General features: G+C 39.5%; 2 protein-coding genes across 4 annotated transcripts; both read right to left on the reverse strand.

Annotated features, from left to right (window-relative positions):
• Positions 1-3,817: 3,817 nt before the first annotated feature.
• On the reverse strand, positions 3,818-21,448 carry LOC122658364 (kinesin-like protein KIN-12B). 2 transcript variants are annotated; one of them, XM_043853286.1, is made up of 17 exons: positions 21,413-21,448; positions 20,988-21,329; positions 20,660-20,797; positions 20,445-20,528; positions 20,213-20,335; positions 20,063-20,122; positions 19,914-19,967; positions 19,726-19,818; positions 8,815-8,910; positions 8,456-8,601; positions 7,713-7,862; positions 7,501-7,630; positions 6,110-7,390; positions 5,923-6,021; positions 5,683-5,835; positions 4,553-5,416; positions 3,818-4,140 (listed from the first exon to the last, which is right to left on the reverse strand). In XM_043853286.1, the coding sequence occupies exons 2-17, from the start codon at positions 21,309-21,311 to the stop codon at positions 3,829-3,831; spliced, it is 4,107 nt and encodes a 1,368-aa protein (XP_043709221.1). In that variant the 5' UTR covers positions 21,312-21,329; positions 21,413-21,448; the 3' UTR covers positions 3,818-3,828. The 2 variants fall into 2 exon arrangements, with proteins under 2 accessions (XP_043709221.1, XP_043709220.1); XM_043853285.1 differs by lacking the exon at positions 21,413-21,448 and having other exon boundaries at positions 20,988-21,377.
• On the reverse strand, positions 18,719-38,785 carry LOC122658365 (RNA-binding NOB1-like protein). 2 transcript variants are annotated; one of them, XM_043853288.1, is made up of 6 exons: positions 38,420-38,785; positions 36,542-37,664; positions 36,026-36,194; positions 35,390-35,509; positions 35,143-35,299; positions 18,719-18,729 (listed from the first exon to the last, which is right to left on the reverse strand). In XM_043853288.1, exons 1-5 carry the CDS (start codon positions 38,724-38,726, stop codon positions 35,153-35,155), a joined length of 1,866 nt encoding a protein of 621 aa, XP_043709223.1. In that variant the 5' UTR covers positions 38,727-38,785; the 3' UTR covers positions 18,719-18,729; positions 35,143-35,152. The 2 variants fall into 2 exon arrangements, with proteins under 2 accessions (XP_043709223.1, XP_043709222.1); XM_043853287.1 differs by lacking the exon at positions 18,719-18,729 and having other exon boundaries at positions 35,107-35,299.
• Between the last annotated feature and the right edge of the window lie 22,163 nt (positions 38,786-60,948).

Genomic DNA, 60,948 nt, shown 5'->3' on the forward strand with positions numbered 1-60,948 from the left:
GCAAGAGCTTGGTGTGAATCTTACACATCCACTAGTGTTATGGTATGACAACTTAGGCGCAACATATCTCACTCACAATCCGCTGTTTCACGCCCACACCAAGCATATCGAAATAGACTTCCACTTCGTGCGAGAATTGGTTGCACAAGGAAAGTTGATTGTCAAGTTCATCACCATACGCGATCAAATCGCAGATGTCTTTACCAAACCGTTGTCCAAGCAAAGGTTTGGATACATCAGAAGCAAGTTGAAGATCAATCAAAGACCATCTTCAACTTGAGGGGGGATGTTAAGGAAACAGATATATGATTTGTAATTCAAATTCAAAAGTCCGATTGACTAGTTCACTACCCTATCTAGCTGTTGTAAACTTATCTATAACCAACTGTGGTTATCCAATTGTAACAAACACATATTCAAATTCAAAAACAAGTCTATAAGAACTAACGCTAACCCATCTTAAAGGGTAAGCGAGATTCCTCATAAACTCTATCTCTTTACATCTACAACAAAATGACAGTAAAATAGTCTGACAAGTCTTAGGTAACATATCTCATTTGTCGTTACAATTGATGTCCACCCAAAATTCTCAAAACGTTCATCCAAATGAAATGAAGCAAAGTCGAGATAATCTTACTATTTTATCACCCAAGAATGCGAAATCAACTTGGAATGCATTCCAAGAATGCTGACCAAACACAACCTTAGAGAGCTACAAATCTTTTGTCTTGAGCTTGGTCAAAAAATGAATGAACGGGTCTTGAATTGCTGATGAATTTTCTAAATGTGCGGAAGCAAGATACTGAACAATATGGACCAGTCCCACTATTTGACCCATAACTTCTTATCTAAATATTTGATCAACTTGATTCCAATCCCAATGAAATATGGCTTGAATTAAAATAAGTATCTTGCTGATCATTTCACGGCTTACTCATTCTATGATCAAGCATGCATACATCATGCAATAGCTTGTTGTTAAGTCACTATAATTAACCTCCTAATTTAAGGTTTGATTCCATTTAGACCTAGGTGACTTAAAGCTGTCTTTTGGGGTCTAATTCTTGAGAATCAATTACAAACTTAGGAAAGTAAAATGTACTACAAGTTAAAACTAAATCCTAAGTCCTCACAATGCCAAGGTTGAACACTTGTTAATGTGTCATCGTTTGCCATCGAAGCTTTAAGGCACTTTCCACTTGGTCTGACTGAAGTTAAGCTTGATATTTATGCTCGACTCATTGAAGCTTTAAGACACTTTCCACTTGGTCTGACTAAACATAGTTTTCAAAATTGAGGTAGTCCGAACGTAGGTTTCTCAAACATTGCATACCTTAGATGTGATTTACCCTTGAAACAAAGATGATATATGCAATATTTAAAATCTTTATGGACCATTGAAACAAATAAAGAAAGGGAAAAAGAACTCTCTCCAATAGTGTACGTCTTGCGCCCAGACACATAGGGGGGGATAACCGACATGCCCCAAGAAGTGTGCAAATGGCACTTGATGCCCCTGTTCGCTCTCCCATTGCCCCTCGCGCACACGTAGGAGCCAAGATCCCGGATAGAGAACACTTCCCCATAAAGAAAATATGACTAGATTAGGGGTGACAATTGGTCTGGTTCTAGGCTATCGGTCCAGTTCTTTAATGGTTCTAGCCCTAAGGGGTCAGGACCAGAACCGGACCAATAAGCTAATCAGTTCTAAACTTGAGATCCAAGACCATTAACCAATTGGTGGGCCGGTCCAGTTCCTAAATGATTCCAAGTAGTTCAAAAAAAATTCCCTAACACATGCTACACATATTTAAAAATATTATAATAAGACATTAATTTCAATCACGTGAGAAATGCTTCAGCTTTTTTCTCAAATCACAGAACTAGTTATATTACCTGTTGTTTTGTATTAATTAATAAGTAAGAACACCATCACCTTCATAAGTTTGGATTATTTTAAGGTATGTTCTTAAGTTAGCATTCCCAAATGGACCTTTAAATTTACAAGCAAATCTTTGGTAAAATAGTATCTGAGACAAGTGGTATAAACCAAAATTGAAAGACGAAAAAAATAAAAGGTTTGACCTTAGGACCTGGAGTCTTAAGAATTATATAGAGCAAATTACATGCATCCCCTTGGTGTTTGAAATAATAACAAAACACCTCCCTTATTTTCACCTTTTACAACCCCCTGATGGCTCACGGTGTTAGTTAGTTTTTAAAGTGAAAAAGACCATTTTAGCCTTTTAATTTAGTGACTTATTTTAAGTACCATTTTACCCTTATTCCCATTCTTCTCCAAACTTAAAAACCCCTAAAACAAATTCAATAATGATGGGGATATCTCCGTCTTCAACCTCCACCTAAAACAGAAAAATCAGAAAACGCAAGGGGTTTTTGTGATTTTCAGCCGCCAATTCCAGCTTCTCCCGATGGTAATCGGCTTCCATGATCCTGGCGAACAACAGTGTGACTCTGGCGAACTTGATGCCGGTGTCCGGTGTCCGATCATCGTTCTAATGCAAAAAATTCTGTTTTAAAGAATTTTAACCCTAATAGGATATCATTATTACTACATATCAAACCATCGGATCAGACTCATCTTTTGAGGAGTTGTTCCCCTCTACCAAATAAGCCCTTATCGTTAAGTTTAAACCGTTTGATGTAGTTAAACATTTGAAAATGGATATATTACCCTTCAATTTTTGCCATGGTCAATTTGACCCTTATAGAACATAACCATAGCCCAAACCCTATCCCTTTCTTCTCCGACGAACTGCGAAGTATCTTTTATCATCGTCGATGCTGCTGCTATAAGTTTTTTGTTTTAATGTCAATGGCTCTTTCATTGAGTTGTACTAAAAAAAAAAAAAAAAGAAAAGGGCAGCCAAAGGCCACCATTATCGGCAGCCATGGCTGCCGTTTGAAGCACCATAGCAGGTGCATATTCTGAACGTAGCCACAAGAGATCAATCATCAGTGGTCTCGATCTGATCAGACCAACAATCCAACTTAATCTTGTATCAGCCAATAAAAATTCTGAAAATTTCCAAGAATTATATAAGAAAAGGGAAGAGATCCCTATTCAATCAAATACATCTTTCGAACATCAATTTACAGAGATCCATGAAAAAGATCAGAGAGATACAATGATGGGTTTCTAGAAACTCAGTTGAAAACCAGAGTTGCAATAAAAAGGAAAAAGACCAGATCTAGAAGAAACTAAATACTTGGTAGATCCAGAACCAGACCAATAACTTATCGATAGATCCAAAACTAGACCAATAACCTATTGGGTGGGTCGATTCCAGTTCCTAACGGGCCGGTTCTTGTCCAAAATTGACACCCTTGGACTAGGTTAGGGATGATCATTTTACGCACAGCTTACATGAAAAGCAAGGATACCTGTGGAAAAGAACATCGCACAAATGGTAGAATATTATGATGCTAATCTTTCATTACTCTATTACAAATAACAAACAAGGCTTAAGTTATAGGCATCAAACATGGGACCGGCTCGGATCCACTCATTGGAATCGAGAAGTAAGGATTTCCCAAAATCTGTGATTTTTTTGAGTGTTCGATTCAATAACTTGGGACCCTTTCTGCTATTTACTTGATCAAAGAAGAAAACAATGGAAAAAATGAAGATCAAACATGAATAATGAGAGAAAAAGGGTGGTTACAGGAACACATTGGAATTCGGAATCGGAATCGAGATCGGGCTCAGCCAATTCCGATTCAAATAGGGCAATTCACACGACCTGATTTCAATTTCTTAAACCATGCTAACAAGGTATTAATACATGAATATTATTTACAATCCTCTTATACGTTGCACCGATCATACCCAGAGAACCATGAAGGCTCTGCTAGTTTTGAGAGCTCACCATCTTCTCCATGGTGGAAAGGTACAAACTCCTTTCTCCATTTCTGATCATCAGCACCACTAAGGGACTCCCCTCCATCATATCTCATCAAGTTAGAATCATCGTAGACAGGTCTCGATACTTCTTTAGGTAATGGAGATTCTTCAAAGAGCTGGTTCATTGAAGTGATCTCTGTTTCTTGTGTCTTCTTCAATTTATCGATCTGTTTGTAGGCCTTCTCAGCCTTGTACTCTGCCTCTATAGCTCGCTTCTGCCAAATAGGAAGTGACAAAGCATCAGTGCAACTGAAACCAACTGCTGAACTTTCATTTTGCCATAAGTTTCTAAAAACAGTTGTATATAATTAAAGAAATTAATTGCATGGTCCCTGCCTTCTCAGTATCTGATAACACTATGAAGGTGGTGATGACTTTGAGGAAGATAATCAAACATGAGCTCATATCAGATAGTGGGAAGAAAGAAATGGAAAGGGTCTATTTTTGGTCATCAAAAGAACTATGAGTAGGTTGATCAGATGTAGATAAGCACCATGGTGCCTGGCAACATCATGTGTGATGAAAGTCCAAGCAAAAGTAGGATTTGACGTATGTGTGCAATCACCTTGACACAATTGCACTTACACATACAAATGTATGAAAACAAACTAAATCGAATTTACACACCTGGGAAATAGCCGAAGCTTCTTCTGCTTCTTTTAGACGCACAAGTAGCTCACCAGCAGCCTGTACTGCCTCTGCAGTGTCCCTTAATTGAGCTTGAAGTCCTTTATTCTCTTCCCTCAAGTAGCGTATTTCCCTCTCTCTTTCCACTTTTAAGGTTGAAATTTCAGCAGCTAAAGAGTTGATGAACCTGGACTCAGCACCCTTTACTCCTGCTTTTGCAGCAGCTTTCTTGACATCTCCTACACCCTCTTGGATCTTTCGATGCCTTGCAAGCAATGCAATATGTCTCTCCTCAAGCTCTGCTAACTGTTCAAGAATGTGTGCATGCCCCTGCATTGCCATCTGCAATGCTTCCTTCAGCTCCTCACAGCATCTCTTTTCAGCATCAAGTTCCTGCTTCTGCTTCTCAGCAATAGAGCGGCTTGCTTCCAATTCAATTCTCAATTCATCAGAAAGAGAAATCCACTTGCTCTCTGCCTCTATCCAGCAACGCCTCTCCTGTTCAAATTTCTCCTTGACACTTTCTTCAGTTGTCTCAAGAATACATAAAGATTGATGCTTCTCCTGTTCGGACCTCTCATTGGCATTTTCCTCATTTAACTCAGGAATCACACATAAAGGAGCCGAAGTGGGTTCACATGGGTAGGTCAACTGTAACAAAGGACTTTGTTTTCGAGCAGGCAAGGGTGAAGAATATATATAATACTGTAGCTGACTTTTCAAATGTTGAATCTCTTCCAATAGCACATCCCTCTCTCCCATATCAAAGAAGTTTCTATAGGTATCCAGTTCATCTTGTACTCTTTTCAACTCAATTTTTGTCCTCAAAACCTCAGGATGGTTCTCATATTTATCTTTAAGAAGCTGTACAGGCCATGCAAGTGTATAATTTTTAGATTTACAAGAAAGGGAGAAGCCTACATAAAAATTGGACATAACAATTTCAAGAAAGTAAAACAGAAGGGTTGAAATTTCCACCCATCCATGAACAAAACTTTTTTTTTTTTGTTTGAAATATGAATGCCAGGTATGAACAAGACAGGCATGTTATGAAAACTTATCAGGTTCTTAAGGTCATGCAAAAACAACTCTTAACAATATTTGTACATCACAGCAATTTCAGAACATACCTTGTGCTCATGCATAAATGATACTAATTCTTGCTCCATAAACTCCTCAGTAGGTAAAATGTTATCCATGAGGCTCTCAAGGCGGATAATTTTATCCTCCCGCATCTGCTCTATTATGGTATTGCATTCCCTCTCATGTTTATATTGCTGGACCTGTGGATTGAATCAAAAGATAAGAGTAATTTACTAGGAAGTACGGAAAAATTACCACTTGAAAACCTGGAATTACAATAAACATACAAGTCGATTCAGTTGCCTAATTTCGGTGGCTTGCTTGGAAGAGAACTCTTCAAGTGCCATTTCTCTCCTGATGGCTCCTGCCAAGACCTTTTCCACTGCCTGCAGGTATATCAAGAGATTTCATCAATTTAAATAATAAAACCAAGGATGATACCTAAAATGGAAATTGTTGATGCTCCAGACATACCTTAGGAACTTGCATCCTGGAATTTTCAGCAGAATCTGATCCATCAACAGGAACCAACTGTAGGCCCAAGCAATCATTGGCCTCTTTGGACTCTACTTGAGAATCTCTGCTCATACACTTACTGCACAAAAATGCTGATGAATCAACTTGCAGTGTCTCTGGATCTTGAAAAAGAGCTTGCACACCCACATCAACCTTGTCAACTGGTAAAAGTGGTTTCATATCCACAGGTTTACAAGAAAATCTGAATGAAGACCTTCTCAAAGCTGAACTCTGGATGTGGCTATCAATAACCTGAAGACCATGATGAAGACTAGCAGCAAGGTATTCAGTTGGTGAAAGAGAATTCTTGCTTGTTTTAGTGGAGGGAGGAGCAAGGGATAACTGTAGAACCTCTGGACCTAAACTATTGCTCTCTCTTAGGTTTTTCTGAGAAGCTGATAACATTGATGTTGTCGTAAGACCTTTCCTGCTGCTGTTATTGACTCTAGGTGAAACACTCAATGTTGGGGACTGATAAACTGGAGAATTTTCAGAAGGCACTATACTTATGTTAAAAGGAAGAACAGAATTTGGAGAGCTTGTGGGAGAATTATGAGATGGATCTGCAATGAAAATATCTAAACCTCCACCAACGGAAATATCTGCTGATGATTTCGTCTCATCAACCTTGCCTGGCGATACTTTAGACAATTTACAGTCTGAAGAGGCAAAAAGCTTCTCCTGATTGGGCTGCCCGGTGGAACCCTCTGTATTACTGTTCTCTGCATGACTCTGATGGTTCAGTCCATCAAGTTTAGGACTGCTAGGGGCTTGGAGCAAATGTTCTCTGCAACCATCAACCACTTCATGCTTATTGAATTCTTCGGATACCATTTCCTCTAATTGACAGTCTTGCATGTGAACGTCAATTTCTTCATAACCTTGATCATTGCCACATCCAATTTCCAGAGTATCAATCTGCTTTTCCTCCCCAAGAATGCTTTCTTTGTGAGCCTCAACTTTTGAGTCTGACTGACAGGTTTTTAGGTTTCTCGAATCATTAATATTATTTTCTTCAAAGCCTGCAGATTGCAGACCTACTTGAATGCAGAGCCTCTCAACGGCTTCCTCATCAATTTCCATCTCCTCATCACTGTCATCTTCAATATGTGGTAATTTCATCGGGCGGTTGAGGCTAAATTTTAAGAGATTCAAGCTTCTACGGGCATTCCACCCCGTAGAATAACCTCCATTAGTATTTGTTGAATTACCGTTTGCCTTCATTTGTAGAAGCTCATCCTGTTGAACATGTCAGCCAATTTCATGAGTTTTGATGTTGAACTGAGAGAGAAGTTCAAATCCTTACAAGAGAAACAAAAAGAAATAAGTAATAAAGCATAAGATAATACCTTTAGCTGGCGTATCACTTCTCGCAATACATTCACATCATCCTGCATTACTTCATTAACAACTGCCTTGTTCTTAATGGCCTTAGCACGCTGTGCGAATCTCAATGTACTGAGTGTTTCACTCTTACAGCTGCATTGGATTATTAATCCACATGAACATCCAATTCCAGAAAGAAAGAAGTGTGATGACAAGAAAGGATCTTAAAGATTACCTTTCTGCAAGAGAAATGGCACAAATCATTGCCAATTTTGCATTGCCACCTAGAGATTCCTGTAATAAGAATGTCAGCCTAGAATCCCTGTAAGGGATATGCCTTTGCTTTCCTGTTTGGGAGACTTCGGCGAGAATATTTATCAGGTTCCTGAGAGTTCCACAATAAACGCAAAACAGCTCATACTCAATGAATCTTTGTCACTAGAAACATGTTCATAAAGAGAAAGAATACTAAAAAGTCTAAAATAACGAAACTATCAACTTTAAAAGTTAATCTAAGTTGTACAGAAAACAGTTTTTATTGAGTACAGCCTTAAATACTTCACTTTCGATTCATAAGAAGGGGGATTCGCCTTTGTTCATTGACCAAGCAGGTTTTGGAATCCTGTTTCTAGATGATTCTGTCACATGGTAGCTGAGATGGCAGCCCAACTTAGATTTCAGCCAAAGCTACCATGTGGCAAAAAGATTCTCTTTTGTCCAACGTTATAAAGGAAAAGAAAAATAAAGGTCATTCAATAAACCAAGCTCAAAACAGATGGTTATGCGCAGATATGGACAAGAGCACAATCCTTCATTGGATGGATGTTCTGGATCTTTCCAATTCAGCCTTTCAAATTTCAAGTAAAAGGTATAGGTCAAGAAGGTTTCTTCTCTGTATAGATTGAATGTTTCTTCGGAATGCATCTTAACCGTGGCTTTTCTGCACAATGGAATCATGGAATAGGTCAAAGGTTATACCCAAGCTGTGAAAGGGATCGATTAATATTCCCTGCTTCTTTCAAGCGTTCCCCTGCTGCTCCTGTCAGCTTCTGTCTTTCTGATCCAGCAAGATCGACAAGATTTATTCTACTAGTCCTGAAGCTGCTTAGACCATCTGCCATGCTCTATAAAATAAACTTATGTCAGACAATCTGGAATGGTGAACTTAATATAACAGTAATGGGAAATGGAAAATTAGTCAATTGAGCAGTTGTTGACTACTACAAATTAGTAAATCCACTGATATATCATTAAAGACGTATGATGACTTAAATTTATCCTCAGAAATAAGTAACCCAAAGATTTACTTTTCAAATTGATTGGAAGTTAAATTTTACCTTGCAACGTGATTCTACAACGCAAGTGAAAACACTATGTGAACGGGAACTCTCTGCGTTTATACTTGTTGCACCAGTCCTTCTGTTTGATAATCCCTGTATCACCATGCATAGTGGTGAAAACAATGCTAGATAAACCCCAAAATAAAAGTTCAAAATCGTCATGGATTTATGAACTCTAAAATAAATAAGAAAGTAAGAAACAAAATTGAAGATTACATAAGTGTCTCCGGCCAATTTTGACAGAAATAGAAATTTTTTTCTCAATTCAAAATGATATATAGTAACATTAAAGTTAGGTGACTTTTCCATTTCCCACTTCATTCCAGATCAAAATATTCAAGATTTCTAGTAAATTAACTATTAAATCTAACGATAATATACTATATTTTCCAAGTCTAAGGACAATATATTACAATTTCTTGTATGAATCATATATTTTTCTCACTTGCACCTCATTTCGCCTTATTTTGCAAGAAGAACTTCCGTCAGTTTGAGAGATTAACATTGAGTTGATTGAAACTTTGCACCTTGTTTTTCAATTTAAGAACATGTTTGGTGAGGTTGTGAACAATATATTACAATTTCCTGTATGAATCATAAATTTTCCCACTTGCATCTCATTTACACCTTATTTTACAAGAGGAACTTCCATCAGTTTGAGAGATTAACACTGAGTTGATTGAAACTTTGCACCTTGTTTTTCAATTTAAGAACATGTTTGGTGAGGTTGTGAAGAATGAAATGCAAAGTCTGGGTCTTGTGCCAAGTACGACCTCGGATAGTGCCTATTGGAGGGAAAGGATCCATGTTGTCGACACCAATTAGCTGAGATTTTCCTGATTTCCTGGGCTTGGCTCTTTCCTCTTACTCTCATTTTTCAATTACCCATTTATCACTTGTTAAAGTCGATAGTTATATGGGGGCAAATAAGTCTTTGTGTCTTTATTTATTTCTGTTTTTATATTTCAGCATATGTAAGGGCAATTCTGTCCAAGTTATTTCTGTGTTTATAAATAAGTATTGAATAACCTGCGTGAGATTTTTTTCCATTCTCTCACGCAGGTCTCCTCTTCCACGACTTGCTCTCTTCCTCTACTCCTCTCTCTTCTTCTTCTCTCTTCTCTTCTATTTTCCCTAATCTGGTTTTCTAACTGCAGATATTATAACATGGTATCAGAGCTTGATTAATCAGATTAGAGAAACCCCCCAAAGATCCTCTTCTGGTTTCCCTTCATCGATTTTTGGTTTGTGGTGTACAGCTACCTATAGCTGCCTCTTCTATGGTGTAATTCTACTCCTTGAAGAATGAATGGAGTGATATCTATTATTTAATACCTGATCTGATGATCGATTGGAGTTCTCCCTCAATGACTCTTGAAGACTGCTGAGATCGACTCCAGGGTAAAACCCTACAATTATCGAATTTTTTTTTGGGAAGTTTTTGCTTGATGCCCTGTGGTTCCAGCCTACTTCTACATGTTATTTAGTGCTTCTGGAGATTATTGTACCCTGTTTTGGGGTGATGGTGCTGCTGCCTTGAAGTTTTCCTCTTCTCAAAAACCCTGAGATCGATTCTGCCTGGCTGCTTTGGAATGTTACTGTTCTGGCTGCTTTGGAGTTTTACTGTTCTGGCTGCTTCTATTGGTGTGAGACTGCTGCTGTCTATTACCTCTATTTTTGCTGAAGATTATTCACCTCTTATTATCTGCTGCTGCTGTTGATTACTGCTGGTTTTGGTTGCTTCTATTGAGAGCTATTGGCTGCTGTTTATTACTGCTCCTGGGTGCTGGTCCCTATTGATTGTTGAAGTTTATACACTATGGCTGATTCGAAGACCTCCAATGACAATGTGAATGTTCAGATTACATCCATAAAGCTGAAGGGGGGCTCCAACTACTTATTGTGGGCACTGACTGTTCAGATTACATCCATAAAACTGAAGGGGGGCTCCAACTACTTATTGTGGGCACAGGCTGTTCAAGTTTATATTATAGCTAAGGACAAGTTTGATTATATTACTTCTCCTCCTCCAGAACCTGATTCTAAGGAGTATAGTACTTGGAAAAGGGAGAATGCCATTATTTTGATATGGTTGTGGAATTCCATGGAACCAGACATTGCTGCGAATGTTATGTTCCACACTACAGCAAAGGGAGTCTGGGATGATCTCAAGGAGACATACTCTCAAGAGAAGAGTATGACACGTATCTTCGATCTATATGAGAAACTATTTCAATTTCAGCAGTTGGACAAATCTTTCCAAGACTATTACAGTACCTTTAAGGGAATGATCGAAGAACTAAATATGTTCCAGCCCCTCACCACTAACATTGAGAAGTTGAAGGCTCAAAGAAATGAATTTTTTGTGTCTAAATTCTTGGCTGGTTTAAATCCTAGTCTTAAAGCTGTTAAAGGACATCTACTTGCTGGTGAATCGGTCCCTACCTTGAATGACACCTTCTCTCGATTGCAACGTATTGCTTCTTCTAGTTCCAAGCCCGACATCAATCCAAAAGAAAATTCTGCTTTCACTACTACTAGAGGCCGTGGTAGGGGCCATGGTTCAGGGGGGGGGCCGTGGTTCAGGGGGAGGACGTGGTTCTAGTGGTCGTAATTCTGGTGGACAGCATATTGATAAAGCAGCCCGGTTATGTTCCTATTGAGGGAAGACCAATCACACTGTTGACACTTGCTGGTCCAAGCATGGGAAACCCGAATGGGCTCAAAACTTGGCCAATCATGTAGCTTCTGAAGATGGTTCTGATTTTGCTACACCTAGCGATTCTAAAGCTGGTTCGACCGTGGGAGATTCTTCTACCAACCTTCGTTATGAGGTGCAACAACTTATACGTCGCATCAAGAGTCTGGAATCATCCACTTCCACTTCTGGGGCATCCACCACCACTGCCACCTTAGCTCATGCAGGTACTCCTGCTGCTCTCCTTTCTACTACTTCCACACCCTGGATCATTGATTCGGGGGCTTCCGCTCGTATGACGGGTAAGTCATCAGTTTTTAGTTCTATATTTTCTAACTCTCACACCCCTCCTGTTATTGTTGCCAATGGTTCCTCTACTCCTGTTACCGGGCATGGTACTGTATCACTGAATTCTAATATTTCTCTTTCTTCCGTCCTACATGTTCCTCAATTTCCTTTAAGTCTCCTTTCTGTTAGCCAACTTACTAAAAACTTAAATTGCTCGGTAACCTTCTTTCCTTCTTACTGTGTTTTTCAGGATCTTCACATGAGGAAGACGATTGGTGGAGGGTATGAGAAAGATGGCCTACATTATTTGCATGGCGCTGCCCCGTCTGCTTCGGCTGCAGCTACTACTGTTGGTGGAGAGTCTCTGTTTCGATGGCATTGTAGGCTATGACATTTATCTTTATCTAGATTACAGGTTGTTTTTCCCCAGTTTAAGAGTTTAAATAAGTTAGAGTGTGAGGGCTGCAAGTTGGGCAAGCATCATCGTGCTACCTTTCCATCTCGCTCTATGTCCCGTAGTAAGTCTTTATTTTCCTTAGTGCATTCAAATGTGTGGGGTCCTTGTCGTGCTAGCAATAGACATGGTTTTCGTTATTTTGTCACTTTTGTGGATGATTTTTCCCGAACTACTTGGTTGTACCTTTTAAAGGATAGATCAGAATTTTTAACTATTTTTCAGAATTTTTGCAATGAAATAAAGACTCAATTTAATGCTTCTATTAAAATATTTCGGTCTGATAATGCTTTAGAGTTTGTTCAAAATGAGATCTCATCTTATTGTGTTTCGACTGGGATGATTCATCAGACTAGTTGTTCCTATGCTCCTCAACAGAATGGAGTTGCGAAACATAGGCACTTACTTAAAGTTGCCAGGGCCCTCATGTTGCATATGCAGGTGCCCAAACATTTTTGGTGTGATGCAGTTCTTACTGCATGTTTCTTGATTAATCGCATGCCCTCTTCTGTCCTTGGTGATAAATCACCTTTTTCTATTTTATTTCCTAGTGTTTCGAGTTTTAGCTTGCCTCGTAGGGTTTTTGGGTGTGTTTGCTTTGTTCATAATCTGCATCTCCATGGTGATAAGTTGGACCCTAGGTCCACCAAGTGTATCTTCTTGGGTTACTCTAGGACCCAAAAGGGGTATAGATGCTATGACCCCCTCACTCACATACAATTTGTGAGTGCGGATGTCACCTTCTTCGAGGGCACATCCTATTTTTCTGACAATCTTACTATGTCCAGTGATCCGTTAGCTGTGTCTGAAGCTCCTCCTATTCCTGCCATTGTTCCTATGACTACTGCACTACAGGTGTACCGGCGCAAGAGGCACTTTGGGCAGCTCTATACGAACAGCCTAGCCCGTCTGCATCGCTTCCTGCACCTCCCTCAACCTCTGGTGGAGATCCCACTTTACCTGTTCTTCATGTCTCACCAGCTTACCCGGATCCGGATGACTTGCCCATTGCCACTAGGAAAGGTAAACGCTCTTGTACTCAAAAGTCTTTAGTTACTTACCCTATTGAGCACTTTGTTTCTTTATCCCATCTTCCTTCTTGCCCCCATAGTCTTGCTACCTCATTGTCTTCATATACTATTCCCCGCACTCATACTGAGGCTCTTCATAATCCTGCCTGGAAACAGGCCATGGATGTGGAAATGGATGCTTTACTGACTCGACATACATGGGAGTTGGTGGATTTACCTCCTGGTAAAGACCTAGTCAAGTATCGATGGGTGTACACTATTAAGTACCATTCTGATGGGTCTGTTGAGCGGCTTAAAGCCCGCCTGGTAGCTAAAGGGTATACCCAGACTTATGGTGTTGACTATTTTGAGACCTTTTCTCCTGTGGCTAGGCTGAATTCTATTCGCATCATTATCTCTTTGGCTGTGAATTTTGCGTGGCCGTTGTATCAGTTAGACATCAAGAATGCCTTTCTTTATGGTGACCTACTTAAGGAGGTCTATATGGAGCAAGCTCCAGGCTATGTTGCTCAAGGGGAGAATGGTGGTCGTGTGTGTAGGCTGCACAAAGCCATTTATGGGCTAAAACAGTCTCTCCGTGCATGGTTTGAGAAGTTTAGTTCTGTTGTCACACAATTTGGTTTTACTCAATGTCTCTCTGACCATTCTGTGTTTGTTCGCCGCCAAGGAGAGAAATTGGTGATTCTAGTGGTTTATGTTGATGACATCATTGTGTCAGAAAATGATGAAAATGGAATCCAGGAGGTGAAAAGTTACTTACAGCAGCACTTTCAAACTAAAGATTTGCCAGCTTCACTACTTCCTTGGGATTGAGGTTATCCGAAGTAAGAAGGGAATCAGCCTGTCCCAAAGGAAATATGTACTAGATCTGTGACCGAAACTGGTATGCTTGGTGCAAAACCAGTGGATACTCCTATGGACCCTAGTCACAAGTTTGGTTCTGATGATGGTGAGAGTCTTAAAGATGTTCATCCCTACAGAAGCTTAATTGGAAAATTGCTATATTTGACAGTCACTAGGCCAGATATTTCCTATGTTGTTGGGGTTCTCAGTCAATTCATGCAGTCTCCTTACAAGTATCATTGGGATGTAGCTATTCGTGTTCTTCGGTATTTGAAGGGAGCCCCTGGTAAGGGACTGATTTATCGCCCAAATAAACATATGGAGCTGGTTGCTGACTCTGATGCTGATTGGGCAGGTTCTACTAGTGACCATCGGTCAACTACAGGATATTGTACTTTTGTTGGGGGAAATCTGGCTACGTGGCGAAGCAAGAAACAGACCACGATTGCCAGGTTCAGTGCTGAAGCTGAGTATAGAGCCATAGCCCATACCACTGCAGAGCTGATGTGGGTTAGGTCTCTCCTTCTTGAGATGGGGTTTTCTATTCCAACCCCGATGAAGATGTTTTGTGACAACCAAGCAGCCATCTATATTGCTAGTAATCCCGTCTTTCATGAGAGAACTAAGCATATAGAAGTGGATTGTCACTTTGTTCGCAGTGCCGTGTTGCAGAAGCTGGTTGAGACACCTTTTGTCTCTTCATCTGATCAGATTGCTGATGTATTCACAAAGTCTCTATTTGCTCCTACTTTCCGGTCTTGTTGTAACAAGCTGAGCATGGGTGATATATATGCTCCAGCTTGAGGGGGAGTGTTAAAGTTGATAGTTATATGGGGGCAAATAAGTCTTTGTGTCTTTATTTATTTCTGTTTTTATATTTCAGCATATGTAAGGGCAATTCTGTCCAAGTTATTTCAGTTTTTACAAATAAGTATTGAATAACCTGCGTGAGATTTTTCCATTCTCTCACACAGGTCTCCTCTTCCACGACTTGCTCTCTTCCTCTTCTCCTCTCTCTTCTTCTTCTCTCTTCTCTTCTATTTTCCCTAATCTGGTTTTCTAACTGCTGATATTATAACATTTCTCATTTCTTCATTTTTATCCTTCATTTTTCTTACTTTACTTACACTTTGTGAGCACCTTCGTTTTGCCTACTTTGTTTGTATGCATCCATGTAGCCGACCCCATTTAGTTAGGATAAGGCTGAGTTGTTGTTGTTGTTGTTGTTGTTTTATTATACATATAGTAAGCCCGTGATGCCAGACACACTACAAAAGGATCCAGGAAGGCTTTATCAATGAAATTAACTTCACTTGTTTGTTGACATAAGTAACCACAATCAATTGATGCTTGTAAATATTGAATATATGGCATACAATTAGTTATAGGTAAGAGATACATCATAAATAAAGCTATACCTAAATGAAAGTGTCAACATGTGAGTTACAGTGAATTGCAACAAAGTCATCATGCCAAATTTTAGAAAAGAGAGGAGTTCCAGTTATATAGAGAAGCCTCTAGACTTCTCTACAAAGATTTATATGTGAATGCTACATTTTCCCATTGCTAGTTGTGGAATGCCATAATGTAAATACAAAGTACTTGACCCAAACTGATAATGCTGAAAAGAATTGTTTCATCACTTATTCCTTCTCATTTTCTCAGAATTGCCATCATAAGTTAATTACAAACTTCACTATTTGGAAGAAAAAAAGATTTAGGAAGTATAATTTCTAGTTTTCTACTAATAATCTAGCTAACCTAATTATCCCAAGGGATGCATGATGGTTACAATTGTGAAGGTCATCAGCTCATCATCAAGTAAACCCAATTGACTACAGATGATACATCGATAGACCAAAAACCTACCAACCCAACCTTCCGAATGCTTGGTGGGTATTAATGCAGAATCATTCTCAAACCAATAAAGCCAGAGAGAGATTAATCACAACAGGATCGCATATAGAGACAAACTGGTATTAAGAATAAAAGTCTCACTTTTTTTTACCTATAAAAGATGAAATAAAATAGATCGGATAAATTACACCTAGGTTACCTCGCATTTAATTTATTATGTTTGGGGTACCTCACGTTTTTTAAATGTGATGTTTAGGATAGAAGTCTCTAACATATAGAGACAAACTGGTATTAAGAATAGAAGTCTAACACTTTTTTTATATATAAAAGATGAAAAAAAAAGATCAGGTACTAGGGTACCTCACATTTAAATTATTATGTTTGGGGTACCTCACGTTTCATAAATATTATGTTTGGGGTACCTTATGTTTCAAAAATGTTATGTTCAGGGTACCTTCTTTTTTTACATTTCCAATTTTCCCATAGATATTTTTTTTTCCTTCTCACATTTAAATTATTATGTTTGGAGTACCTCATGTTTCAAAAATGTTATGTTCAGGATACCTTCTTTTTTCACATTTCCAATTTTCCCATAGATATTTTTTTTTTCCTTCTCTTGTTAATCTGCTGCCAGTACCCACCCAACTGCGGGGGAGAAAGAGAAACAAAGAGGGAGAGATGCAAATGCAAGGAATGAGCCAGGGGAGAGAGAGAGAAAGAGAGAGAGCTGAGGGGATTTATGTATTCAAAGCATGAAGAGCTCCCCCTTGAGATCAACTACCTCTTTGTTGAATTCTTCCGTGGTCGTGGCTCCAATTTTCTTCAATTCTTCCTTTCCTTTTCCCATCATCATTACAAAAGGTGCAAAGTTCCGTACAGGCGAAGAAGAGAACACACAAAGTGGCAATTCATGTTGAATTCAGATGCCATGTAATGAGAGATTTCGTGTTAGAAGAGACGATTTTTGAAGAAGATAAGAAAACGCTCGAAGGCAAAGCCACTGACAGACTCAATATCTTCCTTTCAATACCTGAAATGTCTATGCGAAAGAAGTTACTGTGTGTCTCGTTCCTCATTTAGACTCTCGGTACCAGGCGATCTATCATTATTCATTACTATAAATCGATACCCGTCACAAGTGCCTCAAACTCGTGAAGCCTCCACAACAATCCATGTTTTTCATGACACCCCTACAAGAAAATAGGCAAAGCTATCGTCTTGCTTGTTCATTCATACCCCCACTGGTTGTGGGAGGGAGCAAATGGTAAAGTGGGGGTTACAGGAGGGAGTAGAGGGTGGATGGTTGTGAGAAGGAGTAGAGGGTAGAGTAGGGTTGCAGGTAGCAAAGAGAGCGGGGTGCAGGGATCACCGGGGGTTGGGGATGGGGAGAGAAAGAAAGCAAGGGAGGGAGGGGACTATGAGGTTCGCCGAGGTGGGCGGAGAGATGGGCTTCGGGGTTCGTCGAGAGAGAGAGAGAGAGAGAGAGAGAGGGAGGGGATGTGGGGTTCCGTTGGCCCCATAGCGGCCAAAGTTGTTATCTCTATAACCAAGCTCCAACTGGAGCTTCTAATAGGGCTTTGCGATAGTAGAGACAATCTATTTTGTAAATCCATCAGAAATTCCCTTTGCTCCTACTGTACTCTAGCTTGGTAGTTTCCACCTCCTTTCCAGGGTTAAGCCCTGAGATTTGATAGTAGAGTTGAAAAGCCACCTATAGATGCTTTACGCCCAATCATTCCGGATAACGCTTGATCTAAACACAACGGTAGAGGGGATTGAGATCCCAAAAGATTTATCAAAGTAAAGAGAATATAAATAAATAATTTTTAAGTGTAAACAATACAAAACTATATAAAGGAAAAGGTTATAAAAAGTTGAAAGGTGCATGCAAGTAGATGTCTAATGAACACTTAATTATCTTATGAAGAAAATATTCTTTTTAGTTGAAAAAGGCTATGCAATAAAGTTTAGTGTTCGATTTAAACTTTCGAGTATTCGTGGGCAATGGGATCTCAATGCCATTAGCAGTTAACGGTGGTGCAGGGCTTTGGGCGAGGTTTTAGGGTTTTAGTTGCGCGTTGGAGGTGGTGAACAAAGTGATATCATTAAACTTCTTTTCATCACAGAGAATAAGTGAATCGTTCGATCATTGAAAATTCTTAGGAGAAGGGAGGGGGTTGCAAGGATCGTCGAAGTGGCAGAGATATAGAAAGAGAGACATGCGAGAGGCAGCAGAGGACGGGGAAGGACAAAGTGATATCATCAAACTTCTTTTCCTCACAGCGAATAAATAAGTGAATCACTCAATCACTGAAAATTATTTGAAGAAGGGAGGGGGCTGCAAGGTTCGTCGGGGTGGAGATATCTAGAGAGAGAGATGTGGGAGGCAGCAGAGGACAAGGAAGGAGAGATGTAGAAGGCAGAATCAACCATCAGGGGAGATAATGAGGAGGCCTAATGGTGCTCCACTCCTTGGAAATATAGTAGTGGCAGTTGCATCTTACCCTCTCTAGCTGAAAAACCGTGTCAATCTCATCGGTTCATTCCATTGGAGGAGGTGGTGATGGTAAGAGGAGTTTTGGAGGTGGTGGTATGAGTAAAGTTGGAAATATAATATATCAAACAGGAAATACCTCAGACGTAGTTTCTCCAAACATTAGGTACCCTAGGTGTCATTTACCAAAAAAGATATGACCTTGGATTCACCACCCTACAAGAATAAAATCACCACCAAACCCAACCTATCCAATCACCACCAAGAGATGTTACAGCCACGGATTTAGTAATCGGTATCGAACACGATAACGGTTTCTGCCGGTACCAATCCGGATCGGAGGTCACATCGGCTGATGGTACCAAAACGATTAAAAAATAATAAATATTAGTAAAAATCAATATTAGATCGGTATCGTCCCCAGCCGATACCGATACGAATCGCCCGATTCGTACAATCTGATACTGATTCCGCAAACCGTGGTTACAACTTCACCACTGCAACCTGTCCAGATTCATAACTGAACCAATGAAAAGCAAAAATTGTTTAAATAAAAAGTAAAGAACCTTCCCTATGTGGACAACACTACTCAAAAAAAGAAACAATAAAAATAGTAACTTTTATATCTCTTAGTTAGCTATTAATATAGAAACTAAAGAACTATTACAATAATAGAAGATAGTAACTACTAGGAAGGCATTCCAACAAATATTCCAGCAGATCATCTCATTGGACCCCACAAAATCTTCTAAAAGATCTCACACAAGCCATATGCAGGCCAAATCAAATCATATGCAGGTCAGCCTGACCTTGGCTTGAACTAGGACAAGAACCAAAACCGTGGGAAGTATTTGGACCCAGGTTTTGGCCTAGGAATTGAGTTTGGGTCTCCTATCTTCTACGCATATAGACCTTAGGCTCTGCATCAGGTATCTTTAGGAGTTAAAAGGTTCGACAACTCATTTCTTTATAGAAGATCTCTAAATACAGAGAAGAAACAAATCCTAGAAAAAACTACTATCAAGAACTCACACAGGGTAGAAACTTTGAGTATTAAATCATAAAAGAATTTCACACCTTTATGCGATAATATATACATGAAAATAAAACGGAGTTAGAACCAACTCTGTGAACATTTTCCTAGACCATTATTTCCTTGGTAAAATAATCATGAAGTAAAAGAATAGAATCCAGAGAGTATGATGTTGTAACTATGCTATAAGATCAAGACCAGTTATTCTACCTTTATCAAAAGCAGTTTCACGTCCTTCATTGTACCTACATACTCCTCTGTCAGATTTTCAACATAAACACCTGTTTTCACGTCTTCTCTAATCTGGAATACAAGCCAAACAATGGAATAATGAGGACAGGTCAACTAGATAAATTAAGTCAAGAAGAATGTGGAGTCAAATTACTGCATTCCATTACCTGGAGGTTCTTTTGATTAGGATCCAACAAATCAGTGATATGTTCATTGTAAATCTGACACAAGAAAATTGTAAAGAATTATGTTGAGAGAAGTAGTAGGTATACTGACTGGGCCAAGCATAAACTAAGAAGCAACTACAATACACTACCTCAAGGAAAGAACATCTGCATTGATACTTAAGTTGTTTTTCAGCATGCTTAATTTGCTCCTGGAGAGGAAAACTTGAGCTTTTTCATCATAATGTAGTGAAATCTCACTCTTAAAGCATCAAAGTAAATGAAGAAAGTGAACCTTTCACCTCATTTATGCGTGCAAAAAGCTTCTCAAAGACACGAGGTGTCAAGCCCTGTTTGCTCGATAAATTTTCTTCCAACAGGGCGTTGGCAGGTCCACACATTGTGTATGTCTTTCCACTACCGGTCTAGACAATGAAAACAAGTTGGAAAGATTAACTAAATTATTCAAAACAAATTCAAAAAGGAAACAAAACAGAGAAGATGTAGCATTTCTCTATTGATGAGGTGAAATACCTGTCCATATGCAAAGATGGAACTGTTAAACCCAGCGAGGCAGTTCTCCACCAGAGGGGCTCCCACGAGCTGGAATATATCTTGCTGAAAAAAATCAAACAAAAGGACAGTTGGAAAATTCTAAGCAAGGTCTCTGAAATTAAGATAGAATTTATTTCCAGGAAAATTAGGAAATTCTAAGCAACTTCCCTTGAAGAAGCTCGAAAAAATCCCACCTGTGTTGCACCATTGTCAGCAACAGAATCAAAAGTAAAGGTCTGCCCGAGAAACGAGAAGGAATCACTGGAAATATTCTGTACCATCAACTCTCCATCCTCTTCTTCCTTGTTTGGAGGCCGTATCCGCACTATTACCTAATCAGTGTAAATGAGTTTGCATGAATTTAAGCAACCCGAATCAGAAATTAACAAAATATTAGTTCTAGCGATCAAAAAATGAAACCTTTTACTAAAAAATATTCAAACGATTTAAGTATATGAGTTAACAAATCTGGATCTCATTAAAAGCAAAGCAATTCAAGAAAGAAGAAATAAGAGGAAATACTTTAACTCCAGAATCAGAAGTCCCTATAACACCATTTTCGAAAACTGTTTCCATATTAAGCTTCCTTTTGAGGGGGTTCGAATTTGAACTTGGGGGTCTTGGTGGCAGAGGACTTCTGCTTTTTCCAGTCGGCGCTGATTTCGCTGCCGCCAGCGACGGTGACAACGCAGAATCCGGCAATGCATTTGGATCCGGTGGTGCAGCGTTTTCTTTCTGTCTTCGAGAAGATCTCTGCTTGAAAGGACTAGGGTTTGGAGAAGAAGTGGTTTCAATGGAGGGATTCGTCCTCAAAATTCCACTCTTTGGTTGCATGTAGCTCTTCATTCTGAAAACAATTCGAGATCGAGAAAGAGAGAGACCCTAGAAGTGAAGAGCAAGAGTGGAAATCTTGGTTAGGACAGGACAGAGAGAACATGAAGTAAGAAGAGAGAGAGAGAGAGACAGAGAGAGAGATGTAGCCGTTAGGACTGGGGGCTCGATTTTGAAATGGCATATGGAACGTCATTATTAACAAGTGACAAGTCAACAACCTTTATTTATTCAAGGAAAACACATGTTTTTGAATTGTCTGAGCCTTGATGGTTGTCCCAATAAACATGGGCTTGGTGTTCCAATGCCTTTGTGTGCAAAAAGACCATTCTGCTCCTAGTAAAATTGAAAATCGCATCCAAATCAATGCTTTTGTATTTATTTTCATTGGCCAATACACTAGTGTAGGGGCTACACGACCGGTTAGCATTCTCTTGCCCGGCAAGACAAATGGAAGTGCCACTCCAAGTCCTCTACTTCAACCAGTGTTGCGAGCTTTATCCGAAAGCAAATTATTGGTTCACATATTAATAGAAGTAGGATCCATAAATGATAGAGATCGCAAGTGCTACGTCTCTCACTACATCGCTTCACTCTCTGTCATGTCGTAGTACATGAGTGGATCCTTGTAATAGGACATCTCATTGCCATCTCGGTGATAAATTTTTAAACCAAAACAAGTACGTAAAGTGGTTCGAAGTCTTTAAATCAATGTAACCTTTGTAATTTTAGTCATTTGTTGTTCTTCGTCTGGAATTATAGTGTAATGGCATGGTAATTTGTGTTGGATGAATTGAATGTTGAATAAACATTGACACTTTCTGTAGCTGTATTTAGAATTTTTTGTTTTTTGGTCGAAGTGTACTTTGAATTTTATAGCTTTTTTAATTGTCGCTTGAAAGTGATTTATCATTATGTTATTATCAAAAACTATTATTGTCTCTTCAATTCCCAAAAAACTAAAAAAAAAAAAAACTATTATTGTCTTTTACATTTTTCAAGTACATATGTAAAATGATAATATTTATACTTATCAGAAAAACAAAATTGTGTTTTACTAGAAATGCAAAAAAATAAAGTTACAAATTTTTTAAGAACTTAACCAAAAAGAAAATTATTTAAGAAAATCCGGTTTTTTAATTCTCTCAAGGATGGTAGAGGGGATAGGAAACAAAATCAATGTCCACAAAAGGAAGACCTACAAGTATTACCCAAGGCTCATCACTATTGGATTTCCACTATCGATTCAAGGGCACCAATCAACGTCATTACAGTTGTTTTCTGGCTCACTACAAACTTAGTAATTTTCTAGTTTTACACCCACACCTAGGTGTTCCAAGGTTCACATCTAACCCTAATTTTATTCTTAGAGGACCAATCCCTCTGAAAATTTGTTATTGGTTAAGCTTGATCTCAGTTCTAATCCAAAAAGTATTGTGGTGTTTCTTCAGTGGGTTGTTTCGCCTTCGAAACATGCCAGAAGGGCCAAAAAGTGCATATGTCAGCGCCGTTGGCTCTGTCACCTGAAGAGCTTATCGAGAGCTTCAATTTGATATGTATTTCGCCCTAAGTTGTTTCGGACCAGACCAGGTGAGTTTCTAGGAGCAGTTTTGTACATTTGTGGATTAAGGTGTTCTTATACATTGTGGTTATCTCTTTAAGAGATGAGAATAAAAGGGTTTGTATTTTCTTCACAGAAATAGTGGATTCAGACTATTGCTCGACTGTGGATGTAGCCTTCTTTCTTGGGGGTGAACCATGTAAAATCATTGTCTTGTGTGCTTGATTTCTTTTTCTCTTAGTTTTCTTCTACAAAATCATCATTTTGCTACATTGTTTTTCTAACAAAATTCTCACAAGTTTTCTAATTGAGTTTTTCAACTCAGTTTACAAATACCTCAAAATAAGCGGATATACAAATCAATGAACAAATATTAACCTCTTAAAAGATTGGATTTATTTGTAAATAATTCACTTGATTCTCACTTGACAATTGACCAAACGAAACCAATTGTTAAAGTAAATTAATGGCCTAAGTTGATGGTTGGCAAAGAGGCATAAATGCCCTGTCTAAAGCCCAACTCCAACAACTAGAAAACTAGTTGTTTTCTAGCTGTTGGGACTTTTTCAGTTGACCTTGAGCTTCTCACAATCAAACCCTAGCTAAATGCTATTGCCCCAATGGCTTATTTTTCTTCAATTGTATATTTGTGGTCGACCTCGCGTTTTCGTGTGGTCGACCTCGACTAGGTAAGCAGCAATCCTTAGCCATTGGACTCCTTTATTCACGGTTGGAAGTCGAATGTGCCTATTTGGCGGTCGACCACGTGTTCTTCCTTAGAGCCTAAAAAGCTTTGATATTCCGATTTCTAGGCTTTTCTTCAGGCAAATGACTGGGCCTATCATTTCTAACATACCCTATATGAATTGGTCAAGTCTAGGCATATCCCAATCCAATAAGGGTTTGTACTAGTTAGTCGAACTTGCACTTTTTGACCATTTAATGTTTTAAGATCAATTAACTAATGGAACGATTACAACTTAAGACTACAAAGATAGTACATGTGTATGTAATCCTAAGTTTAGAAACCTAAGCTACTCTTCTTTCTTTAATTCAATTGAAGCCTATGAAGAGTTTTCCACTTGGATTCCTATTTTTATTTGAGCTTTTTGATGATCTCTATGATTCTTGAATCTTCAATTCTTCTTTTGCTGGATATAATCTATTTAAGTCCATGCTTAGTGGCTTGACTATGCTTGGTCATTGATGCTTCAATTCGTGATACTTGGAAGAATCATCATGAAGTCCTAGCTTTTTTATCATTTGACATTCACCTAAGAATCAACAAAATATTATATGTAAAGTGAAATATTCTAACATTCTCTCCCTTTTTGGTGATGAAAAACATGTTTGAGAAAAAAGCTTGAGAAATAATTTTTCTCCCCCCCCCCCCCAAACCATACCATAGAAAATACGAAGCATTATAATCAATTTTGGGTTGACAAATATCAACCTAACATTGAATTTAGCATATTAAGCCAACTAAAGCACAAATGTAGCATGCCTTCAATAGATGTGAGAAAATAGTTAACCAAATGCTTTTTACCATATCTATTCCAGAAAATTTCATGTGTGCTCGGCTTATTTTGTCGATTTTCATAACAAGATAGTTGGGCAAAATCTTTGCAACTCCGTAGCTTGGGACCTCTTCTGGTCTATGATGTGGACCTCCCTAAACTTAAGTTTTTTTCTTTGGCGAGGTTGCTTAAATGCATTATAAGTATTGGAACCAAACTATTTCATTTATCTATTAAGTGTTTTGGATATGAAAATCATTATATGATGTGTGTTTTGGGTATACTAATGTGTGCTTAATGTGCTAAGAGTTAAGATGATACCCAAGCTGCTAAAGAGGTACAATTGATGAAGAACAAAGCATGTTGGTTGGAAGAAGAACTTGTGAAGATAGTTTTCTACAAAGAAGATGATAGACTTCCATGTACTTGAAGAATTAACGAGTTGAAAGCTACATCTAGTGGAAGATTTCTTCAAGTCAAGACATTAGGATTTGATCTCATTGAAATATCCTTAAAGATCCTAATGTGTATGCTCAACAAGATGAGAGAAGTCCAAAAAATGACATCAAGAATCAAACTTAATGGAAATACCAAAAAGCTAGGTGGTTTGATTTAGAAGAGTGTCTATGTTTGTTGTCCACGGACTTCCGTGAACATGGATGAACGACCAAGCTTTAAATGGCAAAATCTAAAGTGTAAGTCTAAACTCATGGACGACCGAGCTCAAATGTCTGAGTGTCAGCAGACGACCGAGCTCAAATGTCTAAGTGTCAGCGGCTGACCTCCACGGTCTTCCATGTGATCTTCCATGCATGTCTAAGAGTTAAGAGTTTGTGTCACGTCAGATAGACGATGTTGCGGTCTTCTGTGACTGTTGTGCGATTTTCTATGCGATAGTAAGTTAATGCTACGTGGTCAAGATGTTGAAGAGTCTTTGACTATCTATTAATGACCACTTGGACTAAAACCACTTGAGTATAGCTCTTAAACATCTTCACTGATGTTAAGGAGCTCCAACAGCTAATGTCTCTTGGTAATCTAAGTTGAATATTGCAGATCTAAGTGAACTTATGTTACTAACTATTTTGATGTTTTAGAGGTTCTCCAATGGCTAATTTCTTTGGAAATGAAAGTGGGATTCAAGATTCAAAGGAAAAGCTTAGCTTGACTCTTAACGGCTAGTTCGTGTACATACAAAAGGATGGAGTCTCTTGATATCATAATCAATCAAAATACCTACAAGCAACTGGTGTACAAGCTTCAATTCAAACCATCTTGAGAAATACTATTGTTATTGAGCTTCATTGTCTACGTTCTCTTGAGAAGTTAGACATGTGTTGAATGTGCTGAAAGCTACATCGTTCTAAAAAGGGTTGATCAAAGAATTACAACGTGTCATGTACAATTGTAAAACCATTTTGTAATTGATCATTAGTGTGCTTAAAAAGTTATAGTGACCAGTTGAAGTAATTTTGTACGGTAAAGAAGTGGATTGTGAAACCAGTTGGTGCAAAATCCTTTGAGCTTATGTGGTTTGAGTATACAGCCTGTGGTTGTGTAAGGGTTCTTGATTCTTGCTCGAGAAAAGTAACTGTTAGTGGAGAAATCTTTGGTCTATGATCAAGGTAGTGGACGTAGGACAGGTTCGTCCAAACCACTCTAAATCTCTATGTGCAACTATGGTGCATGATGGTCTCTCTCCCTCACTCTCTCTTACAAGTAATTTGATAATACCTTCTATGGCTCTACCTTTGCTTGTTGCTACTTTATTTTCTGTTATGTTTATTGTGTGATGTGCTTAAGTTTTGTTTTGGGGTTTGAGTTTAATTTATCATACTTTGTTTTATTGGACAACAATCCAATTCACCCCCCTCTCGGGTTACTTTCAATCTTGCAATAAGTTAACCAAATGCTTTTTAATCACCATATCTCTTTGGACCTTGTCTAGTTGTCTATCCTAGTTGCAAAACTAGTGATGAATTTGTTTTTCATGCTTTAGGCTCCGTTTGGTTGCAAGGGGAATTAAAGGAAAGGGAAGTGAAATTTTTAAACTTAAATAGGAAACTTTTGTAATCATTTCCCCATGTGGCTATATCATTTGCTCCAAATCATTCCATATTTGATTATTAAATTTCCCTTTACTTTGCATCCAATTCCCTTTGGTTTAAAAAATAAAATAAAACTTACATGTAAAATGTATCATTACTAAATATGGTATGAAATTTAAGTAGTTTATACAATCACATAGGGTAATTATTACAAAAGTTTCTTTTTAAGGTTTGAAAATTTTCACTTCCCTTCCCTTTAATTCCCCTTGCAACCAAACATAGCTTTAGTGCAGTGTTTGTTTATTGCTGCTTGTTGGAAGGCCTCTCCTTTTCAAATTGATGTATCTTACTTCTGTGGGAATACTCTCAAAGATTGGATCATGTTCCTTGGCATCTATCTTAAGGACAGCCCCAACCCCACTGATTCAGTTATCCAATGGGCCTCCTTATTATAGATTATTTGGAAACAACAAAACCGAATCGTTATCACCTCCAATTCCTGCCCGCTCCAATTCCCTCCAATTCCTCACATAGGAGCGGAAATGATCACCTTACCCCCTGCTCAAACACACTGCCCAAGGTGGGGTAGGGTGGTCATTTCTGCTCCTATATAAGGAATTGGAGGGAATTAGAGCGGGCAGCGAATTGGAAGTGATAAAAATTCCAATAGAACCATGTTATTTTTCGGCAATCATGCCCCAACCTTGCTTCCACCTTGAAAGCTTTTGAGCTTGTCATTGCAAAGGGTCACCTTGTAACTAAGACCAACCCCAACCTGGTTTTCTATTTTGTTTAGGTTTGTTCTTTGCTGACTTAATAGCGAGGCTAACAGTTTAGACTTTGTCTGATAGCCTACGCCTCCACCTTTTGTTTCTGTTCATGTTCCTTTTGCTCAATGGAGAGTTCTCCAGTTGGGTTTTGATAGTTAATAAATTTGTCTTTTATTCAAAAAAAAAAAAAAACCATTGGGTGGTGAGATACTCGTGATGGACATTCAGAGAGGGAGAGATATCTGAAGTAAAATATTAGCAGTGATCTCCCTCATACTATAAAAGGGTTAAAAACTACTAAAACATCCATGCCAGTGAAAACTCTATTGAAATTTAAAGAAACCAATAGTTTTGTTTAGCGTAACTGTCACACCCCAAACCACCCCCTGGGAGGACTAGTTAGGTAATCTGAATTGCGTAAAATCCGCCAAATCCCACGGATCTAGAAGCAGTTATTACATTTACGGTCCCACATTCATCACATTACTACAGGTAAGATCAAAGTGCTACAGATATATACAATTTCAATAACAAAAGGGAAAGCATAGCGATACGGGAATGATGGTGATATATATATATATATACAAAGTGTTCTGAAACATTCCCACCCAAATACAACCCACAATGAGAAACTAAGCTAACAAAAGCTAAAAGAAAGGAAGAAATACATACATATATATACAGGGTGAGATAGCTCAACCCCAAAAAAAAGAAAGTAAGAAAAACTACAATAGAACCTCAAGCAGAACGGGGATAAACTCCTAACAAAAACAAAAAGGAGTCCCCAAGACAAAAAGCATTCAGTGCACCCTTCAACGGTCTTCATCAATGACCACCGAGAATGCACGCATCATCGGCACGACCTCCGTCGGGGTCCACACCAATATCATCATAATAACCAGGGCTCTCCTCCTCGTAATGAGCCTCCATGCCACAGCGGCATCGATCTGTAAAATCATCTAAAGAAAAACATATATAACAGAGTGTGAGCCCCACTAAGCGCGTGAGCAAAACATATCATCATGCATGCACATGCAACCACATTCCACATGATCCTACACGATATGGAAGTCCAGATTAATTATTAGCCACCTAGCAATACAACTAAGTCAGGTCAGTGCTACTACAATCCCCAATACATGTATCCCTGGTGCGGACTTGGTTACCCCTTCCCGTGATACACCCATTGAGTTATTGGAGAGGACCAATCAGCTCCCGCATTCGTTCACCAAGGTCAGCCCGACCAACCCTCTGTGATTAACCTGTAGGGTAATCCATCACTTTTCTCTTTTCTTTTCATTTCTGGCTTATAGTCCATAATCACCATTCCGGTGCAAACACATTTCTTTTCATTTCATTTCATTTCTTTTCTCAAATACATATATGGTCACCCTCACAGGCATCCAACACCTTAACCCCTGTTGGCAAGGGTGCGTAGCACGGGTGATGAAACTCTAACCCCATGTCTATATGGCATCGTATGAGTCGGGTGGTGTCAACCGCATCCCATTCTACGGGCTACCACAGACCTCATTTTCAACTAACATTCACAATCATCAGATAATATTCACAGTGTTGATCAACAGACAATCATTGTTCAGTGATTTGAGTAATTGAACAGAATTAAATAACATAGCATTTAAGATTTAACAATTATTTGCCGGCATACAGTTACAAATGCATATATGATAATACTTCACTCACCTAGTTCTGGTTCTAGGAACTCGGTTGCAAATTCAGTTCCAACAGCAGTCTGATTGTTGACCTCGAGCGCGGGATCAAATCCTAGATGTAAATAAAAAATTGTTATATTAGGTTTTCAATCTGTCTCTGGTAGTCCTAGGGTTAACCTAAGCTCACTGGGTTGACCCGGTGTTCAGTTGTTTTTCATTGGGATTCCTCTGGCCTTGCACTGGGCCTTAGGTCTATGTCCCAGTGCATCATCCAGAGATGGTGGTCTAGGGTAAAATGGTCATTCTCAGTGATTGTACCTAACCCTAGGTCATAATAGGCTTACAGTGCTGTCCTCAACTTGGCAGTGCTGCAGGACTAAGCACAGGCAGGATTTCCATCACCTGTGGGGCCCACTTGGGTCCCCAGGCCAAACCTTCATAAGGACAGATGTGGAGAGGGGCTTTTAGGTCATTTTCCACCTCCCCACACTGCACCACGGCCATTGGGTGAGGTTCCCTAAGCCAGATCAGCAATTCTACCAACTTCCATTCACTGGGCGATGGCTCTAGGCATTGGGTGCATCGCCCAGAGTCTTCAAATCGACATCCATCGCCCAGTGCATCGCCCAGAGTCTTCAAATCAACATCTAGCTGAGATCCCTAGGTTGTTGATTATGGGTAGTACCCAAATCACCTCCCTATGCATGTTAGGGTGCTAGGTGACCCTTGGGGTGATCCTCGATATTGTCCATGTGGATTTTCCACTGGGCCCACCACTTGGCTGCCAGAGGTTGCCCAGACAGCCCAGTGAATAGTACCATAGGGTTTTCTCCAGGTGTGAAACTTAGTTTCAGCTATATGTTAAGCTGGAAACAAGTGCAAAATGGTGATTCAAGGCTGCTACCACCCAGGGCTTGGTCCATGCAGCCAGGGTTTGCATCCAAGGTTCCAAACAATCAAATAACTGAGCATTTGGCAGTGCAGCTGTGCACAGCCAGATTTTGGCTCCAAGAATAGCATATTAGACCTGTATTTTTATTCAAAAATTTTAGATCTTCCATGCTCTATGCTTGCATGGCAGATCTGGAGCAATTCTAAGCAGTTCCCACCTGTTCTGGGCTGCCAAAGAGCAGAGAAATCAACAAACAGCAAGGATTTCAAAGAGGCAGCAGGTATATCATAAGGTTTTATACCTACACAGGTGTGGAGCTGCATGAAAATCCAGGCCTTGGATGGGGCTGCACCTCGCTTCCTTCTTCTGCTTCCTTTCCTTCCTTCTTCCTCTCTTCTTTCTCTCTTCTTTCTCTTCTTTTCTCTCCCACGAAATGAGCAGTAGAAAGAATTCTAAATGAGCCCAAGGCTCACCTATTTATAGGCCCAGCCCACACTAGGGTCTGTCTGGCTGTTAAGGCCCTTTTCCAAAATGTGTTTTTGGACTGTTTCTCAGTGATGTTGGACACACTGGTGGGGTCCACAGTGAACTAAGGGTATGAGGTGGTCCCTCGGACTCCCCTCTATCTATGGAGGGTGCCCATGTCCATTATGGGTGGTCCCCATAATTTAAACTTAATTTAATCAGCTGTTTTGCACACTGGGCGATGTCTTTGTTTTGCACACTGGAAGTCGACTGTACCTATTTGGCGGTTGACCACGTGTTCTTCCTTAGAGCCTAAAAAGCTTTGATATTCTGATTTCTAGGCTTTTCTTCAGGCAAATGACTGGGCCTATCATTTCTAACATACCCTATATGAATTGGTCAAGTCTAGGCATATCCCAATCCAATAAGGGTTTGTACTAGTTAGTCGAACTTGCACTTTTTGACCATTTAATGTTTTAAGACCAATTAACTAATGGGAACGATTACAACTTAAGATTACAAAGATATTACATGTGTATGTAATCCTAAGTCTAGAAATCTAAGCTACTCTTCTTTCTTGAATTCAATTGAAGCCTATGAAGAGTTTTCCACTTGGATTCCTATTTTTATTTGAGCTTTTTGATGATCTCTATGATTCTTGAATCTTCAATTCTTCTTTTACTGGATATAATCTATTTAAGTCCATGCTTAGTGACTTGGCTATGCTTGGTCATTGATGCTTCAATTCGTGATACTTGGAAGAATCATCATGAAGTCCTAGCTTTTTTATCATTTGACAGTCACCTAAGAATCAACAAAATATTATATGTAAAGTGAAATATTCTAACATTCTCCCCTTTTTTGGTGATGAAGAACATGTTTGAGAAAAAAGCTTTAGCAATTTTTTTTTCTCCCCCACCCCCAACCATACCATAGAGAATACGAAGTATTATAATACAATTTTGGGTTGACAAATATCAACCTAACATTGAATTTAGCATATTAAGCCAACTAAAGCACAAATGTAGCATGCCTTCAATATATGTGAGAAAATAGTTAACCAAATGCTTTGTACCATATCTATTCCAGAAAATTTATTGTGCGCTCGGCTTATTTTGTCGCTTTCCATAACAAGATAGTTCGGCATAATCTTTGCAGCTCCTTAGCTTGGGAGCTCTTCTGGTCTAAGATGTAGACCTCCTTAAACTTAAGTTTTTTTCTTTGGTGAGGTTGCTCAAATGCATTATAAGTATTGAAACCAAAATGTTCCATTTATCTATTAAGTGTTTTGGATATGAAAATCATTATGTGATGTGTGCTTTGGGTATACAAATGTGTGCTTAATGTGCTAAGAGTTAAGATGATACCCAAGCTGCCAAAGAGGTACAATTGATGAAGAACAAAGCATGTTGGTTGGAAGAAGAACTTGTGAAGATAGTTTTCTACAAAGAAGATGATAGACTTCCATGTACTTGAAGAATCAAAGAGTTGACAGCTACATCTTGTGGAAGATTTCTTCAAGTTAAGACATTAGGATTTGATCTCATTGAAATAGCCTTAAAGATCCTAATGTGTATGCTCAACAAGATGAGACAAGTCCAAAAAATGACATCAAGAATCGAACTTAATGGAAATACCAAAAAGCTAGGTGGTTTGACTTAGAAGAGTGTCTATGTTTGTTGTCCACGGACTTCCGTGAACATGGACAGACGACCAAGCTTTAAATGGCAAAATCTAAAGTGTAAGTCGAAACTCACGGACGACCAAGCTCAAATGTCTAAGTGTCAGCGGACGACCGAGCTCAAATGTCTAAGTGTCAGTGGACGACCGACATGGTCTTCCATGTGATCTTCCATGCATGTCTGAGAGTTAAGAGTTTGTGTCACCTCAGATAGACGATGTTGCAGTCTTCTGTGACTATTGTGCGGTTTTCTATGCGATAGTAATTTAATGCTACGTGGTCAAGATGTTGAAGAGTCTTTGACTATCTAATAATGACCACTTGGACTATAACCACTTGAGTATAGCTGTTAAACATCTTCACTGATGTTAAGGAGCTCCAACAGCTAGTGTCTCTTGGTAATCTAAGTTGAATATTGGAGATCTAAGTGAACTTATGTTACTAACTATTTTGATGTTTTAGTGGTTCTCCAACGGCTAATTTCTCTGAAAATGAAAGTGGGATTCAAGATTCAAAAGAAAAGCTTAGCTTGACTCTTAACGGCTAGTAGTGTGCATATAAAAGGATGGAGTCTCTTGATATCATAATCAATCAAAATACCTACAAGCAACTGGTGTACAAGCTTCAATTCAAACCATCTTGAGAAATACTATTGTTATCGAGTTTCATTGTCTACATTCTCTTGAGAAGTTAGAGATGTGTTGAATGTGCTGAAAGCTACATCATTTTGAAAAGGGTTGATCAAAGAATTACGACGTGTCATGTACAATTGTAAAACCATCTTGTAATTGATCATTAGTGTGCTTAAAAAATTACAATGACTAGTTGAAGTAATTGTGTATGATAAAGAAGTGGATTGTGAGACCAATTGGTGTAAAATTCTTTGAGCTTATGTCGTTTGGATATACAACCTGTGGTTGTGTGTAAGGGTTCTTGATTCTTGCTCGGGAAAAATAACTGTTAGTGGAGAAATCTTTGGTCTATGATCAAGGTAGTGGACGTAGGACAGGTTCGTCCGAACCACTCTAAATCTCTGTGTTCATCTATGGTGCATGATTGTCTCTCTCCCTCACTCTCTCTTGCAAGTAATCTGATAATACCTTCTATGACTCTACCTTTGCTTGTTGCTACTTTATTTTCTGTTATGTTTATTGTTTGATGTGCTTAGGTTTTGTTTTGGGGTTTGAGTTTAATTTATCATACTTTGTTTTACTGGACAACAACCCAACTCACCCCCGTCTTGGGTTGCTTTCAATCTTGCAATATGTTAACCAAATGCTTTTTAATCACCATATCTTTTTGGACCTTGTCTATCCTGGTTGCAAAACTAGTGATGAATTTGGTCTTCATGCTTTAATGCAGTGTTTGTTTATTACTGCTTGTTGGAAGGCCTCTCCTTTTCAAATTGATGTATCTTACTTCTGTGGGAATACTCTCAAAGATTGGATCATGTTCCTTGGCATCTATCTTAAGGACAGCCCCAACCCCCACTGATTCAGTTATCCAATGGGTCTCCTTATTATGGGTTATTTGGAAACAATGGAACCATGTTATTTTTCAGCATTCATCCCCCAACCTTGCTTCCACCTTGAAAGCTTTTGAACTTGTCATTGCAAAGGGTCACCTTGTGACTAAGACCAACCCCAACCTGGTTTTTAATCCTCTATTGATTTCTGCCATCTTGCCCCCTTGGGCCTCTCAATTTGTCTATATGTTTTGTGATGGTTCTTGGAGCTCTAAACATTCCTCTGGAGGGCGTGCGCGACGATGTGTTTCGGAATTTGCATGGGCAGTTTCTTGTTTCATCTTGTCATTATGGTTTTGGTTTTTCATCTTTTCCTTTGAAGGCCAAAGCAATCCGTGGCGGGTTACTCATTGCATGGAGCTTGAATTTTCAACATTTGGTCATTTCTTTTTGGGGAAAGTTTTCGTAAACCGTGTATGTGAGAGGGTGGGAGTTTCAAGGCATTAATTAATGGATGAGAATTTATGACTTTTCCAACTCTTTGTGAGAGACCTCACATACACAACTTACACAGCCGTGTATGAAAACTTTCCCCTTTCTTTTTTATTGTAAGGCAGTGGATGCTATAGCCTCAGTGGAGCTTCTATCTCTCTTGATTGGGATACTTCTTTGTTCGTTTCCGACTTCTATACTTTTGAACATTGTTCTTCTTCTATTTTGTTTAGGTTTGATCTTTGCTGACTTAATAGCGAGGCTGATAGTTTGGCCTTTGTCTGATGGCCTACGCCTCCACCTTTTGCTTCTGTTCATGTTACTTTTGCTCAATGTCTCCAGCCGGGTTTTGATAGTTAATAAATTTGTCTTTTATCCAAAAGAAAAAACAAAAAAAACCATTGGGAGGTGAGATACTCGTGATGGACATTCAGAGAGGGAGAGACATCTTAAGTAAAATATTAGCAGTGATCTCCCTCATACTATAAAAGGGTTAAAAACTACTAAAACATCCATGCCAGTGAAAACTCTATTGAAATTTAAAGAAACCAATAGTTTTGTTTAGTGTAACCATGATCAATTACAAGGACATTAAGCCTAAAAAGCCAAGCCTTGATACTACATTTCACTTATGTTTTTCTCTCTTCATACTTCCTTTCCTGTTTCCTCTGTTAACAAGAGAAGCATATGTAGTTACAAGAGAAAGAGAGAGAGAGAAAGAGAGCATTCATTTCATGCCAAGGCGCTGCAGAAATATTTTTTTTGAAGCTTGAAGTGCTAGGGTTCTAGTTTCATTTGATTTCATAGCTGTCTTTGCACATATGAATTTGAACTTCACATTTGTATATCACATTTTACAGATTTTTTTTAACCTAATTTTTATTAAATGCTGCACAAAAATAATCTCTTAAATGGTAACATAAATCTGCCACATACAGGTCAAATGGAAAAGTTTTGTTGAATGGTAGACTCCAAGAGCCTCTGCTCATATGGCAAATTTCAAACCCACTGAGTTTGATGAACCAAGCAAGCTCAGCTCATAATAGGACAGATAATTTTCCTGAGGTAGGAAACCAGTAGCATTTATTTAATTAGATAGTCAAAGAAACCAATCCTACATAGTCTCCTTAGATTTAGCCATGATACTTCTGTGAAAAACTCAAGGTCAACATAAAACAACTCAGAAATCACCAATCCATGCTCCCTACTCCCCCCCCCCCCCCCAACCCTGGCAATGTTGCTCATGAACCGGCTCTGCGACAAAGGCCGAATCAGACTCTACCAAGTAATTTCTAGTGCTTAGAACGAGAGAAATGGTTATCATTAGGGTTCCTCTTTCCACTGAAAACTGCTAATGCTTTCCTTATGGGAGGCTGCAAAGGAGCTCTTTTATCAGAAATGTGGGAAAATATATCATCTGGCATGAAGATGTCCTCTCCCTGTGAAAGAAAAGAGATGCGTAAGTTATAAGCAGATGAATACAAGGATATATATAAGTTGTTGAAGTTTGTGCAAGAGGATAAGTGGACCTGCTTGTTGGCTTTCTTTTTTATCTTAGGGTACAACAGTTTGTGTGGGAGTTGATCTTCACGGAGAACAAGATTTTTGGTGATGGCATCTCTTCCACCTTGAGGTAGGGGGAGCGAAAACTGCAAGCAGCTAAGCGTCAGCATATGCATCTAAACCAGAACTCATGAATCAAAATGGTGAACTTGGTGATTTGAATACATATTGTGGTACACCCATTCAGATTTGACCATCAGAAAGAGTCTCATGTCATGGGTCCTCCAAGGCTGGCCAACATGGAATTTCGAGGGATGGGGGAATTCCTGTGAGGGCATGACAGCTTCCCCGCCCAAATCCCTGGCACCCTCTTTCATGGGACCCACACAGCAGCAACCCTCAAACCCACATCTCCAAGTGCCTTGGGTCAGCTTTGATACCAAATGCCAGAGGTCTGGTCCGCACCCCAAAAGATGCATCTATTGGGGGGGTTTCCCTTCCCGACTTATAAGACCAAGACCCTCCTCCTAAAGGCTGACCAGTGTGGGATTAGAGAGGGGTGGGGGGAGTGTGAGGTCATGACACAGCATGCGCCATGGAGCAAGGGAATCCCATGATCAAGGGATTCCAAGAATGGCCAACCAGAATCATGAAAAACTTACTTTTGTGCCTCGAAGGATAATACGAGGACGACGAGCTGCCAGGACAACCCCATTTTCATTCACTGTCACTGCTACCTTGCGTAAAGTGCCACCATTACCACATTTTGGGCAGAATATCCTCCCAATCTCAGCGGTTACCTTATTGCAGGCATGACATTTCAGTATCCACCTGGGGAAAAACAGAAACCTCAAAAAGATGAGCACACATACACCTTAAGACAAATTTCTGTCAACCAACACCAAAGGCCATGTGCCACTGATACAACATACAGTAGAAATAACCAAAGAAGGGGAAAAAGGGAGGAGGGGGAGAAAAGGGAAGGGCAACAATAACCAAGTAATGGAATCATATGACACCTAAATGGTTGATCTTTCATTATTTCTCCAGAATGAAAAACTCATAAGAATACTTGGAAAGCATCACTGGTACCTTAAAGGGTAAAAGGAATGCAACAATATGAAAAAAATAAAAATGGCAGGAACCACCCTACATAAAGGAAATACATAAAGATGTACCTGTGCAGCTGGTGAATCTGCATCCCTCCAGGTGCCAGAAGCCGTAAACCAATTTGCAGAATGACATTTTGCATTGCAAAGTCACTTGTCACACAGGCAACACTTGAGTCGGATAATGACCGTAGCATCCAGCTCTGCTCACTGTTGGAGTCGTCCACTAATGAGGTATCGATGCTTTCATTTGTTTGACTTGAAGTATCAAAGTTTTGAAATCCTTCACTACATGTTTGAACCATGTCTCCTTCAGCATCAACATTACCATGAAATCCTTCAGAGCCAGCCTCTGTATCTACCACTGCATAAGATATGCTTTCTTCCTCCTCTTCTTGCAGATGTTCTGATGAATCTACTTCCAACCTTATATGTTTTAGGACAGAAGATATATCCTCCTCATCAAACTTCCCTTCTTTAGCCTCACCCTGTGAGATCTCAGCCACTACATTTTCTTCAGAGTTCTCAGGTAAATGGGAATCAGGGCACCCCTGTTCCTCAACTCCATTGTCTCTTGTGTTTGCCTCAACATCTGGGTGATCATTTTTCTCTGCTGATGCCTCAGACAATTCACGTCTTGCTTTTCTTCTAAGATATCTTCTGTGAGTACTGCGACTGACAGCAGGCAGCCAGTCGTTAGCATTGTCATCAACTTGCCCCACAGAGGCATCAATTCCAGCAGCAACCATCTTCCCTTCTATGTTTATCTCTTTCTTTTGGGGCAGAAATCTTCTAGGTCTCCTTGACCTGCCATCAAGATCCTCTAGATCCTCAGTATGAGTTTCACTACAATTTTCCATTAAACCATCTTCAGAAGTAATATGGCCATCTACAGGAAAAACATTCAAGTTCAGGTCTTTCAGAGGGAGAATTCTCGAATCAGAGTGTGAATCAAACTCAACTGCATGCTCCAAAGCTTCCCATTCTTCAAGATTAGGTACGTTGGAGCCCCAACCAGGCATTTCTTTCTCAGAAAACTTTTTTACATTAACCATATGGATTGGGGGAGGGGTGTCTCTGAGATTTTTAGTCCCATGAACTTGAGCTTCCAATGTATAAGTTAAAGCAATAAGTTTGAGATCAACGTCTGAGAGAGTCTGCAGGTCACCAGTTGCCCTTGCAAAGCTGATAACTGTGAAGAAAATACATTGGTAATATATCACATAAAAAATATGGTAATATGTCTAATTAAAAGGGAACTCCACATCACTAATTAATAAATGGTTGATTAGTGAAAATTAATATAAAAAAAAAGATATTGCCAGCATTCTGCAATACATATCAAGAGAGTTTCACATATTTTTTCTGTTTATTTAAATGGTTTTGTGAAATATAGGAATTCACCACCAAGGTATGATGTGCACTGTGATACAGATTCATAACAAACTAATCAGAAATTATACACAGGTATGTAATTATAGTATAGTAATACTTCTCCAGCAATCCGGTAATTCATAACATACAAAAGTATAACTAACAGCCAAATCTAAAGGTTTGTGACATTCTATTAGAGGTTTTCAGTAAGTACAGTATTGGCCCCTTTAGAAAAATATTAAGGTTAACAAATAGCATAAATTCATGCTTTCCAATGGCTCTACTAGGAGCACCACGCAGTAAACTCAATCATTATGATCACCCAACAGGATAAATTTGGCCAAGAAACCCTCCTGCCGATTATTGATCAATTGGAACCCTAAGAATTCCAGGTGTTATCAAGGGATGCAACTACAGTTTCTAGGTTAGGGAACACTAATATCAAGTGTTAAGGTTCTGAATAACCTACCATGCTCTCTCCACATCACTACATACAAAATGCAACAGATTCTATTCAGAAGGTTAACAATGAAAATGTTAATCCCATTAAACTGCAAACCAAGAAGAACACACCTTTCTTAAGTGCTTCCGGTGATGGCTCCATAGTCTCTACAGTAAATGGAACGAACGATAGCTTGTGACGAGAAATCGGGTCCTTGACCTCCTCCATTACTTCCCTCACCGAAACGAACTTATCAGCAGAATTCGTTAGAATTTCTCCACCTTGAATAATAGCAGTGGCATCGACGACAGCAACCGCGATACCTTTGCTTGATTTACAGCCCTCAAAGACTCGAGTTGGAGAACTTTCTTGCTGCTTCGGAGGCGGCTCCTTCTTAACAATATTGCTCCAACAAGGGGTTGATGACAGGACCTCCATTGCTGAACCAGAACTATGTACCCTATAAAGAGAAGTGAACACAGTAAAATAGCTAAACCTGCACACAATATAATCTGAAACTTGAACGAGAGATAGCAGGAGAGAGAGGGGGGGCAAGTGGCTTACCTACAGACTTGCAGTGAAGGTTAAGATCAACTCAGGGAAGCCACTATATGCACCTTTCTGTTTTTCACTCAATCCCTGAATCAGAAAGAAAGAAGAAATCAGGTTTTCTTTCTGATTTTTTTCCACTTATACCCTCGACTGGCGCCTTATATCAAAATCCAATCCGAACCATTTGGACCAATTGAAACCGACCGAAAAAACAGACCGAACCAAAACCGAACTCTTACCTGGCGACTGGCGTTTTGGATTTGACAGTTGAGAACCGATACTGAAACCAACAAGAATCCACCTAAGACTAAGGGTGTAAATGAATAGCCGAAATCTGTTTCCGTATCCATGTCTGCATCCGTTTAGCACTATCCGAATCCATCCGAAAGCTAAATGGATGCGGATACGGATAGGCTATAGCTATCCGAAAAGCTAAATTTACATGTAAACGGATAAAATATCCGATCCGTATCCGTTTAGCACTATTCGAATCCGTCTGAAAGCTAATCGAATGTGGATGCGGATATAGCACTATCCGAGCTGAATCCGATCCATTTACATCCCTACCTAAGACCAAACAAAACCAGACTGAACAGATAAAAAAAAGAGTAAATTGCAGATTTTATGTTATCAGTCTCTGTTTCTTGTCAAATCTTTACTTAGGGGTGTCAATGGGTCGGGTTGGGCCGGGCCTGCCCTAAACCCTAGCCCAACCCTAAGGGCCTTAACCTAAACCCAAGCCCAACCCAACCCTGCCAGGGTCTAAGATATCTTCAACCCAATCCGACCCTGCCAGGGTTTTGCCTATCCCGACCCGGCCCTGATTGACCCTGATTGGGTCGGGTTGGCCCTGATTGGCCCTGATTGACCCTGTCCCTGACCCTGACCTTGATTTCCAATTTTTTTTTTTTTTTTTTTTGGAAAATGGTTTTTCTTATGCCTGTAATTTTTACTATGTCAAAATTGATCAGATTGTAAGTTTCTAGGATTTGTCAGCATTGCGATTGTCATATTCCGCCTCTTGCAAGTAAAATATTATAACTTAATTTGAAGCAGTAAAATTGAACAGCTTATAAACAGTGCACTCAATGAATCTCGTTAGCTTGAGATCTGAAATTTCTCCCCATTCTGCTGTCCATTCTAAGCTTAATTATGTATGAACAGCAACAAGGAAAGAAAAAACTTGAAAGTCAAAAGATAGAAGGTAGATCGCAAGAAGAAAAATAACTGCAGTACTACAAGTCCTCAGTAATAAAATCAAACATGCTCATACCATCACACTAACCCGAAGGCCGGGTTACTAAAAGCCACACAAAAAATAATCAATAATTCAAAATAAATTTAAGAAAAAAAATTATCTAAGAAAAGACATGGATTTGGGTATGTATCTGTTTCCATCCATTAATTCAAAAGTTCAAGAGATCTCTGTTTTACATTCCTCACCCAGTTTTGTCGTCCATGCCTTTGCCCTCTGCCACCGAGAGCTGTAAAAAAAATCATCTACAGAGGCCCCATCTTCCCAACCCCCCTCCCGACTCCAATAGTAACAACCTATTCTCCTTTCATTACCCCCTGCTGTAAGCCTGTAACAGCGAACAAACAAACAAACATCAAACAAACAAAAACCCTCGATGTCCACAGCAAAACACTCCTCCCTTCGACTCTCATTCCTACCCAATTCCTTGACCCCAAACCAGATAACCTCTTCAATTTTCACTGAAAATCACCCCACCCATTTGACTTTCAAAAAAAAAAAAAAAAACCACTGTCGATTCCCAGCGAAAACGCCCACCACCCCTTTTTTTTCATCTGAAACTTCGATCAACCCCTTTAAGGTTCGACCCAGTGAAAAGAAAAAAAAAAAAAAAAGAGATGAAGAGCAAAGAGAAGAGAGCGAGAGACAGAACCAAGAGAGAGATACGGAAATACCTAATTGGTCCGAAGTTTCCTTGCAGTTCTCCTCGTCAGCCTTCTCCTCCAAAGTCCAAACGAGAACGATAGATGAGGCTCTTTCAGAGTCCAAACACTCAGGTGGGAGAGGAAACGAAATGTTAGGACTTAGGAGATTAGGGTTTTTCGTTTTCTTTTTTTTTTTTTTTGATAAAGAGGGTTTTTCGTTTTCTAAACCAATTTAAATCCTACGGTTCTAACACAAAAAACACAAAAAACCTTAAATCCTACGGTTCAAAATAGACCTCCAAAAGCCAAACCTATATTATATAATTATAATTAGCACAGGTTCGGGCCGGGGCCGAGCTGGGCTAAGCCCAGGGCCTAAACCCAAACCCGACCCGACCCTGCCCAGGCCTAAACCCGAACCCAACCCGACCCTGCCAGGGCCAGGGTAATGCTAAACCCAATCCCACCCTTCGGATTGAAAAATCAGGGTCTGCAGTATAAGGGGATGGTTTTATAGAAAGATGAGAACCAAACCATGTTGCTCTAGCAAAGGGGCAAGAGAATAGAATATGGTCCATCAACTCCGGAGCAAGGCCACATCTAGAGCATACTGGATCCACCGGAATTCTGCGTTTTGACAGGGCCTCTCCACATGGTAAGCACCCTATGGGTGCCTTCCAAAGAAAGCTTTTGATTTTCGAAGACTTTTGCACGCCCAAATTTTTTCCCAGGGGATGGAGATTGTGAAGAGGTTATCGAGGTTGAAGGAGTTCTAGTCGCCTACAATCTATCTTCTTCATTGCAGATGAAGTGGTAAACAGATTTCCCCGTTAGCTTGCCGTTCTTGGAATGTCCCCAAGTCTGATAATTAGTACCAGGAAACAGGGCCAGAGGGATCTTTAAAATCTCTGCACTCTCATCATGGTTAAAAATAGACTCAATCAATTCCTTTTTCCAGGTTCTATTTCCCTCATCGATAAGATCTGAAACCCACTCTAAATGACAATCTATCTGCTTTGGGTACCTCAGCTTGAATCCTGGAATTGTTGGTAGCCACTGGTCACCCCAAATTTTAATGTTTTCCCTTGTTTCCACAGGCCAAAGCAAACCAGCAGCCAGAAATTTCCTTCCCTCCATCACACTCCGCCAAGCCCATGATGGTCTTGAAACCATTTTGGCATTCAAAAAATCAGTAGAGGGAAAGTAAATTTTTTTCAGGAAGCTTCCCAATGTGAATCTATATTCTGCCATAGGCGCCAAGCAACTTTCGTGAGAAGGGCTTGGTTGTGGATCCTTGGGTCTCTGAACCCCAGGCCTCCTCTCCCTTTCGATCTACACAGCTTCTTCCAAGAGGCCCAATGAATTTTGGGCGAGTCGTCATTTGTTCCCCAGAAAAAATTTACTGCTGTGGAGACAAGCCGAGAGTGATGCTTGGCCAAAAACTTAAAGTGGGATGAAGCAAAGGTAGTCATAGAGAGGGCTTTTGCTTTAAGTAAAACTTCTTTCCCTGTGGGCGACAAAAATTTATGCTTCTAGCTTTCAATTCGTTTGAGGGACTTGTCATTGATGTCATGAAAAACTTGGAGTTGGAAACCCCTAAATCAACAGGTAACCCTAGGTATTTCTTAGGGCCATCACCGTAAGGAACTTTGAGAATACACGAGAACTAGCATTTGAACTTGGAAGGGGGTGTTGGGGTTGAAGGTTAGTAATGATTTTTTGACATTAATCCTCTGTCCACTTGCTCTACAAAACAAGTCCAAACAATCCTTTAAAGCTATGATTTCTTTGTGCTTGACCACTGAGAAGAGCAGACTATTGTCTGCAAATAGGAGATGCGTGAGAGGGATTGTTCTATTTCTTACTTTGATTCCTTGAATCTTCCCTTCTTGTTCAGCTCTATTCAACAAACAGCTTACAGCATGAGAGCATATGATGAAGATGGTTGAGGAGATTGGGTCCGCTTGATGGATTCCTTTAAAGGGGCTGATATCCGAGCTCTCACACCCATTTTGGAGGATTTTGTAAGTGACTGAAGTCACACAACTCATGATCATTTGGACCCACTTAGCACAGAAACCCAGCTGGAGTAGAAGATGTTCAATGAAGTCTCATTCAAGGTAATCGTATGCCTTGCTCATGTCAAGCTTCAAAGCCAACAACTTTTTCTTCCCTTTCTTCAAGCCTTTAATGTAATGAAAGACTTCATGTACCATGTAGATATTGTCGGAGATGAGTTTTCCTGGGATGAAGGCTGATTGAGCCGGGGAGATGATGATAGGTAATATGGATTTCAGCCTTGTTGCCAGGATTTTTGTTGCGACCTTTGTTGCCACATTGCATAAGCTAATCGCCCTTAGTTGCTCTGCCAATTCTGGGTTATCCACTTTGGGAATCAAACAAAGAAAGGTTTTGTTCATAGAGGGTGGAAGCCAACCAGATTGGAAAAACTCAGCAATAAACTCCGTCAAACGTGCATGAGTCACATCCCAGAATTTCTGATAGAACCCAGGGGGAACCCATTTGGGCCTGGGGCCTTCAAGGGCTCCATAGCAAAGAGGGCTGCTTGTACCTCCTTAAGATCCGGGGGACAACAGAGGCCTAAATTTGTATCATCAGAGATAACAGGGTCAACGCAATCCAAGGTACTACAAAGGGCTAAAGGGCATATACCTTCAAAGGAGAGGGCTGATTGGAAGTGAGACAAGATCTCTTCAGTGAGTTCAGCTTCATTCATCGTCCAATTGCCATTATTAAGCTTCAGTTTAATCACTTTGTTTTGCTGCCTTCTTTGGAGGGTTGATGCATGGAAAAACTTTGTGTTTTGGTCTCCACTATTGAGCCACAGAGCACAGGATTTCTGGTGCCAGAGATCCTCTTCGTGGTTCAGCTCTTCTTCCAGCTGCTTGGTGATCTCATCTTCTTTTGCCTATTATCCAAAGAGGGGGTTCCGGCTTGGACAAGTAAAAGCTCAGCCTTGAGATCTTTAATTTTTGTCTGGACATGTCCAAATACCTTGACATTCCACAACCAGAGCAGTTTTGCAGTTCAACAGTTTAGATTCCATAATTTCAGCTTTAGAACCGACTGTAGGAAGGCCCTAAGCTTTGGAAGTTGTCTCTTTACGCCCCTTGTGACGAAACCACATGGATTCGAATCTGAATGGGCATTTGCCTTTAACTTTACCTCCCAAAGTGTCCACTATAATAGGGCAATGGTCAAAGCCTAATGTTGGGCGATTGGAGACAACAGTGTGTTCAAACCGAGATCTCCATTGAAGATTTCCAAAGGCCCTGTCAAGTCTGATTCGAATATTAGAATCTCCAAGACGTTTGTTATTCCAGGTGGAAGGAGCCCCAATATTCCCCAAATCCATAAGATGACAATCATCCATAAATTGGCAGAATGAGCAAACATCCTGAACCCCTACCGATTTGCCTTCCTTTTTCTCATGCAAGGCTAAAAAAGAGTTGAAATCCCCAAGGCAGAGCCATTCTCCAGATCTGAGACTTCCAAAAGCTGTAATTTGATCCCATATACCTTGGTAAAAGTTGCGGATTGGATGAACATACACACAAGTCATAAAGAACGGTTGAGAATTGTGAATGGAAACCTTGGCATCAATGACATGGGAATCAGCTTGGAGGATTTCTAACGAGATATGTTGCTGCCAGAGAATGCATAAACCCCCTGACCTTCCTCTTGCATCAACAGCAAAGTAGGATTGCATATGAAGGTGATTTTTGAGCTTTTGAATTTTCCCAGAAGTACACTTTGATTCCATAAAAAAAATAATATCAGGTTTCTCAGTTTGGGCGAGGTTAAGGAGGGAATGTCGAGTCAAGGGCCTCCCCACCCCTTGACAATTCTAGCTTAGGATTTTCATTGCTGCCCGTAGAGCTAATCCCCAGCTGCCACGGGGTCCTCTGATAAAAAATGGAGCTGAGCTTGGTCCTACGAGGCCTCTTCTGCTTATCTCTGATCGAAAGGGGGTCAGGAGTAACTCTGGAATATGAGGATTTGGGGCATCCTCTGGTTCTGGAGGACTGGGTTGGTTTATTTGAATCTGGTTCATTGTTCTTGGTTGGGCCAGTGGGGGGGGTTGGGGTTTGGTTTGGTTCATTCAAACTCATAGGCTGGGTTAATGGGTTGAGGCATCGCGGGGGCAATTGTGGGGTTAATGGTGCCTCTAGGTGGATGGTTACTTGGAGTCAGGGGTCTGCGGGTAGTGTTGAAAGGGTTTGGATTCCAAAGGGTGGTGTGGTAGGGCTATGATTTTGTGTAATGACCGGGGACCCAGAGGTAGGTGCTATGGCCAGGTGGAATAACAGGGACAAGATGTAGTTGGACAGGTCAGCATGTGAGACGGTGGCTTTGGGGGTAATAAGCGGGTGTCGGGAGATGAAGGGGATTAAGGACAATTGGGTGGTTCTGTAAAAGTACTGGCTAGTGTGATGTGGCATGTTGGTTATATGCATGGTCCTAGAAAAAGTTGGGAGGTAGGGATATTCGGACCATGCGTGGGGCGGGGCGACGGTTGGTTACTTTGGCTCCACGTCATCGTGGCGGGGAGTAACCTGCGTCCCGGAAAAAGCTGCGAGTTAATTGATGATGGTGATTACCAGGATGGGGATGCTTCCAAGTTGGGTGGTTGCCGGAGTTAATGGCGGTGGGCAATAGGGTCTGGTTTGTTACAGATTGGTTGTCCCTTCCTTGGGTTGATTGGCTGGGTGGGGGAATGGCATTGGAGGTGGTTGTGTGGGTTTTAGGATTGCTTGGTGGGCAAGGGGGATGAGTACTTGACGTAGGTTGCTTCTGGTGGTAGATTTTTGAATTCTCGAAGAGAGAGCAAATAGCCTTATTGATGAGCACATTTATGTGTGAAATCTTAGGGCATAAAGCATACATTTTACCACATTGGACAGAGTTACTCGCTTCTTTCTTGTGCTTTTCAGGTTTTAGGTGATTTCTTGTGAAAATGGAGGAGATGATGCTAAGAAAATGTTTTTAAGTAGTTTAGAGGTGTTAACGGCTTAGATACGTAGCCCATCAAGTCAGCTTCCCAACAGTTCAAACGGCACATGATTCCGAGTTGAAACGAAGAAGTTACGGCCGTTTCCGTAACGAAGCGCGAAAATGGTCTGTAGGGGTTTAGTTGCAATTATTGACAGTCGGCCGGAGACAAAGTGAAGCGAAAGTTCAGATTCTAGGGGCCTTAATGCAATAATCAGAAGTTATATTTTTCTGTACCCGAAAGATTCCATTTGGAGGGCTCTGGACAGTCCAACTTCAACTTGAGATATCTTAGGCTCCCGAACTCCAAATTGGACGAAATTTGGGTCTATTTTGGGTGATTTTTCGTAAGAAACACAATGGTAAGACCTATATAAACACCCCATGCTCCACGTTTTCTGAAGGACAGAATGGGTATTTTATTTATTCTTGAAGGAATCCTAGTCATCACCCTTACTCTCTCTCTCCTCCAACTTCTCAAGGGCACTTCTGGAATTCTACTTGGGATAGATTTATTTTGAAAGATATTCTCTCACCTATGGAAAGTTGAAAAGTCAAAGCATCTTTGATTTTATTGCTTGGAGAAGATATCTATAAAGAAAAGGAAGCACTTGTTAGAATTAGAAGTTTGCTTTTCTAGAAATAGAAGTTCTATGTAAACAATTTTTTCTTCTTCTTTCTATTTTTTTCCTTTTTTCTTAGGATTCAAGGCATTGTAAAAGAGGAAGGAGAAGAGAATATTCTCTTTTCTTAGGGAATATTTCTCCTACACTTCCCTCTTCTCTCTTCTCTTCTCTTCCCCCTATAAATACCCCTTGCCCTTTGGGTTGTAGGAAGTTAGTCTTTTAGTTCTATTTTTAGTTAGTTTCTAGTTCAATTTTAATTTTATTTTTAGAGTAATTTTTAGTTCATTCACTTAGTAAAATTTCTTTTCTTCTTCTCCTTCTAAGTTGTGATTTTTAGCTTTTCTAAGTTCTAGTTTGCTTTTTGATTTTCATTTAATGGTTGTAATAGGTTTAGTTTATGCTTTAATTTCAATTTAAGTCTTCAATTGGGTTATAATTTCTTAATTCTAGTTTAAGTTTTAAGCCTTCTAGTCTAAGTTCTTAAGTTGATGACAAGACTTGAAGATTTAGAAGAGGAGGTCATGGTAAGTTTATGCAAGTATTCAAGCTTTTCAGTTACATTCATGCAAGCACATCCAGATTTTACTATCTAAACTCTCAATCTCATTCTCCCTCTCCTCTATCTCTCTCTATCTTCTTCTTCTTCTCCCTCTATTTCTTTTATTTTTTTTATATGGTTGTGGTATGTGGATGCACTTTTATTCCCTTATTTCTTTTTATGTGATTATGAAGTGTGGCTGCGTTTTTGTTATTCCTTCCAATTTACGTTAGTTTGATAGGTTAGATGCTCATGTGTTAGGACGCTAACTTAATCCCTTAATTTGGTTCACTTTGCATTACTTTTAAGTTAGTTAAATAGAGTGGCGTATATCTCCTCGTGTTCGACCCGTAGCTACGATTGACCCGTACGCTTGCAATATTATTTTAACTCAAACAAGTTTTTGGCGCCGTTGCCGGGGAGATTATTGACCACTTTATTTTTTTGATTTTTAAGTAATTCGAAGTGCTTTAGTTTCTTCTCTTTATCCTCTTCTCTTAAAAAAAAAAAAAAAAGGTTTTTGAAAACCTCTTCTTGTTCCTCTTCTGTTTCAAATAGTGTGCGCCCAATCTAAAGTCCTTCATATGCCCAAACCAAGCCAATCTTGGTGCCCCTTGATTCGTTGGGTGGTTTGGATTAGCATGTGACTTATCTTTGGAGGTGACCACTCTTGATAACAGAAAAACGACATAGTGAGAGCGTTGGAAACATAAACGTATAGTAGTCCTCCACCCTACATCATAATCCATTTGGAGTCACCCGTAGGTGGCTCATGAAGACTATACGGGTTCCCTTGTTGTCAACCTATATGGCAACCTTACAGCTTTGGAACCATTGTTTCGATTTCTGAGGGATAGATGCACTATCTACCTTGGGCTCCCTCTTGTTTTTAGTATTTTTTTTTCTAGTATTTTATTTTTCTTAAAATTTTTTTTTTATGGGAGACCTCAATTTGGGATAGGTGGTTAATTTAGAATAATGGGAGATACACTTCCATATAAGACTTTGGGGGAAAGATGGACCTATGCTAAGGCAACCATGATTTTGGAGGAAATGTTTAAACAGGTTAGGGAAGCCAAAAGTAGTGAGATAGAGAACAATTTTGCACCACCCCAGTACAATTTTGCTCCCCAACCCAACTATGGGCTTTAGAAAAATTTTAATTGGTCACATCCCCAGACTATCCATGTTATGGAAGGATGCCCTAATCTTTATGGGGGTAGCTATGGTGATGAGAATGTGAGTCCTCAATTTCAATACAATTCTTTTGGCACTTACAATCAGGGGTGGAGTGATCATCCCGATTTCTTGTGGGATCAATGGAATAACCAAGCTGGACCACCCAATTTTCAATATCATGGTCAGTTTGGTCCTCCAATGCCCAACTCTCCATTAAATCTCAATGGGCCACCTCTCCTTGAACCATATCACCAACCCCCTGAATTTCAGAACATGGGTGAGGAGGCTAGACTGAGTGAGCTTGAGAGGAACATAGCCCTTCTCACAACAAGTCAAAATACCATGGAGAAGCAACTCTCTCAACTGATAACCATGGTGCAAGAGGAGGAAACGGGTACATTACCTAGTCAGCCTGAACCGCCCCATCCCCAGTTTAATGATATTGAAAGTCCACCACCCCAGTTTGAGGTTAATGAGAGTCATTCCCAACAAGTTGTTTTTTATGATGATTTATTTGTTGAGATTAAGTCTCCTCAGGATATTAGTGAAGCGAGATTTGATGAGCTACCTAGGGAAGTCCAACTTTTTCTTGAAATTTCTGATTTTAATGAGCCTAGTGTTTTTACTGATTTAGAATCAGATTTTTATGATTGCATAGAAGCCCAAGAAATTCGATCTCCCGCTCTCTCTTTGGAAAACTTAGATAATTGTCATTTTGAGGATTCCATTCTCTCACATGTTGATTTGTCCAAACTTCCTAGGTTTGACGATTTTATTGAGGAGGATAATGTTAGTCATGATGCTTTTCAAGCAAATTTCCATAATCCTTATTTAGCAAACCAAGTTATGCAAAGAGCGGATAGTTGTATTGCTAGGATTGATTTGAGTAAACCTCTAATTTTTTATGATTATTTAGATGAGGTTATTCATAATCCTTTTTATACTTATTGTGATCCATTTTTCGAATGATAGGTGTTCTACATTGCAAATGGGAGAGAAGGGAAGGATTTATGGCCTGAGTTTTATTGCCTTCATTTTTCACTGTCCCATGAGGACATATTTTTCTATTGGATATTTCTCAGTTGTGCTTAACTTCTATATTATTTCTCGTTTTACTAAAATTCATAGTCGAGTGTTTTCTGGGTCTGAAGCTATTTCTCCATTTACTGGCCATGGACTGAGATTTCTGTTGCTGCTCCTAACACTTTTTGTAGAGCTCATGACTCTTCATGATCCTCTTTGTTGATTATATCTGGTAAGCCCCTTCATCTCCTCCCTTGTCCTTATTTTTTTCTTTTATGCATGCATTGAGGACACTGCATGAATTAAGTGTGGGGGGGATGTTGGGCTTAATTGGTGAATTTTGATTGTGGCAATAGTTTGGTTTTGTGCATGTCTCTTTGATTGCAAAACGAGAGAGAGAGGGAATTAGGTGTCCTAGCATGCGAAATAATGAAAAATCCCTTTTCAAGGACGGTGGTTGGTTTGTATCTGGTGAGAGTGATTGAATTGGAAAATATGAGCATTATTTCATTTGATGGTTAGATTTCTCTATGTATTTTATAGACCCTTTGATCTTTTGGCCAGTAGTTGAGACCAATTTGTTTGTGGCAAGGCAAGGCATGAAAGTGAATGAAAGAAAAAAAAAAAAAAAAAAAGGAAGGTGGAATTCCTTGGGACTAGACAGGGCACTGTGCCTCATGAAGCAGAGTGACTTGATCAAAATTCCTTAGAAGGAAACTCAAAAAAAAAAAATTCTTGCATCAATGTCTCAATGTCTTATGGATATATGCAAAAAGCGAAGCTACCAAGTATTTGGGTGTCTGGTGTATGCTCTACTATGTCATTCAGAGAACAGTAGTGGAGTAGAAATAGAGTTTGTGGTTGAGAAAAAAAAAAACTTTTGCCTTAATGCCTGAAAAAAAAGAAAGTATGGTCAACAATACTCAATGCCTAAGTCTTTGGTTCCATCGATGCTATGGGGGGGTTTACTTGAAAGTGAGTAGTGTTTAGAAAATATGAGGAGATCCCTTGAACTTGTTGCATGCTTGTTACTTGAATTGATGTGGGGTGATAAAATTCAAGTGTGGGGGAACCTTTGGCTCCTTAATCTTTAGTTGAGTATTTCTTTGAGATTGTGTGTCTTATCTTACTTATGACATGAGAAAAATTTACATCATTCTTTTCGATTTATTGAATTTTGGGTGTATATTCACTGCAAACACCCACGAGACACAACTCGTCCACTAGGGGTAACCTAGGGGTTGAAAGGCTTGTTGCACATACTAAGTGCAACCGTGATTCCTACGAAAGTGAGTTAGGATTTTTTTTGCATTCTAGGTTAGTTTATCTTTTGCTTTACTTGAGGACAAGTAACGTTCAAGTGTGGGAAAATCTGATGAGCACATTTGTGCATGAAATCTTAGGGCATAAAGCATACATTTTACCACATTGGACAGAGTTACTCACTGCTTTCTTGTGCTTTTCAGGTTTTAGGTGATTTCTTGTGAAAATGGAGGAGATGATGCTAAGGAAATATTTTTAAGTAGTTTAGAGGTGTTAACGGCTTGGATGCGTAGCCCATCGAGTCAGCTTCGCAACAGTTCAAACGGCACATGATCCCGAGTTGAAACGAAGAAGTTACTGCCGTTTTCGTAACGAAGCGCGAAAATGGTCTGTAGGGGTTTATTTACAATTATTGACAGTGGGCCGGAGACAAAGTGAAGCGAAAGTTCAGATTCTAGGGGCCTTAATGCAATAATCAGAAGTTATATTTCCTATAGCCAAAAGATTCCATTTGGAGGGCTCTGGACAGTCCAACTTCAACTTGAGATATCTTAGGCTCCCGAACTCCAAATTGGACGAAATTTGGGTCTATTTTGGGTGATTTTTTGTAAGGAACACAATGATAAGGCCTATACAAACACCCCATGCTCCACGTTTTTTGAAGGACAGAATGGATATTTTATTTATTCTTGAAGGAATCCTAGTCATCACCCTTACTCTCTCTCTCCTCCAACTTCTCAAAGGCACTTCTGTAATTCTACTTGGGATAGATTTACTTTGAAAGATATTCTCTCACCTATGAAAAGTTGAAAAGTCAAAGCATCTTTGATTTTATTGCTTGGAGAAGATATCTACAAAGAAAAGGAAGCACTTGTTAAAATTGGAAGTTTACTTTTCTAGAAATAGAAGTTCTATGTAAACAATTTTGTCTTCTTCTTCTTTCTATTTTTTCCTTTTTTCGTAGGATTCAAAGCATTGTAAAAGAGGAAGGAGAAGAGAATATTCTCTTTTCTTAGGGAATATTTCTCCTACACTTCCCTCTTCTCTCTTCTCTTCTCTTCCCTCTATAAATACCCCTTGCCCTTTGGGTTGTAGGAAGTTAGTCTTTTAGTTCAGTTTTTAGTTAGTTTCTAGTTCAATTTGAATTCAGTTTTCAGAGTAATTTTTAGTTCATTCACTTAGTAAAATTTCTTTTCTTCTTCTCCTTCTAAGTTGTGATTTTTGGCTTTTCTAAGTTCTAGTTTGCTTTTTGATTTTCATTTAATGGTTGTAATAGGTTTAGTTTATGCTTTAATTTCAATTTAAGTCTTCAATTGGGTTATAATTTCTTAATTCTAGTTTAGGTTTTAAGCCTTCTAGTCTAAGTTCTTAAGTTGATGACATGACTTGAAGATTTAGAAGAGGAGGTCATGGTAAGTTTATGCAAGTATTCAAGCTTTTCAGTTACATTCATGCAAGCATATCCAGGTTTTACTATCTAAACTCTCAATCTCATTCTCCCTCTGCTCTATCTCTCTCTATCTTCTTCTTCTTCTCCCTCTATTTCTTTTATTTTTTTTATATGGTTGTGGTATGTGGATGCACTTTTATTCCCTTATTTCTTTTTATGTGATTATGAAGTGTGGCTGTGTTTTTGTTATTCCTTCCAATTTACGTTAGTTTGATAGGTTAGATGCTCATGTGTTAGGACGCCAACTTAATCCCTTAATTTTGTTAGATGCTTATGAGTTAGGATGCATTAATTTTCATTAGTTTCATTAGTTTAATTTAACACTTTAATTTGGTTCACTTTGCATTACTTTTAAGTTAGTTAAATAGAGTGGCGTATATCTCCTCGCGTTCAACCCGTAGCTACGATTGACCCATACGCTTGCGGTATAATTTGTAAACTCAAACACTTATCTAGACTCCGAGGATCAGGTGGTATTCCTCGTATAAATGGGCCAAAGCTTCTTTCAGTTGGCACTTCCTGTGTAGCAGTACTCTGGGGGGAAGAGAACTTGGTCGAGCATCTACTTTCTTCATGACTGATCAACCCGCAGAAGTGGCAGATTATTGGCAGTTTTTCATATTTGATGACAGCTTCAAGCTCCAAACCTGACCTCCCTTGACTTGAATAGAACGCCTGAGAACTTTTTGAATATAGAACTGCAGTCTGCATCGGATATACTGGGTTCTCTCTCCATCTATCGAAGTGTGAACAACCATTCCCTTTGATGGTAAACCCAACTTGATAGACAGTTGGAAACCTATGTCCATGTTGATGAGTTCCTGGGGAAGATGGTGGAACTGTACCCAGATGTCGATGAACTTAAACTCCCAATCCTCGGACCCTTTCCATCTTTCCAAAATGATAAGTTTGCTAGATACTGGCCACGGACCTTCTTTGATAACGTTTGTCAGGTCTAACTAGTGCTTGAACTTGAAGAGGTATTTCTGGTCTGCTAAAGAAGAAACTTCCACTCTGCATTTTAGGTTCCATGCCAAGATTAGGGCTTCATTGATGGCTTGAAATTGGAATGGTTTCCCTGGTAAAATATACCCAACCAGAGTATTATCCCAAGAGGCAGAGATTTCTTCTTCTATTTCTGGCGTTTCAGGAGGGGTTTAGTGATGGGTGGCAGGGAGTGGTAGGATGTGGTTATTGCTCATTTGAGAAGGGGGAAACAGAATGAGGGTTAGGGAATAGGGGTTTTCACAAGAGGAGGTGGAACTTAGGGTTGTATGGAAAGGGAGAGGGGGGGGATTAGGGGCGAGATTGAAGGTGATTGGAGAGGCAGTGGGTATCTAAGATTAGTGTTGCAGTCACGCAAGAAGCGGAGGGACACGCACAGAGCGGAGGCTGATATTGTAAAAATCCACCATAGATCAAAATATGGTAGCAATGATTTGAGGGCTCAAAACAATGAACTAATAATGATATGATCTAGTGATTAAAATATGTGCAATTAAAGCAATAACTGAAACCAGATTCCAAAAAATAAAAATTGAAGAAGTTGCCTTGAAGTAGAATTATGGAATATCAAATAGAAATCTGAAGATTAAACAGAAGCGGAATCCTTGATTAAAGAGGCAATTCAATAGCTGGTTGCGAAGGAAGAGGGAGAGAGAGTTATGATATTGGAGTAACCTAAAGTAGGGCTTAGCTTCCAGTTGTGATTGGAGTGACCTAAACTATCTTCCTCAATTCACCTCATCACCGTGACCCACTCCCTTTCTAAAATCCCCAAAAACGAAACCCATCTTCCTCACTTCACTTCACCTCAACTCAGATGATTCTTGTTGGATTTATGTGTCCATCAAATCCGATTTGGTCTGGTCAGCCCGGTTTACTTTGCATTGAACATTTATACATTTTGGTTTAATATTATCACATGCGATATAAACTTTGTGAGCGTTATGTGTCCGTAAGTATTACTTAAAATGGTAGTTAGGACTAGGGTTTGGGCTGGACACCCTTATCATATGGTCGTCGCATTGGGTATGCCCAGACATGTGATGTTAGGGTACGAATAAGAGTACTCACATGTTCAATGTGTGTATTGGCAAAGAATCTACTTTGCCAATTCCCTCGTGTGTTACTGCCAGATGTAGGATGGGATAAACATGAGTCACCAAGACCCTGTACCTGAGGGGACCCTGTCATTGCAAAATATGATCGCATTCTTTGGTTTATCAATGACTGAGACTCAAGTGAGTCAAAGCCGGTGTTCTGGGAATGTACGAACATTTTGTGAGTGAAGGAGTTACTCAACATGGTCACCATTGTCCGATTGGGGAACACCAAGATTGAGGTTGTCTGTGAATGTTCAAATCGGAATCTGGATCCAGTGTCGGTTTGGAAATGATTTTTGCAAAACCTATTTTACATAAGGGAGAAAGTTCTCTATCCAGGAGTGTGGCCTATGCCAACACTCCCATGAGTCTATCTCTCTCCTCCCCATTTGAAAAGACACCTCTGCCCCCTTGTTTTGAGGAGGAGAGAGAGAGACACATGGGAGTGCTGGCGTAGGCCACACTTCCGGACAGAAAACTACTTCCCTTTACATAAAATGATAGATTATGTAGAGTTATTTAATTAAAATGTTTTATCAAGTTTTGCGGGACCCGATCATATACACAGACATTCTTATATGGACATGTTCTATGGAAAGGGGTTTGGCAGTACTAGTGTACACGCCCTAGATTCCATAATGATGGTGTTGATTAGTGGAGAGTTGGTACATGATAATTTATTATCATGTAGGGGTTTATTTGGAATTTGCTAATGTAATTGGTTATTTATTTAATTAATGGATATGGTGCTAATAGTAGTTATCTACAAATTAAAAAAAAAAAGTAATTATACTATTCCCTATTAGATTCTGCTTCTTCACCAATTAGAAGCTCTTCAAGATTAAACAGGATTAAGCCAATAAGGAGACAGAGTGTCAGACTTTCACTGGGATTTTTCCCATCTAGGGTTTTAGAAACCCTAGCTTTATATAAACACCAAAAAACGCAGGAGGGGGAGCTCCACGTTTTTGGTAGTGTCCCCCCCCCCCCCACTCCCACATTTTTGGCTCTCCCTCTCTCTCTTGTGATCTCTTCTCTCTCCTTATTCTTGCTCTCTAGTTTTTGAGAGTTAAGGTAACCCAGATCTGTGATTGAGGAACTGAAGAGGATCTAGGATTGGCTTGGAGAACTCTGACTGTACCATTGGAGGTTCAAATCTGTTTACTTGGAGTACTCGTTGGAGGAAGAGCCACTGTCTATTAGAGGAGCAACACTTAAAGGTCATCAAGTTAGCAAATTTATGTTAATTCCTATTGTTTTGATTATGTGATTATTCATGGGATGTGAAAGAAACCCGAATCGATTCCTTTTCGCTGTGCATTTGGGTATGGGATGGATCCCTCTTACCATGGGATGGATTAGAGATGTGTTTTCTCTTTGTCATGGGTCCCATAATTTTATGGGACAAGAAAGAGAAGGACTGGGCATTGGTTTGTCATACCAAACCCTAATAGGATCACAGTAGGGCACCCATGGGCAACCATGGAAAACCCTAAAAATTGAAAATGGGATGCATAGGGCAACTTTGGGGCACCCTAGGGCGACCCAAACTTTCCAAAATTTACGAGCTCAGCTTGATACATAAGTACAATGATCCCTGGACCGTAACATTGCCTACAGTGTGGTATCAGAGCCACCTTTTTCACCCATGGATATCATATAATTAAGTTTTTTATGTAATTATCATGTTTGGGATGCAAGTTGTTAGGTTCCTTATTGAATTTGTTAGAGAGCGCATGGGTAGTTATTTGGTTATATAGGTAGTTATAAGGTTGTTAGATTCTAGCAACTTCCTCATGTGAGTTGGTTTTGATTGATCATGGATTTGAAAGATCTAGTTTTTTCAATTATTGAAAAATTGTATCCATGAAAGGGAAGAGAATTTTTTATTTAAAATTTTGTATTGATGGATGTGGGGGTGGAGTGCACGCTGCCAACCATCCCCGAACGCCCCTGCCCCTGCCCATTCCCCATGCCCACTGCCAGTGTGACGTGCGGACAGCAGCTAGCTCACAAGATACATGTGCGCGGCCTATGCGCAGGGTGCTGCCTACGGCCTGTGCGCCTGGCACGCGTGGCAGCCAACTCGCAGCAAGCCACGACAACACCATGCGCTCGCGGCCCGCCAAGGTCGTGGTCGCCGCAACCCATGGTAGCCGCCAGCCAGCCTTGTGCCTTTGTGCTATGTACGTAATTTTTTTGCGTATTTTTCCCTCCTAGTTTTAATAAATAAAAAAGGTTTTTATAAAATAGAATATTTTTATTTTATTTGTTTTGTTTTGGAGGAAGAAGATGGGTGAAGAGATTCTTCTATCCACCCACTTGGAATTAAAATGGGGATTTTAATTAGTTATGGGCTTGGATACATGTTATCACATGCGATGTGGTGGTTCAACGATTGAAGAATTCCAGTCTTGTGCTTACTTGCTTTAATGATGCCCATGCATGATGTTACATTATTATGTGATTATGAGATAGGCTTACTAATAAAATGGATGGCAAATTTATGTATGTGATGCATTGGGATTATCGGTGGATGTGATGTTTCTCTCTCTCTCTCTCTCTCTCTTTTTATAAACAAATGTATTCCACCCCATGGGCAGTCCAAAATGGTGGGTTGGTTTCTCCATGCGGGCTTTCTTTATTATGGAAAGGAAAGTGTATAGAATTTTTTCCTAGATTTTCATTGTAATTTTAAAAGAGTTAGGACTCCCAGGACATGTTGATGATGATCCACATGTGGCGCTCAAAGCTTATAGAGATGCAAATCACCAACTTTGAAAACATGATCGAACAGAGGAGATGATCAAGGCGTGGCGTTTGGTACATCCATGGCATGATTGATACACCCATAATTCATAGAAAGTTATCAGTTTTATTTTTATTGGGAGGGTTTTTTAATTGCTTCTAATAAAAATGCTGCCATCCCATAATTACTTATAATTAATGTTGATTAATTATGTTATTTGATTCCATCCATGATATATATGTGAGAGTTGATTGCTATCCCTCATTGATGACAATACATGTATAATATGGATTAGTCTAAGTTAGTAGACATGTTCAGGGCCTCCTATTGAAGGTAAATGTAGAGATCATGTGATATGACCCTGCATACGCCGACAGGATATTGTCAGGCTCATTATCACATGGTTATCTATGTTTATCTCTATCTAGATATGTTAGGATATGGATAGTGAGAGGGCATTGCGACAGTGGGCCATCTTTCATGATTCCATGATTCTAACTAATGCAATAGGTGTATGCATGACTTGGGTGTATGTCAGCCGACAGGATCTGGACATGACACCCAGGTGGTCAAAAATATTGGAAGCCCATGAGGCGGACAAATTAGTCCACACTACCATGGTGTGTATAATAACTTCCGACAGGGTAAGTTATGCATTCAAGGGTTGCAGGTATCCAATTCATTTTTTGGGTCATAAGGGAGACCTAAATTATGAAAGACCATTGATGTATATGCTCAAATTTTTTATCAATGATTATTAATATGCGTGTGTTTTTACTTGTACATGTGTAGATTTTTATACAATGGCTGCCATTAATTCCAACCTATTGACACTCATTAGTGAATACAAATTAAATGGTACAAACTATGTTGATTGGAACCGGAGCATTAAATTCCTCCTAACTGCAGAAGGACTTTACACGATTCTTGATGAACAAGTTCCTCCTCAACCCAACCCAAATGATTTTTAGGCGTATGAGGAGATGCAGGATTTCCTTAAGAGGGACTCCAAGGCATCCCTTTATATCCTAGGATCATTGGAGAAGTTAGTACTGGACTTAGTCAAGGATATACGTACTTCAGGTGGTAAAATGGATAAGCTTGCGGAATTGTTCAACAGGCAGCTGGCATATGCACACTCTTATGTAATGAGTTAGATCCATAACTACAAGATATCTCAAGGGACTCCAGTGATGGACCATACCATGAAAATGATTAATCTATTTAAGAAACTGGAATTCGGGGACTAGGTTTGAATTACGGTACAAGACTGATTTGATCTTGACATCACTCACTTCCGTCTATGTATCCTTTAAGATGTCATACAAGATGTCAGATAAGGAACTGGAGCTCACCGAGCTTGCTAATGCACTGGTAGAAGCGGAGGCTACTAATGAGCACATTTATGTGTGAAATCTTAGGGCATAAAGCATACATTTTACCACATTGGACAGAGTTACTCGGTGCTTTCTTGTGCTTTTCAGGTTTTAGGTGAATTCTTGTGAAAATGAAGGAGATAATGCTAAATAAATATTTTTAATCTGTTTAGAGGTGTTAATGGCTTAGATGCGTAGCCTATCGAGTCAGCTTCGCAACGGTTCAAACGACACTTGATTCCGAGTTGAAACGAAGAAGTTACGATCGTTTAAGAACGAAGCACGAAAATGGTCTCAGAGAGGTTTATTTGTAATTATTGACAGTCGGCCAGGGCAAAGTGAAGCAAAAGTTCGGATTTCAGGGGCCTTAACGCAATTATTAGAAGTTACTTTCCTGTACCCGAAAGATTCCATTTGGAGGGCTCTGGACAGTCCAACTTCAACTTGAGATATCTTGGGCTTCCCAACTCCAAATTGGACGAAATTTGGGTCTATTTTGGGTGATTTTTCGCAAGGAACACAATGGTGAGGCCTATATAAGCATCCCATGCTCCACATTTTTTGAAGGACAGAATGGGTATTTTATTTATTCTTAAAGGAATCCTAGTCATCACCCTTACTCTTTCTCTCTCCTCCAACTTCTCAAGGGCAATTCTGAAATTCTACTTGGGATAGATTTATTTTGAAAAATATTCTCTCACCTATGAAAAATTGAAAAGTCAAAGATGCTTTGATTTTATTGCTTGGAGAAGATATCTACAAAGAAAAGGAAGCACTTGTTAGAATCGAAAGTTTATTTTTCTAGAAATAGAAGGTCTATGTAAACAATCTTCTCTTTTTCTTCTTTTTTTTTTTTTCTTAGGATTCAAGGCATTGTAAAAGAGGAAGGAGAAGAGAATATTCCCTTTTCTTAGGGAATATTTCTCCTACACTTCCCTCTTCTCTCTTCTCCTCTCTTCCCCCTATAAATACCCCTTGCCCTTTGGCTTGTAACAAGTTAGTTTTTTAGTTCAGTTTTTAGTTCAATTTTAATTCAGTTTTTTAGTGTAATTTTTACTTCATTCACTTAGTGAAATTTTCTCTTCTTTTCCTATTTTTGGCTTAAGTTCTTAGTTTTGATTTCATAAGTCTAGTTGAATGGTTGTAATAGTTTTAGTTTAAAGCTTCTTAGTCTAAGTTCCTATGTTGATGACAAGACATGGAGATTTAGAAGAGGAAGTCATGGTGAGTTTATTCAAGTATTCAAGCACATCAACGTATCTCATTCTCTAAACCCTTAATCTCATTCTCCCTCTCCTCTATCTCTCTCTATCTTCTTCTTCTTCTCCCTCTATTTCTTTTATTTATTTTTATATGGTTGTGGTTTGTGGATGCACTTTTATTCCCTTATTCTTTTTTATGTGGTTATTATGTGTGGCTATATTTTTATTCCTTTCAATTTGCGTTAGTCTGATAGGTTAGATGCTCATGTGTTAGGACGCTAATTTAATCCCTTAATTTTGTTAGATGCTTATGAGTTAGGATGCATTAATTTTTATTAATTTAATTAGTTTAATTTAACACTTTAATTTAGTTTACTTTGCATTACTTTTAAGTTAGTTAAATAGAGTGGCGTATATCTCCTCGTGTTCGACCCGTAGCTACGATTAACCCGTACGCTTGCGGTATTATTTTAACTCAAACAAGTTTTTGGCGCCGTTGCGGTATTATTTGAAAACCTCTTCTTGTTTCTCTTCTGTTTCAAATAGTGTGCGCCCAATCTAAAGTCCTTCATATGCCCAAACGCAGCCAATCTTGGTGCCTCTTGATTCGTTGGGTGGTTTGGATTGGCATGTGACTTATCTTTGGAGGTGTCCACTCTTGATAATAGGAAAGCAACATAGTGAGAGTTTTGGAAACATAAACGTATAGTAGTCCTCCACCCTACATCAGAATCCATTTGGAGTCGCCCGTAGGTGGCTCGTGAAGACTATACGGGTTCCCTTGCTGTCAATCTATATGGCAACCTTACAGCTTTGGAACCATTGTTTCGATTTCTGAGGGATAGATGCACTATCTACCTTGGGCTCCCTCTTATTTTTAGTATTTTTTTTTCTAGTCGTTTATTTTTCTTTAAACTCTTTTTTTTTATGGGAGACCTCAATTTGGGATAGGTGGTTAATTTAGAATAATGGGAGATACATTTTCATATAAGACTTTGGGGGAAAGATGGACCTATGCTAAAGCAACCATGATTTTGGAGGAAATGTTTAAACAGGTTAGGGAAGCCAAAAGTAGTGAGATAGAGAACAATTTTGCACCACCCCAATACAATTTTGCTCCCCAACCCAACTATGGGCTTTCGGAAAAATTTTGATTGGTCACTTCCCCAGACAATCCATGTTATGGAAGGATGCCCTAATCTTTATGGGGGTAGCTATGGTGATGAGAATGTGAGTCCTCAATTTCAATACAATTCTTTTGTCACTTACAATCAGAGGTGGAGTGATCATCCCGATTTTTTTTGGGATCAATGGAATAACCAACCTGGACCACCCAATTTCCAATATCATGGTCAGTTTAGTCCTCCAATGCCCAACCCTCCATTAAATCTCAATGGGTCACCTCTCCTTGAACCATATCACCAACCCCTTGAGTTTCAAAACATGGGTGAGGAGGCCAGACTGAATGAGCTTGAGAAATACATAGACCTTCTCACAACAAGCCAAAATACCATGGAGAAGCAACTCTCTCAACTGATAACCATGGTGCAAGAGGAGAAAACGGGTACATTACCTAGTCAGCCTGAACCGCCCCATCCCCAGTTTAATGATATTGAAAGTCCACCACCACAGTTTGAGGTTAATGAGAGTCATTCCCAACCAGCTGCTTTTCATAATGATTTATT

This window comes from Telopea speciosissima, chromosome 4, assembly GCF_018873765.1.
Source record: "Telopea speciosissima isolate NSW1024214 ecotype Mountain lineage chromosome 4, Tspe_v1, whole genome shotgun sequence".
In the NCBI taxonomy this organism is placed as follows: domain Eukaryota; kingdom Viridiplantae; phylum Streptophyta; class Magnoliopsida; order Proteales; family Proteaceae; genus Telopea; species Telopea speciosissima.

Bases quoted from the DNA above. Each gene is read 5' to 3' on its own strand.
- LOC122658364 (XM_043853286.1), bottom strand. From the start codon at position 21,311: ATGAAGAGCTACATGCAACCAAAGAGTGGAATTTTGAGGACGAATCCC. The intron at 8,602-8,814 runs GTAAAATTTAAC...TTTATTTTATAG, and splicing joins TTGTAGAATCACGTTGCAAG to AGCATGGCAGATGGTCTAAG. The intron at 7,631-7,712 runs GTAATCTTTAAG...AATCCAATGCAG, and splicing joins GCCATTTCTCTTGCAGAAAG to CTGTAAGAGTGAAACACTCA.
- LOC122658365 (XM_043853288.1), bottom strand. From the start codon at position 38,726: ATGGAGGTCCTGTCATCAACCCCTTGTTGGAGCAATATTGTTAAGAAG. The intron at 36,195-36,541 runs GTACATCTTTAT...GTTTTTCCCCAG, and splicing joins CAGATTCACCAGCTGCACAG to GTGGATACTGAAATGTCATG. The intron at 35,300-35,389 runs GTCCACTTATCC...TTTCTTTCACAG, and splicing joins AAAAGAAAGCCAACAAGCAG to GGAGAGGACATCTTCATGCC.